We start from the raw sequence: 71,157 nt of genomic DNA on the forward strand, positions 1-71,157 counted from the left end.
TCGACTACAAAGTAACTACTGGGCTCTGCATGCATGCCACTGGGATGACATAAGGAGAACAGAACAAGCAAGGGGGCAAATGTTTTGCATTCTCTCTCCTGATGCGTATATCTTCCATAAACCTTTCCTTTGAGCCACAACAGCTCCTGGTTGGACGGGACAGTAGTTTGTTAGCACTGCACATAGGGTTGCCAGGTCTGTACTGGCAACCAGTGGGAGGTTTAGGGAGGTGGGTTCGGGAGCGGTGATTGGTAGGGTTGCCTGGTGGGTGGTGCCGGCAGGCAATGGCCGCCAATCCATCCAGCTGCTCAAGAGGGTGAGAGATTCAATACTGATAAAAGGAAGTATTTCATCACGCAACATATAGTTAAATTGTGGAACTCCCTGCCCCAGGATGTGGTGATGGCAGCCAACTTGGAAGGCTTTGAGAGGGGAGTGGGCATGTTCATGGAGGAGAGGGCTATGGCTACTAGTCACAATGAATACTGGTCATGATGCATACCTATTCTCTCCAGGATCAGAGGAGGATGCCTATTATATTAGGTGCTGTGGAACACAGGCAGGATGGTGCTGCTGCAGTCATTGTCTTGCTTGTGGGCTTCCTAGAGGCACCTGGTTGGCCACTGAGTGAAGAGACTGCTGGGCTTGATGGAACTTGGTCTGATCCAGCATGGCTTTTCTTATGTTCTAAAGAGCGGAAGTGATGTGATCGTGTTGCGTGTGGGATCACCCCAGCCCCGCCCCCCCCCAAAAAAAACCTCCCGCCAGTGGAGGGGGGACTAGAAATTACCGGTAGTTGAAATAGCAGGAGATCTCCAGCCACCACCTGGAAACTAGGGGATTGACCCTTGGGAGGCTGGGGTTTGAGGAAGGGAGGGACCTCAATGAGGTACAATTCCATAGAGTTCACTCTCCAAAGCTGCCACTTTCTCCTGCTTTTCTCTGATAAAGGACAAGGCAGCTAACAATTATACCTAAAAAGACAATACAATCAATTTAAAAGCAGTAAAAGAACAACTGCTAAAAGAAAAATACGCAACTACACCAGTTAGCCAAAAGCACTCTTGAACTGTTCTGTTTTCCACAATTTTCTAAAAATCAGAATGATTGTTTTCCTGACACGTTCCAGAAGGCCATTCCACAAAATTATTAGAGCCACAACTGAACAAGTGCATAATGCAGAGGAAATTTGAATGGCCCCTTAGAGGTAGGGTTGCCAGCTCCAGGTTTGGAGAGCGGAAGGCAGAGAAAAAATGTGCAATGCATTTTTTTCTCCGTCTCCTATCAGAGGTCTCTCCCTCCCCCCCCCTCTTTTTCTCTTGGAGAGGAGTCCAATTGCCAAAGCGGCCATTTCCTCCGGGGGATCTGATTTCTATTGCCTGGAGATCAGTTGCAATAGCTTGAGCTCTCCAGCCACCACCTGGAGGCTGGAAAGGAAACAGTACTCAACTCTATATGCAAAAATATCAAAAGTGTATTACAATACAGTGAATACGACAGTGGAGTGCAAACGAAAGCTTATAAACAACCTAAACAAAAATAAACATAAACTAAAGACATGAAGTTCATCAATTGAGTCCAAATGACTTCTAGAGGATATAAAATCTCATTTATAGTCCATTGTAACTTGCATGTATCTTGATGCTAAATTTTCCAAAGGTCAAGTGATATCTCGATTCCTTGTTGAAGGTAGGTAAAGATGGAAAACGCCTTCCGGAATTTTTAGAAACGTTTTTCGCATATAATGCTTCTTCAGCCTGAAGATACATAAGTATAAGCTTATATAAACTACACAATTGTTGTTGTTGTTTTAGGCTCAAAGCGTCATAAATTACAGGCATGTATATGGCTTTTAATGTTTATTTTATGTTTATTTTTGTTTAGGTTGTTTATAAGCTTTCGTTTGCACTCCACTGTCGTATTCACTGTATTGTAATACACTTTTGATATTTTTGCATATTGTCAGCCCTTGGCCCACAGAACCAGAAATCACCACAAAGTCGTATAGAGTCCAAACAGATGGATTTTACTGATCAAATAGGCATACAGTGCAAACGAATAAAATGACAGCTATGAAAGGCTCACTAGCTGGGAGATATTATAAGGCAGGAAAGGCGGGAGATTACACGCAGGAATACAGTTTCCCAGGAGCTGAGTTCCCAGGCTTAGGCTTAGGCATGCGACCTTGGGGGGCAGACAATACAGCACAGAGACAGAGGCAATAACGAAACCGAGATAGCAGCCTGACATTCTGCTCCCCTCAAGGCCCCCTCCCAGTTCGCAAGGGGGCTGGCCTGTTCGGGTAAGCAATGTGAAAGGCGTCGACGAGGTCGGGGGCGGAGACATCCCGTGCGCGCACCCATTCGTCATAGGCAGGGGGGAAATGTTTCCAACGAACTAGATACTGGAGAGTACCATGGTGAATACGGGAGTCAAGGATCTTGGAGACTTCGAAGTGTTCTTCCCCCCCCACCATGATGGGTTGCGCAGGCGGTGGGTCCGGATGCCACCGTGGAGAAGCAACATGGGGTTTGAGGAGGCTTATGTGGAAAACAGGATGCACACGCCTCAAAGATTTGGGGAGAGCCAGTTCCACTGTGACAGGGTTTATGACCCGAGTAATGGGGAAAGGGCCAATGAATTTGGCGCTGAGTTTATGGCACGGTTGGGTGGACCGGAGGTTTTTGGTGGAAAGGTAAACCAAAGCACCCACTTGCAGATCACCCCCGGGGGAGCGATGTTTGTCAGCTTGCGCTTTGTATTTACGTTTGGCCCGGTCGAGGTTGCTAATGAGCCAGGGCCAAGTGGTACGGAGGGCGTGTGCCCAGGAGGCAATGTCGGGGTTCCCCTCCCCCTCTACATCATCTGTAGGAACGATGGGACTGAAATCTTGTCCATACACAGCGAAAAACGGGCTAAAACCTGTGGATTGATGCATGGCATTATTGTAGGCATATTCTGCTAAAGGTAACAGTTCTACCCAGTTATCCTGGTGGTAGTTAACATAACAACGCAAATAACATTCGAGTACAGCATTGACACGTTCAGTTTGACCATCAGTTTGAGGATGGTATGCACTAGACATTCCCTGTTCCACCCCCACCAACTTGAGGAAAGCTTTCCAAAACTTAGAAACGAAACCACTTCCGCGGTCACAAATTATTTTACGCGGAAACGAATGTAAACGAAATATATGCGTTACGAAGAGGCGGGCCAGTTTCTGAGCAGAGGGGATCCCTGCACATGGAATCAAATGTATTTGCTTAGAAAACAAATCAGTAACAACCCACAACACAGTTTTACCCCCACTGAGAGGGAGATCAGTCATGAAGTCCATAGCAATCACTTCCCAAGGTCTGCTGGGCGTTTCAAGAGGTTGTAGCAATCCCGGGGGTTTGCCCTGCGATCGTTTCGCAGCGGCACAAACGGGACAGCTGCGGATGAAGGAGTCAATGTCGGAACGCATTCCCCCCCACCAGAACTGTCTGCGCAATAAGTGAAGGGTCTTCAGAAACCCAAAGTGCCCAGCTGTTTTGGCTCCATGAGCTAAATGTAAAACGTCCTTCCGGAGAGCTTTGGGTACATACAATTTTGAGTCTTTGTACCAGGACCCCCCTTGTTCCAAAACACCAGGAGGTAGGGTATGAGCGGAACGTTCTAAAAGGCACTGGTCCCGAAGGACCGTTAAAAAGGATTCGGAGATGGGGAGCTTGGAGGGAGCCCCCCCGTCGGTCCCGGAGATTTGAGACATAGTTATAGGGTTAGTGCTTACGTGCGGCGGCGCGCAGACTGCAGGCGGCTGAGCGGTCGGAGGGGTAGGAGGGGCGGGAACTCCGGTCTGTTGCGGTGGCGGCTGGGCAGCCGGTTGGGCTGGCGGAGCTTGCGAGTTAGGGAAGGTGTGTTGATGCTGGGATCGGGTTTGCACAGCCAGCATAGGTAGGGCCCCACGTTGCATAGGGGTGAACAGAGAGTTGGTGGGTCTTTCGAGTTTTACCGGATATTGTGGTAAACGGGAGAGGGCATCCGCGAGAACGTTCTGCTTCCCAGGGACGTGCTTCAGGGTGAAACGGAACTGAGCAAAGAACTCCGCCCACCGTTGTTGTTTCGCCGATAGTTTATGGGACCCCGTGAGGGCAGCTAGATTTTTGTGATCGGTCCAAACTTCAAAGGGTACTTTAGACCCTTCCAAGAATTGCCGCCATAAAGTCAGTGCATGATGAACTGCAGAGGCCTCTTTCTCCCAGATGGGCCAGTTTAATTGAGCGTGCGCAAATTTTTTTGAAAAGTAAGCGCAAGGGTGAAGAAGACCGTCCGGTCCTTGTTGGAGGAGAGCCCCTCCCATGGCTACATCGGAAGCATCGACTTGTACAATGAACATTTGATTTGGGTCTGGGTGCCGTAGCACCGGCTCCGAAGTGAAGAGGCGTTTGAGGGCCAGAAAGGCGGCTTGGCATTGCTCAGTCCATAGGATTTTTGCGGAGGGCAAGGCAGCCGAGCTTACTTTTCCCTTAGTTTTCAGTAGGTCCGTAATGGGTAGAGCCACTTGGGCGAAGTTAGGGATGAATCCCCGATAGAAGTTTGCAAATCCCAGAAATTGCTGTACTTGCTTACGGTTGGTGGGGGGAGTCCAATCGAGGACGGCTTGGACTTTGGCGGGGTCCATGCGAAGACCTTGGTGGGAGATGATGTATCCCAAAAACGTGAGTTTGCTTTGGTGAAATTCACACTTAGCTAGTTTAGCGAACAGTTGATGGTTACGCAGGCGTTGTAGAATTTCTCTGACCAGAGTCACATGCTCGTCCATAGTTTTCGAATAAATGAGAATGTCATCTAAGTAGACCACCACCCCACGATATAGAAGGTCATGTAGGATTTCATTGATGAGTTGCATGAAGACCCCCGGGGCCCCTTTTAATCCGAACGGCATTACAAGGAATTCATACATTCCGAAACAGCTAGAGAAGGCAGTGAGGTGTTCATCTCCTTCGCGGATACGGACTCGGTAGTAAGCTTCCACCAAGTCTAATTTAGAGAATACACGGCCTTCCTGTAATTGTCCCAAAATATCCGATATTAATGGGATAGGATAGGCGTTGGTCTGGGTAACCGCATTGAGCTTTCTGAAGTCAATGCACAGGCGAAGGTCGCCCTCTTTTTTCCGGACGAAAAACGCGGGGGCCGAGTTTGGGGCATTCGAAGGGCGAATGAACCCTCTGGCGAGGTTTTTGTCCAAAAAGTCCCGGAGGACAGTGCGCTCGGAAGCGCTCATAGGGTAAATCTTACTTTTGGTTAATGTGCAGTCCTTTACTACTTCAATCGCACAGTCTGAGGCCCGGTGGGGGGGTAAGGCATCACATTCCTTAAGGTCGAAGACATCTTCAAAGTCCCGGTATACAGCGGGTAGAGCCGGTGGTACTGGAGCAGTAGAGGTTAACGCTGGAACGGGCGGAAATGGCAGAGCAAAGTTTTGCCGATGCTGGTCGCAGGTGGAACTAGCGAAAGAAATAGTGTTTGTTTCCCAATCAATACTGGGACTATGTCCTTTAATCCAGTTAATTCCCAAGACCACGTCAAATCGGATAGGGGCTATAGTGAAGTCTATTTGTTCCCAGTGGGAACCAATTCCCATCGCCACCCCTATGGTGCGATGATCAACTGGACCCCCCTGGAATTGGCTCCCGTCCATTTGAGCAAATTGGACGGGGGCGGGTAAAGCCTCTGAGTCGGCTCTGAGGGCAGCAAACGTGGCTTCGTTTATGAGAGTGCGACAGCAACCGGAGTCAATTAGTGCTTTGACGGGGATTTGTGGACCTCCGTTAAGTTGTTGTAAAACTGCATCTACGTAGACGGTGGAGTCCACTTCTTTGATTTTGGTAGGAGCATTCGGTTTGATAGGAAGATCCTGAGAGGTCTGTGGAGATGCTCCATTCACCACAGACCGGAGCCGTTTTTTGACAAGTCGAGGGGAGATTCCAGGTTTAAGGCTGGAGAAATCCAAGGGTTTTCCTCATCCGAAGAGGGAAAGCTGTCCCCCAATGGGGCACTTGTAATCCGAGACCCGGCGGGGTCGTTGGAAGCAGGCAGGGAGGCTGGGTCCCCGGCATGGAGTGCAGAGGGTGTGGGCCTTCCCGGAGCTGCGCTGCGGGTGGCCGCGGTGCCTCTGCGTGGTGGACGACCTCGGGCGCGGGTTGTCGTGCTGGGACGAAATAATTCCTGGCGGCGTGGGCAAACGGCTGCAAAGTGGCCCATTTCTCCGCATGTAAGACAGGCACCCCTCTGAAATCGGGCTTCACGTTCCTGGAGCGGACGTGGGGGATTTCGCGGGACGAGCAGTGGTGCCTTGGGTTGAGGCTTTTGGGTGCCCTTCTCCTTGTGCTTTTGACGGACGAGAGAAATAAAGCGGCGGCGGCTTTCCACTTCCTCGGCTAATAGGATCCAGCCTTCGAGGGTATCGGGATCGCCCCGCATGTAAGACCAGTTCAGAATGTCAGGATGCAAAGCTTCCCTGAAATGATGGATTAGGGTGGTCTCGGGCCAACCTACAATTTTACTTGCCAGTCGCTGAAATTCATCGGCAAATTCCCGAACTGTAGCAGAGCCTTGTTTTAATTGTAAAAGTTCCGTTTTGGCTCTTTCTCCCAGGAAGGGGTCCTCAAACCTCCTTCTCAGGGCAGTCATGAAGTTGTTGAGGGAACGAATCGCACGAGAGCGAGTGTCAAACTGGAGGACCATCCAGTCAGCCGCTTTGCCTGTCAGGAGGGAAGCTACGTACCGCACCCGGCTATCTTCCGTGGGGAAAAGTTGACCTTGTTCTCGCATATAACTGTCCACTTGATGCAAGAAACAAGGCAAAGTCTCAAGAGATCCGTCATACGTAGTCCTCAATTTGAGTTGCTTCCAAGGGCCGGGCGCGGGCTGACCCGGTTGCACGGGTGGTCCGGGCGGAGGAGCAACAGGAGCTCCAGGAGGCAAGGGTGGAGCAGGCACATTAGCAGGTGGTTGCACGGGTGGCCGGAGCGGAGGAGCAACAGGAGCTCCAGGAGGTAAGGGTGGAGCAGGCACATTAGCGGGTGGTTGTACGGGTACCGCCTGACCCGGTATCGGAACGGGCTGTCTCTGAGCTATCAGGGTTTGTTGTAATTGCCTGTTCTCGTGAAGCATAAGTTCCATTACTTCTTGGAGTTGATCCACACGGTCGGAGAGCTCCCGATTCTGGGCTCGTAAAAGATGAACCTCCTCACTTGGGCCCCCAGTAAGATGAGGCTTACTGGTTCGGAAGCTCGTGGCCCATTGAGAGCTATCCCCATATAAATCCTCGTCTTCAGACTCATCTGAGTCTCGACGTCGGTCAGCCAAACGGCGTGCGCGTTGGGTCGCACGCGACGGGACAAACGCCGGGGAAAAGGTTAGACCTGATAGTCCCAGTACATAGTCCTTGGGGCGCGTGTCCACGTTCGCCTGATTCCTTGCTGCAGCCGCCCTGGCTGCTTCCGCCGCCTCTCTCTCTCTTGCGACCCTAGCCGCTTCGGCGGCTTGCTGATCCGCAAGAACTTTGGCGTTCTCAAGTCTTAGGGCAGCCTCTGCCGTAATGCGCGGCAAAAGTTCTGTCTCGAGGAGCAAGAGTATGGGGTCAGGTTCCCCGCCCAGCAGAGGTTGTACTCGAACCGCCAGTGCGGATGCCTCGGCTCCAAACGTCGGGGTCAAAACTTGAGCCAAGGTGGCTACCGGGGTGTCCTTTGTACATTCCACAAGGAGAAGAGCGGTGCTAATAGCGACTCGCTTGGCCTCAGCCTGGCAGCTGGCCGCATCCGGGATCAGGGAAAAACCCTCCGGTGGGGCTCCCGCCATGGTAGAAAGAGTTTGTCGAGAAATAAGATTATCCAGAAGTCCAGTTAATATTTGTAAATCCTCAGTCGCCAATCGGGCATCGTCCAGTAATTGATCCAAGTCCTGAAGATCTAAACGAGCATCAGTATCCTCCGATGTTAACATCCAGAGACGTCCTGTCAGAGATTGCCACTGCGCGTGTACCAGTCCCCTCAAGCGGCAAACCTCTCGGTTCGTCCGGAAAAGTTCAGCGATTAAGTCCTGTAACAGAGTAGGGTCCTCTGAGAAGGGCTCCAGGGTAGTAGATCACCTGGAGAGCTGCACAGCTCCCATCCAAGTGGCAGGCGAACCCCCCTGGGCTCCAGCCTGGCTAGGAGAACGGTGAAGATGTAGGATAGCTGTCATAATGTCAGCCCTTGGCCCACAGAACCAGAAATCACCACAAAGTCGTATAGAGTCCAAACAGATGGATTTTACTGATCAAATAGGCATACAGTGCAAACGAATAAAATGACAGCTATGAAAGGCTCACTAGCTGGGAGATATTATAAGGCAGGAAAGGCGGGAGATTACACGCAGGAATACAGTTTCCCAGGAGCTGAGTTCCCAGGCTTAGGCTTAGGCATGCGACCTTGGGGGGCAGACAATACAGCACAGAGACAGAGGCAATAACGAAACCGAGATAGCAGCCTGACACATATAGAGTTAAGTACTGTGTCCTTTCCAACTTATTACCGTACAGTACAGGTGATTTTTTTGTATCAGACCACCTGGAGGTTGACAACCCTAATCAGAGAGGACAACAAGAAGAAATTGATCAGAAGGTTTTGAAGGCCATATGTGATGAAAAGTCAAGGTAAAAAAACCTTTCATGCAAATAAAAAAATAACCCTGAACATCTGGTTTAGTTGTTTTCTTTTGTATCCACTTCATTTTTTCAGAGCTTCTTAACTTTGATGACTATCAAGAGTATGTATACCCTCACCTTTCCCTGAGGTGGATTTTTCCCTGTTTTATTTTTGTTTTAAAATGGGGGAAAGCCTTGTTCTTCCTTTGAAAAGATAGAGTTTAACTCATAAGGGGTGTACAGCTACACAACTTCTGCCACCAGAATCGTATATGCCAAATACTGGAAATCCAGTACAATTCCCAACATCAAAGCGAGGAATAATAAACTTTCCGATCTGGTTAATATGAAATCAACAGATGAATTTGTGTTGAGATGGCAGCCTTTTTATGACTATTATTTAGGTGGCAAATAAACTATTCTATAGGGTTGAATATAATATAAAAGAGAAATTACAGAGGTATACAAGATATATACATGTATAAGATACACAATAGAAGTTATGGTATTAGATTTTCATAAGTATAGCTGATGTAGAGGCTGAGTGGATGAAATACACTTCTTTTTTCATTTTAAAGAATTTTGAAATGGAGTAATTTTTTGAAAGATATAATATTTGGTAATATCTTCTTTTCATTTCTTAAACCCAATCTATGTGGATGCTTGGAAGAGCATGTATCTTTAGTTTTCTTTTTTCCCCTTCCCTTCTTTTCCTTTCTGTACCCCTTTTATACAAAATAAAAAAGAGGTGTACAGCTAAAAATAAACAAGATGGGATGGAGTGGGGGAGAAACAGTCTTGACCTGTGCTTTTCCAGAAACTAGACTAGGAACAAAACCCACCCCCCCAACTATATTGAGATATTTCCTGGTTGGCTGGCACCCCAAACCCCCTTTGGCGCTTCCTAGTTCCTTCAAGGCCGTCATCCTATGGAGGGTTTGTCTGAGAGCCTGAGGCAGTTCCGCATTCCTAGCAGAGGGTATGTGTGTAGGGCGCGTATTTGCATGTGGAGATGGCCACACGCAGAGTCAGAAGCAAAAACAAATGACCCGCACAAATGCAGGAAACTCAAACTTTAGGGGGTGGTAAGATATTTGCTGTTAATCATGTAACTCACCCAGCAAGGGTCAAAATACATGTTGTTTGACCATTTATCAGGTCAAAAGTGCCCAACCCAACTCATAGTCAAACGTTAGATGCCAGGGATGCCAAGTTGCCAACCTCCAGGTACTACTGGAATTCTCAAGCACTTATGGCAAAACAGACAAAAATATGCTGATAAGGCGATCGTTATATTGTGCATACAAACCGCAAAATGCAAAACAGTGATATACACAAATAATTTCAAAGAAGAAATTACAACAGCCCATGTAATTAAAGGTCCTTGCAGCTTGTAAAGGAGTCCTTGCAGCTGTGTAGGTGAACTCCAAGCAGCTTGTAAAGGAGTCTTTGCAGCTGTGTAGGTGAACTCCAATTGTAAAGGAATCCTTGCAGCTGTGTAGGTGAACTCCAAAATAGGTTTCCGGTAAAAGTCCTATTTCGCATGAACGCTTTTTCATCATTGGCAGTTCACTATCACATTATCCACAGAACATATGTTCTGAAAAAATGCATTAATGCTCATGAGTATACATACAGGAATTTCAAAGCATATAACAACATAGAGAATCATAAAGCAATGCATACCTGGCTGAACAAGCTCTTAGCTCATTTGTAAAGGTGGATGGCGAATCTGCGTCATCTAAACCCAAATTGCATTCCCACTAATTTAAAGGGAACACTTCTAATTAGTGACAGGTGAAGCTAATCACTATAGACAGGCAAGCTAACCATATGCCATGAAATACATTACTATGACTATGTGATAAGACCAAAACATAACAGGCTTCACCTGTCACTAATTAGAAGTGTTCCCTTTAAATTAGTGGGAATGCAATTTGGGTTTAGATGACGCAGATTCGCCATCCACCTTTACAAGTGAGCTAAGAGCTTGTTCAGCCAGGTATGCATTGCTTTAGTTAGTCTCCCACTCGTTTGACTGTGAGTTGTCTTTGGCACCCAAATCCCAATACGTGTCAAATGTCTCATGTATACTGGCCCTAAGGCTCCTACAAGGCTGGGCTGATAATGAGTAGGGTTGCCAGGTCCCCCCTCTCCTCTGGTGGGAGGTTTTTGGGGTAAAAGGCCTGTTGCGATGCGGCACTTCCGGGTGTAAACGCATCGCAAGGGGCCGTTGCGATGCATTTACACCCGGAAGTGCTGCATCGCAAGGGGCCTTTTACCACTCAAACTGGGAGTTTGAGTAGTAAACGGCCCCTTGTGATGCAGCGCTTCCAGGTGTAAACGGGAAGTGACATGGTGTGGCGGGCAGGCACGCATGCACGCGTTGCCCGCCGACCCTCAGTTGGTCAGTGGGCACCCAGGTGGATCGGCGGAGGTTTGCCCGCCACCACCTGGCACTTGGCAACCCTAATAATGAGGCATATTCTCTTCAGTAACAAACACAGTGAAAGTAGTCGATACAGCCGAACCGTAGACTCAACAGATGCAGCGTAACCAGCTACTAAGTGAGACATAACCGCTGGTTCAACGAGAGACGTTCAGTTATATAACAGAGGGGGCTACACAAAATCGCCTCAGCGCAGGCTTCTCCTTGTTCCCTGGCCACCTGTGCGGCTTCCAGCCATTGTGCAGAGAACAACAGGCAGCCTTGACTTGTTGTGGACCGACACAAGGTGCCGCGTGTGACAGGGTCCGTGACGCATCACAACCTTCTCCACCGACACATGGGCGAGCACGCACATACAAGAGACCACATTTTCCAGCTTAGCTACTGTGTGGGGAGTCCTTTGTGAGTTGCAGCCTTTTCTTTAAAAAAAGAGAGATTTAAACAAAAAAGACAACACCTCCTAGGTATAGCGTGGTCTCTTGGCAGCAGGAGATGACTATTATGCTGACGTATTTATAATAAAGCTCTACCAGGGCTGTGTGACCCTTCTGCTGTTTCCTTTTTCTTTATTGGAGATGTTTTTCTAGTCGCTCTGGGAAACAATTCAGATCACTCTCCAGCCCATATGAAGAAGAAGAGTTGGTTTTTATATGCTGACTTTCTGTACCACTTAAGGAAGACTCAGACTGGCTTACAATCACCTTCCCTTCCCCTCCCCACAACAGACACCCTGTGAGGTAGGTGGGGCTGAGAGAACTGTGACTAACCCAAGGTCATCCAGCTGGCTTCATGTGGAGAATCAAACCTGGATCTCCATATCAGAGTCCACCGCTCTTAACCACTACACCACGCTGGCTCTCTGCATGGGTCTGTCACACTCTTGTCTACTCAGACTGGCAGCTGCTCTCCAGGGTCTCTGCTAGAGGTTTTTCACATCACCTGCAGCCTGGTCCTTTCGACTGGATATGCCATGGGAGAAACTGGGTGCACACCTTACAGTCTAGGACTAATAGACGCACGAGTTGAGTTTCAGGAGGCATCCTACAGCATGCAGTAAATGTGAAATTGACATGGATTAGGAGCAAATAAACTTTGAATGAGCTGATGAAGCGTAGCAAAACATGCTACAGCTGGCTACGCGTTCTCCTCTTCAAGTTGTATTATTTTGCCTTGGGGCTCTCCCCTGGACCTTTCTGCACCCTAGAAGGAACTGGACCTTCGGGCACCAATTGGAACCTTCGTGGTCAAGAATGGGTGCAGACGTGGTTGTTGTCTATGACTTGGACCTTCTCGCGTCGTTGCTGAATTGCAATTCTTTTCCCTTGTATGGTTCATGCTGTTAGGTTGTCTTAGGTAGTTACGAGATTTTTGCTATTGTGTTTAATTGTGTTTAGGCAGCAGCATGAAGTAATGCTGGAATTGCCTAGCAATAAAAGATTTGAAGTGTATATTTTCCTATTATGGACTGTTGATTTATGAGCCTTCGTGCTGCCTCTTCTATGAAGTATCCTTAATACTGGCACAGGTTGTATATTTAAGATTGTTTAAACCCTCCAGGTACTAGCTGGAGATTTCCTGCTAATACAGTTGATCTCCAGCTGATAGAAATCAGTTCCCCTGGAGAAAATGGCCACTCTGGCCATTGGACTTGGGTTGCCAGGTCCCTCTTTGCCACCGGCGGGAGGTTTTGGGGGCGGAGCCTGAGGAGGGCAGGGTTTGGGGAGGGGAGGGACTTCAATGCTATAGTCCAATTGCCAAAGCGGCCATTTTCTCCAGGTGAACTGATCTCTATCGGCTGGAGATCAGTTGTAATAGCAGGAGATCTCCAGCTAGTACCTGGAGGTTGGCAACCCTACATTGGACTCTGTCATTGCATCCCTCCCAATCCCAAACCCCACCCTCCTCAGGCTCCATCCCTGAGGAGGGCGGGGTTTGGAGAGGGGAGGGACTTTAATGCCATAGAGTCAAATTGCCAAAGGGGCCATTTTCTCCAGGGGAACTGATCTCTGTCACCTGGAGATAAGTTGGAATAGCGGGAGATCTCCAGGTACTACCTGGAGGTTGGCAATACTAGTCCCAACTTGGAGCTGTCACCACAAATTCATATCCTAGTATCCTTACGAAGTGGTTCGTGCCGATCTCAAAAGCAGCCAAACTAGGCCATTCACAGGCAAGGTGGGGGTCTACATGCCTGGGGGACTCCTCAAGTATGCCAAAAATATAATTAATCCAAAGGACAAAAAGTCCAAAAAGGGCCCGATGAGGACTGAGTGTGTTTCAGGAGGCAGAATGATGAAAGCAGCTGAAAGTAAATTAATAGGAAAGAGAAACTAGAAGATGGGGAGCTGGGCTGCTCAAAGGCTTGCCAACCTCCAGGTGGCACCTGGAGATCTCCTGCTATTACAATTGATCTCCAAATGACCAAGATCAGTTCTCCTGGAGAAAATGGCTCCTCTGGAGGATGGATTCTATGGCATTATATCTGGCAGAGATTCCTCCCCTCCCCAAACTCCACCTTCCCCAGGCTCCGCCCCCAAATCTCCAGGTATTTCCCAACCCAGAGCTGGCATCCATAGCTTCTCAAGACCCTGATGGCGTACAGAATCCTTGAGTGAGACATTTGGATGCGGAGAAGAAATTCCCAGAATTGCTTCTCCCCACCTCCCTCTACAGTTCCTCAAAGGCCTCCTCTCCTCTCCCTCAAAGACAAAATAAGGACGGCGATTAATCAGGGAGAGACGTCAGAAAAGCAGAAGTGGTAAATCAGTAGGACTGCCAACCTCCAGGTACTAGCTGGAGATCTCCTGCTATTACAACTGATCTCCAGCTGATCAGTTCACCTGGAGAAAATGGCAGCTTTGGCATTTGGCAATCTATGGCATTGAAGTCCTTCCCCAAACCTTCCTCAGGCTCCACCCCAAAAACCTCCCATCAGTTGTAAAGAGGGACCTGGCAACCCTATAAATCAGGTCTGCGTGTCGCACTCCCAAGACCAAGTATATTCCATTTGCTCTGCAAGCAGCAGAAAAATTGCAGGCCATGATATTGTGCACAGAAATAGCCCAACCTTTTCCACCTGTGCACCTTAAAAAAGAAAAAAAAAGTTGCATTCCCACAGATTATAAATCTTGCAGGATTTATGGATCCCGCCCTCTTCCCAATAATCAGCCACTAAAACTTAAAAGCTGCTTGATGAATAGAGTTTGCAGAGGTGTGGAGTGACTCAGGCGGACCCCCTCCTAGGGAAGGAAGAAAGGCGGCTGCCTCCAGACGCATGCCAGCCCTGTGCAAACAGAGCTCGCACGCTCTAAATGTTGCTGGATGATACAATCGGAGTGGTGGGGGAGCCACCGGCCACCTGATTCCCAACACGTTTGGGAACATTCACTCCGCCGCTGTCAAAGTCAGTTTTGGAGTACAAAAATATTTGAACCGGCTCTGGAGAGAAAGGGGGTTGAAAGGAATGCTTTTGTTGTCCCCCACACAAATCCCCCTTTAAAAGATCTTTAACTCCTTTCAGCTTTGTGGGGGAAGGTACTGTCCCACTCAGCAGGGGCCCAAGAACACCAAGGGCTTGAGCTATCAAGAAACAAGCAGAGCAGCTACACTCCGTTCTGCTCCACTGCCAGAGACCCTGCAGGTATAGGGTTGCCAACTACCAGGTACTAGCTGGAGATCTCCCGCTATTACAACTGATATCCCGACTGTAGAGATCAGTTCACTTGGAGAAAGTGGCTGCTTTGGCCTTTGGACTCTATGGCACTGAAGTCCCTCCCCTCCCCAAACCCCTCCCTTCTCAGGCTCTGCCCCAAAACCTCCCGCCGGTTGCAAAGAGGGACCTGGCAACCTTACGCACGTAGCACAATGTGCTCAACTTTACATGAGTGCATGCATTGGGACTCAAAGCACCTTAGAATATCATTCTCCCCTCCTCCATTCTCTCACAACAACCACCCTGTGAGGCAGGCCAGGCAGAGAGTTTGTGACTTGCCCAAGGTCACTCTGCGTGCTTCTGTGGTAGAAGTGGGGATTCGGACCCAGGTCGGTCAGGGTCCTAATTCGCCATTACACTACACTACACTATCAACTATACTACAGTTGCTCTCCAGAGTGGGGTGGGCTTTTCTTCCACAGGTCAGCCAACACAGCGTAAAGAGCTGGCACCAGCACAGGTGGGAACAGAACCACCGAGTCCTGTGGGACGAAATGGAGACTTAACATTCGGTAAAAAGAAAAAAAGGGCCCAGAACACGCCTCTACTTTTGCGGTAGAAAAGCTTTGCTCCATTGGTTGGGGAAGTTTACACCTTCCATGCCTGCATTTTAGGGTTGCCAGGTCCCTCTTTGCCCTGGTGGGAGGTTTTGGGGGCAGAGCCTGAGGAGGGCAGGGCTTGGGGAGGGGAGGGACTTCAATGCCATAGAGTCCAATTGCCAAAGCGGCTATTTTCTCCAGGTGAACTGATCTCTATCAGCTGGAGATCAGTTGTAATAGCAAGAGATCTGCAGCCACCACCTGGAGGTTCAAAAATTAAACCTCGTGCTAAGATAACAGAGTTGAAGAAAAATAGCAAGCACTGATGGCTATTGGAAGCATCAATAATACCTTTATCCCAATAATTCAGTCATATAAACCAAACAATATACAGTAGAACAGAAAGCAAAAAAGTCCCTTAATGAATTTAAATTCCTCCGGGTAAGCTCTCCCGATCCGTTCAACTGAGGCGACACTAGCAGCGTGAAGAGCCGCAGATGAGATAGGTTCCTTGGATTGGGAGAACTTACCCGGCGGAATTTACATTTACAAGCTGCTTGGAGTTCACCTACACAGCTGCAAGGATTCCTTTACAAGCTGCTTGGAGTTCACCTACACAGCTGCAAGGACTCCTTTACAAGCTGCAAGGACCTTAAACTACATGGGCTGTTGTATTTTCTTCTTTGAAATTAATTTGTGTATATCACTGTTTTGCATTTTGCGGTTTGTAGGCACAATATAACGATTGCATTATCAGCATATTTTTGTCTGTTTTGCCATAAGTGCTTGAGTATTCCAGTAACCACCTGGAGGTTGGCAACCCTTGGCAGACAGTGGCTCCCCAGGGTCATTTCAGGTCATGAAAATGACACAGGGGAAGGCTTAAGCCTCCTCTCCATGTGCACCCTGGGCCTGGTCCCACGTATGCTGAGAATCTAAGCTTTAGCTGGAAACTTCCAAGTATACATCTGTTTGTTGGGACCCAGGGCCAGACCCAGAAACAGCGCTTCATGTAGTCAGGATCTGAACATATTATTCCCAGCTCTGGAGCTATTTTGCAACACTACAAATAAGCAGTTTTCCAAATAAGCAGTTTTGTATTTTCCCCATCGACAACTCTTTGCTGTACTTTGGTTATAAAGGAACTTTCTGTACTTCTTCCCCCTCGTTTAGACTTAATTTGAGCGCAAAAGTTTCATTAGTGTGGCTAAACCTGATCTTGGTTGCGGGCAAAAGGGCCTTCAGCCACAAGCTTCGAATGGGAGCTTGTCTGTTTTGCCATAAGTGCTTGAGTATTCCAGTAGTCACATTTGGGGCACTAGCTCTTGTTTCGGTTGCACAACCTCCAGGTGGTGGCAGGAGATCTACTGCTATAACAACTGATCTCCAGCCGATAGAGATCAGTTCACCTGGAGAAAATGGCCACTTTGGCAATTGGAATCTATGGAATTGAAGTCCCTCCCATTTAAAAACCCACTTCTGAGCAGTTGGAATGTTCCTAAGTATTCCATAACACCCCTAAGCCAATGACTAGGGAGAGCTCAAATGGAGCACAAGGGCCTTTTTCCCCAGTCAGTGGCCTGGATCCAAACTAAATTGGCTATTGCCACTTATTCTGTCTTCGTACTGCAGACCCCCTTATGTAATTCCTCAGGGTCCCCATTCCACCAGGAGTAGCATTTCATGGAGATTAGTGGGCTGCAGTAGGAGGAGGAGGCAGGAAAGTTTTATTCCACCAATGAAAAATTTAGTCTGGATCCAACCCAGTGGCTATGAAGGTTTCAAGCACAGCATTTACACTCAGCCCTTGGGGTGTGTGTGTTCATATTTAACTGGGTACATTTTCTTTCTTAATTTGTACCCGGCTGTTCTCCCCCAAAGCGACCCAAAACAGTGTACAATAGGAAGGAAACCACACTATATACATAACCCAATAAATAACATACTACTGGTGCTGGTCAAAACCAGTGGGCTGGATCCTCCAGGTTGGTTCCTCTAATGGAAGCGCCTTTCCCTGGTGCAAGGAGCCTTCCTCAGATGCAAGAGGCTCTTACATCAGGGGAAAGCCCCTTGCCCTGGAGGAAGAACATGAGCTGAACAAATTTATGGGGATCCATCTCGTTATTTTCCTGCAAACCAATATGGGTATTTACATTTGATACTGCAGGCAGCTCAACTCTGTGTGTGTGTCTTAAAACCATTATAAAGGGCCTAGAAGAGCATCCAAAGTTAGCACACAAAGAGATGCATTTATTGTGTATAAACCGCCCAAAGCTAGCAGGGTGCAAAATCAAGCGGAGATATCAGTGGTCAGCAGACAAACCTGGGAAGGATGCATAGAGCTGGCCCAAAGACAGAGCAAGTGACTGGGACCTTCTTGGGGCAGAGCCCTCTTTGCCTTTGCTTATGAAACTCGGCACAATATCATGTTCTTTGCCCAGCTCAAATTCTTCTACCAGTTCCAGGAATGTGGTAGCACACTGCTAGAAGCGGAACAAATATGAGTTTACAGCTCCACCTTGCGACCACGTTGGTTTATGACACAATCTAAGCCATGATTTAACTGTTTCCCCCCCTGTTCTTTCATGTGTAAATTGTGCTTGGTAAGTGCAGAATATAAAATATCTAACCTGTACTTGAACTCCACTCACAACCAATTTGTGCCTGGAATGCAAATCAAAGGTGCTGGTTCCTGCCGTTCCAGCTGTCCCCATTTTCTGATTCCTTTCCCTAGTAAAGCATTTTAGGCGCTTTCACTATTTGTGCTTTTGGGAATGCTTCGTTACAATGCTGAAGGTAAACTGCTCCCATTGTCGTTTTTCAGCATGCTGCCCTTCTCTCAACATCCCTGGAGTTCTGAATGGAGAACAATGATGATGTTCGAGTACTACTTTCATCCAAAGAATAAACACTCTCTCTGCTTCCAAATCACTGGTGATCCAATTATTGCTGAGTGAAGGAATACGGAGGATGGAGAAGAGCAAGATTTAGAGTCCAGTAGCACTTCTGATCTGGAGAACCGGGTTTGATTCCCCACTCCTCCACATGAGTGGCGGAAGCTAATCTGGTGAACTGGATTTGTTTCCCCACTCCTATACATGAAGCCAGCTGGGTGACCTTGGGCTAGTCACACTCTCTCAGTCCCACCTACCTCACAGGGTGTCTGTTGTGGGGAAGGGAAGGTGATTGTAAGCCGGTTTGATTCTTCCTTAAGTGGTAGAGAAAGTCGGCATATAAAAACCAACTCTTTTTCTGCTTCTGCTTCAAGACCAACAAGATTTCCAGGGCAGAAGCCTTTGAGAGTCAAAAGTTCCCTGGAAATCTCGTCAGTCTTTAGTGCTACTGGACTCAAATTTTGCTCTTCTACTGCAAAACAGCACAGTTACCCACCTGAAACTGTAAGGATGGAGAAGATCTTTAACCAAACCTTGGTGTGGGAATTTGGGTATTACAAGAGTATTTCATTGTTATTTGTGACACGGAGGATAATGCTATTATCTTTAAAGACAGTGGCTCTTTCATCCACTACTACCCACCAAAGAGGCAACGTTATGTTTGATGCCCCATTAGGAAATATTATCAGCACTCCACTGGAGGCAGCTTTTATTTATATAGTGTATAATCATGGTGTATGTACACAGCATAGATTTCAGGCCTGCAGGCAACAAGAGTCTGGGGTTTTATCCTCCAGATGGGGTGGGAAGGATAAAACAACTCCACTAGCTGCCAGAAGCTATAAACAGTGGGGAGTAGGGGCAACGGGACACCATTAAATCTAGGGTTGCCAACCTCCAAGTGGCAGCTGGAGATCTCCTGGGATTACAACTGATCTCCAGGCAATAGAGATCAGTTCCCCTGGAGAAAATGGCAGCTTTGGAGGGTGGACCCCGCTGAGATCTTCCCCTTTTTAAGCCCCACCCTCCCTAGGCTTTACCTCCAAATATTTAGGAATTGCCCAATCTGGAGCTGGCAACCCTAATTAAATCCCCCAGGACTCCATCATTTGTCCCATGAAGTTCTGAATGGCTCCCCAATTTGCAAATCACTCCAGGAGGTGCATGAACACATCTCCTTCCTAACAGCATCTTCTCAGAGCAAATAACCCATGTGTAAACAGTCGCCATTCTTCTCTGTCAGCAGGAGGCTCCTTCTTGTGTCAAAGGGATACATGGGAATGAACTGGTAGGATCCATCCCCAAAGCTGCATGCAGCAGTGCGTTTGCACGCAGGGGCATCACAAAGGCCAAGAGGGCATGCCTGTTGTCCTTCTCGCTGCTGGAAATGGGAGCATTGCCCGACGGCTTGACAACTAGCATGTGAACCTGTGAGTCTGCAATGCAATCCAGAGCTAACAGAGGGCTCCATTGGATGAACAGGAGAGGGCTTTTCCGCATTCTCATTTTACTCGCTTGTAAGTTTGTTTGTTTTTTGGGGGGAGGGGTCTATTCCACACCTTGATTCACTATTAAACTGGTTTATGTCCAGCATATCTCCTGAAGATTTAAACTGCAGGTTTTTATGCTGGACGTAAACTGCTGTAATATTGAATCGACCACTAGAGGGAGCAAAACACGTGCAGAACAACCCCCCCACACACACACATGCCTGAAGAAACAGGAACTTTCAAGCCAAGAAAATAAGAATGTGAAAAAGCCAAACACGTTGATGGGGTAGATGATAGAAGGCAAGCTGGGGACAGAAATGGGGGATCTGGCAAACAGGAGAGGGGTATTTGATGGACAGGGCAAGGAGGCAATATCTCGCTTGAAAGCGGGAGAGACTTGGCAGCATAAGCCTGGTGTAATTCTACAGCCTGAAGCAGGCAGAATTTAGCTAGCTGAAAAAGTAGAAGTTTGTGGGCAGAAGCTGGAGAATGTTTGCATGTGGAAGGGGGTGGGGACTGTGGTTGGACAGAAAGTGCGAGAGGGAGCGGATGGAATCCAGAGCCTGTCCGCAGGCTGCATTGTGTATGCGAGTGGGTGGATATTGGCACAGCTGTGGGCATTCCAAAGCTGGCAGCACTGAGTAGCTGGCATGTGCACGTGATGGACGGAAACCAGCGGACATTCGTGGATTGTGGGCAGGTAGAAGCTAGTGGGCCTCGCAAGCCCCGAAAGAGGGTTTCTCCCTCTTTGCAAATCACTCCAAAACAAAGAGAACAGTGCCTTGCCAATTATATTTTTCAGAGTCTCATTCTGATTGGAAAAGCAAAGTTAGTAGCTGGGGTTTGGATGTTTGAGGGAAGCAATGTCAGGTAACTTGAAGGCACACCAGCCCTGAAATCCATTTTCAGTGCCAGGTTCTCTGCCCTGAAATGTCAAGTGCCCTTGAACATGCGCAGAACATCAGAACAACTTGACCAAGCCCAGATACGTCTAACGATGCCCATTAGAGGATGTCACGTGGAAGCTAAGAATACAGGTTGTCAAGGAAAGATCATGTCTTTGTCCAGGGCTGGTTTGAAGACATTGTGCATTTTTAATATATACATCTTGTATTTTAAAAAAGAATGTCTGTGGTTTAAAGATTCTGGGATTTCTACCAAGTTTCAACCCTATCTGCCGCAGAAACCACTGAATGGGATTTTATTTTTCTTTGGCAGCAAGAAATGGGCAGGAGACACGGTTCATTCGAGTTGCGTTATACACCCAGCGCTGATGTTTCATGGACGTAACTCAAAAGCATCAGAAAATGGCAATTTAAACTCAGAAGCAAGAAGTCATCTTTGGTTTCTTTCTTAAAGGAGGGTTTTATGGCAGAGCTCTGCAATAAATACAGGCGGAGTATCCCTTATTTGGAGTCTAAACATGAAATTAATTTGTTTTATATATGTTTATGTATACTTTATACACATAGCCTGAATGTTCTGTTGCCCCAGAAGGTCGGACCAGAACCAGTGGGTTGAAATTAAATCAAGAGTTTCCATCTAGACATTAGGAAGAATTTTCTAACAGTTAGAGTGGTTCCTCAGTGGAATAGGCTTCCTTGGGAGGTGGTAAGCTCTCCTTCCCTGGAGGTTTTTAAGCAGATGCTAGATGGCCATCTGTCAGCAATGCTGATTCTATGTCCTTAGGCAGTTCATGAGAGGGAGGGCATCTTGGCCATCTTCTGGGCATGTAGGGGTCACTGGGGGTGCGTGGGGGAGGTAGTTGTGAATTTCCTGCATTGTGCAGGGGGTTGGAGTAATGACCCTGGTGGTACCTTCCAACTCTATGATTCTATTCTATGTTCTAATTTTAAACAATACTTTTAAATAATTTTGTGTACATTGAACCATCAATGCACTGCTGAGGGCCTGTGAGTAATGCCTGCATGCCGGCTCAAAAGGTCCGGTTTTCAGATCAGTCCAGATATCAGATGTCTGGATAAGAGATACTCAGCCTGTATAGCCTGAGCAAGATTGGAGTTCAGTAACACCCTAAAGACCAGCAAGACTCCCAGGGGTATAAGGTCTCAACAGTCTCAGCTCCCTTCCTCAGATACCTGCTCATCAAGGTCTCCATAAACATGTGGTGAATGTTCCAACACCACTGCACAATTCTTTGTTGTAATCTTCACAGCAACCCTACAGGGTAGGCCTGTATGATTCCCATACAGCCGATGTGGAGCTTAGTCTGAAGACAGCTTGACCAAGGTCACTTAAGTGATGTCACAGCAGAGCCACAATTTACACTGGAGACTTCCTGATTTGCAGCTCAGATTTATTAGTTAGCCCTTGTATTATCACTTAGGATGTTTACACGCCAACACCAGTCCTGCTTAAGGTGGCTTACAAATAAATACGATACAATCCTAAAAAACATTGTAAATGATCAGCACAGAAACAGTGCCAGTGTAAGGATTTTTACGAGTACTGGGATATTCCCCTTGAGATGAATCACATGCCGTCATTACGAGCTAGGCAATTCCATACTCTGTTGCTCACCCATAGCCTTTGAAGAGAATCATTAAGGAAAACACAGAACAGCTAATTAACATAAGGCACAGGTTGCCCTACTTAGAGCAAGTAAAAGAACATAGGAAGAAGAGTTAGTTTTTATACCCTGCTTTTCTCTACCTTTAAGGAGTCTCAAAGCAGCTTACCATCACCTTCCCTTCCCCTCCGCACAACAGACACCTTGTGAGGTAGGTGAGGCTGAGAGAGCTCTGAGAGACAGCGTGGTGTAGTGGCTAAGAGTGGTGGTTTGGAGCGGTGGTGTCTGACCTGGAGAACTGGGTTTGATTCTCCACTCCTCCACATGAGCGGCGGAAGCTAATCTGGTGAACTGGATTTGTTTCCCCACTCCTACACACGAAGCCAGCTGGGTGACCTTGGGCGAGTCACACTCTCTCAGCCCCACCTACCTCACAGGGTGTCTGTTGTGGGGAGGGGCAGGGAAGGTGATTGTAAGTCGGTTTGATTCTTCCTTAAGCGGTAGAGAAAGTCGGCATATAAAAACCAACTCTTCTTTTTCTAAAAGAACTGTGACCAGGCCAATGTCACCCAGCTGGCTTCATGTGGAGGAGTGGGGAATCAAACCCCGTCCTCCAGATTAGAGTAAGTGGAGGAGAGAGATGGCTACTAACTTCCTAAATAACTATTTTTGCAAGACAGCTTTTAACCACAGCCTTCAAGACCACCCTAAGCCAAAAAAAACAACCCAGGTTCACACAACCTCTGCAAACATTATTTAATAGACTGGATCAAAATTATCAACCGGGTTTATTCAATAATCTTACAAGGGTGTACAGGTGCAGGAGGGGATTTGAAGTAGAACCAATGGTTAAAAGAAGAGAATGCTCTCTTCTCCAAGTTAAGGTACTCAGTCACAAAACACCAAAGAAAAGTTAATTATATAGCAGATGAATGGCATCAGTGGCTGGGGAGGAGGAGAGATTAGCAGGCAATAGAAAGGAGCCCAGAAATGGGATCAGAGGAAGAAGCTAAAAGCTCAACACGCAAAAGACAGGGCAATCCTAAACAGAGTGCCAGTCTAAGCTAATTGAATTTAACAAGCTTAGAAGGGAGTAATTCTCCTTAGGACTGCACTGTAAAAAGCCTGGCCAAACCCTCGGGGGAGGGGGGGAGGAAGGAGGGGGACTAAGTTTTTCTTCCCTGGTGTAGGCCCAGGTCTCAGTGGGATGCCTGGCTGACTCTTGTGGACTGTGCACAGTTTTCCATTCACAACTATTCCTTGCCCAAAGAAAGCTGGCTTGTTAGTGAGAAGCTCATTAGAACCTTTCTCCCAACACTCTAGTCCTCAATATGCAGCTGATTTCTTTAAATAGAGTTGTCAGTTGTGTGAGCACCCACCTGCCTAAACTCTCAAAAGGGTACAGCCAGCCATAGGTTTGCCACCCCGAAAACTATGCATCTACAGCTGCTGTAAGGGAGGCAGGCAGTCAGCCAGTGCGGCTGTTCCCAGCACGGAGACTGTGAAGAGAGAAGCGCATACGTTGAACTTCTGCCTGCCTGCTGTGCAAGTATAAAGAAGGAGGGGAAGGAGGTGACAGGTATAAGGTAGAAAAGTAAGAGTACCATGTCCAAGAGGGTTCCTGTGCCTCTTTTAGGAGTGACACTGAAACAGGGTCAGCTTATCACTGGAAAGTGAGAAGTTTCCCCTGGCAAAATTCTCCCATCTGACAGGAGCCGTCTTTAGAGACGGAGCTGGACAAACCAAAGCAAGGAGGGCTAAACCTCTCCTAAAACGAGATCCACCCCCCATCTCAAGATTTTGGAGTGTGAAATCGCATTTGGTGTGGAAATCACATGGTGCAGAAAAAACCAGCACCCCCTGGCTCAGAACTTAAGGGAGGGGAGAACCAAAGTAAGCCATCAAACCATTGCAAAGTTATCAGAGGTGGGGGGGGGGGAGGAGGGAATAGTTACATTTAGCCCCAGACATTTGGCTCACTGACAAGGCTGCAAAGGTTCTGTAGATGAAAAGGAAAAAACTGGTATGCGGGTGGGTGGTGGGGAAATCCTTACAATCAAGAGTGAAAGGGGAAGGAAAGAACGGAGAGACAGAGGAAGATGAAGGCATAGGCAAGAATCTCCAGGCATTTTGTGGGACGCTGAGGAGTCGATCAGCCTAGCTCGCTATGCATCTATTCTTGGGTTCAACTGAGGCCCCACCTCCACGGCAGCTCCCCATCACAGTCTCTGATACAGCAAGCAGAGGACAGAGAACACAGGGCCTAGGCCCGCTTTATCCTCCCTGTGTGGTTGCCGGGGCAACAAGGGATGCAGGCAGGCCCGCTATCCACTGAGGCTCGACCCTGAGCCTCTGGTTACATCCGCCTTTTCTTCTAGCTGGACCCGGAGAGTAGGGACAAGGCCTCTCGTTCCACCCGCCACCTCCCCTGATCTGGCTGCCCAGGAACGAGGGATACATTCCCACAAGGTGGGTGTGAGGCCGACCCATAAGCCCCAAGCTTGGTTTAAAAAAGACAGATGAAGAGTTGGGGGGGGAACCGAATTTGGGACAAGGGCTACTGTGGAGTAAAGAAGGGACGTTCTGGAGCCAGAGAAAGGGGAAAAGAGATACACAGAGGACAGAATGTGGGTAAAAGATGATCTACATAGGTGGGCTTGTGGTATGGCATTCCAAGAAGGCTGGCGATGAAGTTGTGGTCCGCCACTTAAAGAGTGTGAAAGAGCATCCGGGAGAAGAAGAGGTCCAAGATCTGCCACGTCCTGAGGAACTGGACCCACCACGATAGCCACGGGCTGGATAAGGCCATCAGCTCACCAGCGCACCAAGCTGCTGAAGCAGAACGTCGCACAGGATGTTGCTGTCTCCGTGGAAGCCGGCTGGGTCCTTACCTCCCACACCTTTTCAAGGTTTCAGCTTCAGCCACGGGTGGACAATGGTGAAGATGGAGAGGACCGATGACGTCAGGCCGCAGAGCCCCACGAAACCCGGGCCAGTCTTGTACAGGCCCAGCCTGTCCAGAGGGATGAAAACGTCACAGGCGTTTTTCACCACGTCCAAGAGAAGAGGCGGGTTGCTCCTCAACACCTGCGCGAGGAGGCGGAGCTGCAGCCTCAGTCTCAGCGCCACTTGCTGGAGCTTGCCGTCCTCCCCGGGGGTGCGGCTGTTGTCCCCGCCCCCCCTTTGGCACTTCCCGTTCCCCTCACGCTCCATCAGCAGACGGATTTCATAGGCATCCCGGCTCAGGTTCATTATCAGTGCAAAGAGGTAATACCTGAAACATGTGAAGGAAGAGAGCCCTTAAATCAGTGGTGGGGAAGGCCTGTCAACAGCAGTCAACTATGGATGCCAAGTGGAACCTCCACATTCAAAGGCAGTCTACCTCCAAGTACCAACTGCTAGAGGCAAACAACAGGGGAGGGCTGTTAGTTTCCAGCCTTGCTTTTAGACTTTCCAAAGGGATCCAGCTGGCTACTGCTGGAAACCAAATGCTGGATTGGGCAGGCCCCTCTGGTCTTAAAAGTCTTGGGAGCTGTCAAACCACAATCCAGGTTCTTTGCTACACCACACTTGGTTTACATGCTGTATCTCTCTCTCAAATGTTTTTTTCCAAAATAGTCAAAAGTAGTTGAACTGAAATATTTAATTGGGGGGGAGGGGAGGAGAGACACCCCCACCAAGTGCACTTAAGGTGACTTAAATATTTTGTATGTGAGATTTCATACACAGAAATTGTAATACTTAATAGTTGTTTCTCACTAAAAAAACACAGATTTTTAAGCATTCAAAGCCTTTCACGTGCTATCTTGTAATCTCCACACTAACCCTGCAAGGTAGATTAGTGTTATCTCCATGATGGAGATAGGGGACTTAGGCAGAACGGCTTGTCAATCTCTTGAGATTCTGGGAGAGGCAAAATTCCAACCAAGAACGTCCTCATTTGTGGTTCAGTCTCACAGTAGCAAAAAAAACATTTCCAGACAGTCTTCCACCTCCCCTACCACTGTCTTTTAGCCCAGGTTTTTTTCTCTATGGCCACTCAAAAGGAACAAGCAGCCTATGACTCCTCCAACCTGTCAATGTTCCTTCAGATACTTGAGTGTGAATGGCTGAGAGCCCTTAATTAGCATCTTGGAAACACCCACAACTGCACGTGCTTATGGACTCGGGAACATTTTGGCTTCCTTGCTCCTCTTTGCTGCCCTGCCCTGTTTAAACCTGCCAGTTCTCCATCATCATGAGCCCAATATTTCCATTTTGATCCCTGGATTCCAAAGGAGCAACCAAATGGTACGGGAGACAGGGCTGTGGCTTTCAAGGAACCCTTCTGATCGGTTGGACGTGGAACCCCTGTGGGTTAAAGGATCCTGGGGCATGTCTGAGGATGGGTGGCTCAGACAGCACTGAGTTGTGGGTAAGCCTATTGGGCCTCGGCATTGCCTCAATCAATCTATGTACCTTGAACATATTCAGATGTTTGCTTGAGGCTGTGTGTGTTTCTGGAGGAAGATTAGTAAGCAGCAGCCAAGCAGTGTTTCGGGAAAGCTTTTCTACCGCTATTCAACTTGTCATGAGGAACTCCAGACAAGTTTCTGAAGAAACTCAGGATTGCCCCCAGACGTATAATGAACAGCACTGAGAGATGCTACTGGGGAACATACTCTGGGAGGATATTATTTTCAAAACAGAACAATTAGCAAGAAATGGAAATGAGACATCTCTCTTTTTCCTTGCAGAGAAAGACAAAGGAGGGGCCACGGCTCAGTGGAGCAGCACCTAGTTCTCATGCAGAAGGAGCACAGGTTCAATCCCTGTGTGTAGTCTCCCGGCTTAGGGCAGCTGGACTATCAGCATTGCACATCTATCTCTTCCGTCCTCAACAATTACAGCAATAACTTTAAAAATCTGAGTCTACATAGGATTAGCCTCATCGTATTTCAAGCACAGAATTTGCAACTTTCGGCAACACAGGACACATCTCCACCCCCTGCTGTACTGGCAAGGACTGAGGTGACAGCATAAGGCAGGTATGGGGAAGTGGGTTGACCTCACCTGAACGATCTCTGGCTCCATTTCTCCTGGTCCATATGTGGGACGAGGCCTGATTTCCCAGCCCATAGGATATTGTCACAGGCGAAGTACATGGCTCTGTTCAGGTGGCTCACGGTGATGCAGAACCGAAGGACCATGTCCGACAGGTGAATGGCCCGTTTGGCTGCTTCCAGGGCGTCGGCAGAATTCCCTAGCCGGAACACTGAAACAGACCCAACAAATACTGAAAAATGCACCCTGTATCAACGAGGCCTCCACCAGTCATTTAAGCAAAGTGACAGCAGTTCAGGGCCAACGGATTTTCTGCCTAAGGATGGATAAGGACAAAGCTACCTGAAGAGGGGCCCCAGGGAGGCCATGGGGACCAGGGTCCTTCAAAGAGCAAGGACCTGGGGTTTGGGGTTAGCTTTGCCACTAAAGGAGAGCCACTGTGGTGTAGTGGTTAAGAGCGTTGGACTCTAATCTGGAGAACTGGGTTTGCTTCCCCTCTCCTCCATTTGAACGGCGGAGGCTAATCTGGTGAACTGGGTTGGTTTCTCCACTCCTCCACATGAAGCCAGCTGGGTGACCTTGGGCTAGTCACAGCTCTCTTAGAGCTCTCTCAGCCCCACCTACCTCACAGGGTGTCTGTTGTGGGGAGGGGAAGGTGATAGTAAGCTGGTTTGAATCTCCCTTAAGTGGAAGAGAAAGTCGGCATATAAAAGCCAATTCTTCTTCTAAAGGCTATGAAATGGCTGGCGAAGTGCCACGGCTAAAGGACCTGAGCCACAAATCAGGAACGCCCCGGTTTGAATCACGTTTCTGACACAGGTTCACCATGTGGCATAAGTCATTCTGTGTTTCAGCCTTAGTTTCACCCAGATCCAGACAGAGACCGTGGGTTGGATCCTAGCAATCAGCTTAAGGGAAAGTCCTCTTCCTCTGGAAGACAGCTTCTTGTACTTGGAGGAAGGCTTTTTACTTAGCAGAGCAGAGTGGTGGGATCCAGCCCAATGTTATTGAATGGTTGAACACGCTATATAAATGCTAAGCATGTATTGCACTGCTAGTACCCCACCTCCCCAATGTTGGGCTAGTAACTAAGACCTCATAGAGCCCCGTGGCACAGTGGTAAGCTGCAGTACTGAAGTCCAAGCTCTGCTCACGACCTCAGTCCAATCCCGACGGAAGTCCGTTTCAGGTAGCTGGCTCAAGGTAGACTCAGCCTTCCATCCTTCCAAGTTCGGTAGAAGGAGTACCCAGCTTGCTGGGGGTAAAGTGTAGATGACTGGGGAAGGCACTGGCAAACTACCCCATAAACATAGCCTGCCTAGGAAACGTCGGGATGTGATGTCGCCCCATGGGTCAGGAATGAGTCGGTGCTTGCACAGGGGACCTTTACCTAACTAAGACCTCAAAATGTTGCTGCAGGTTCATGCATATAAGCACCTCTGTTTAAAACATACAGTACCGAGTCTTGCATGGAGGGGTGGGGTGGACTGCAGTAACAAGATATACTAATGATTCCACCTGTGCACCTTTGTGGCATACAGGTGGCCTGGGGGAAAAGAGAAAAGAACCCAAATACCATTAAAAGAAATTTCGTCCCTGCCTAGTCACCTGGGAAAGATTTTAGCTCACTGCAGCTAATCACAAGCCGGGGCTAGCGGGCAGGTTGCTGAACTCAGACACAGGCTGCAGGAGTTCAGACACCACTTCACAGCCAGGGTCTCCCCGGAAAGCTTTGGCTCTCTCCCTGAGCCTCAGCCCACCTGCAAATTGAGAGCGACAGCAACCAGCATCACAGGGCTGTTCTTCGTTTCAGAGGGTGGCTGTGTTGGTCTGCAGTAGGACAGCTAGATTCAAGTCCCTAGAGAACAAATTTTTTTGGGGTATGAGCTTTTGAGAGTCAAAGCTTCACGTCCAACGAAGGGAACTTTGTCTCTCAAAAGATCACACACCCCAATATCCTGTTGCTCTCTCAGCTGCAATAGGGCTGTTCTTGCAAAGAAACACATAAAATAAAAAACATACAGTGCTTTGCTAAGCAAAAGGGCCAGTGAGCCCCTGATAATAGCACAAGGGGTGCCCCTCCCTCAAAAAGCATCCTACTGGGAACCAAGCCTGTGGATCTTGCACTCTAAGCCTTCCCTGCCCACACCCAGTCGATGGCCCCGGCACTCACATTTGCGTCCCAAGCTCATGTGAGCCTCTAACTGCTTGATCCTAGCAAGAAAATCAGGGCTGGCCCCATTCTTCTGCAGTGTGTAGCCAAGCAGAGTGCAGGCGTACTGAGCAGCCCTGGGAATGAAAGAGCAATACACCATACACACAGAAAGAAAGAAAAAACAATGTTAGGATGGTAAAGTTGTTCAGCAGGGCCTCGCCAAATCGGCCTGATTCCCACCCACCCCCAACCTCAGTAGCACAAACAAACCGGAAACTTTTTCCAGCCTCAAAAAGCTGCAGTCCAGCTTTATGCTGGGTAATGTGTGGGTAAGAATATAACATTGCTATGTGCAGCTCAATCATAAACCTCCCTATTGCCAACTCTTGGTCCACCATCACCATCTTGTGATAATAATTTCTCTCTAGGAGAGAAAGGAGAGTGTAGGAGTGAAGTTTAGGGCACCATTTTATATTGTATTATGTTTTTATGGATTTATGTTTTTAGTTATTTTTATGTTTTTAGTTATGTTTATATCTTTAGTTATGTTTATGTTTTTATGTTATGCTTTAACCTTGTATCTATATGTATATTTATTGATTATTGTATGTTGTTAGCCGCCTGGAGCCTGGCTTTACTGGGAAAGGGCAGGGTATAAATCAAATCAAAAAATAAAATAAAAACCAAAAGGGAAACTGCAACCAAGAAATCAGAAGAAGATAGATCATGGGAAGGACAGCCATGAAGGAGCTGGGAAAAGATCCTTAAGCGTAAGGATGTATCGCTGGCAACCACCAAGATCAAGATAATTTAAACCATAGTATTCCTCATGATTATGTATGAGTGTGAAAGCTGAACAATGACGAAAGCTGACAGAAAGTTGACTCATCTGAAATGTAGTGTTGGAGGAGAGTGTTACGGATACCGTGGATTGCCAAAAAGACAAACAAGTGGGCTCAAGATCAAATCAAGCCAGAACTGTCCCTAGAAGCTAAAATGACTAAACTGAGGTTATCATACTTTGGTCAAATTCTGAGAAGACAAGACTCACTGGAGAAGACCACAGTGCTAGGAAAAGTTGAAGGCAGTAGGAAAAGAGGAGCACCCACCATGAGATGAATTGACTCAATAAAGGAATCCATGGCCCTCAGTTTGCAAGACCTGAGTGAGGCTGCTAATAGTAGCATGTTTTGGAGCTCATTAATTCATAGGGTTGCCATAAATTGGATGAGACTTGAGGGCACTTAGCACGTACACATGCAGCTCGCATAGGAGTAACTTTGATTTAGCGTACGCTCTAGAGACAGGAGTAATTTGTAGCTCCAGGCATCTATAAATGTGTTTCTAAACCATACAAAGTTAGGCATTACTAGCAGCGTGGACTTGTACTAGCAATGGAGTTGTAAGCAGGCAGGCCACGCAACTGGCCATTTACTGAAAAGCAGCAGAGCAAAAGGGATAGACGTTATGAACAAAATTTACCCTCTTTTCATCCCAATTCTAGACAGATTTAAACCAATGCTGCCCAAATATGTGATAGCTGAGGTAACACTCCCTCCCCAACTAACACTGGAGTCACATTTTCCTCTTATACACATTTATCTTTAGAGGCAGCATAAAAATTACACAGGTATGAAACTATGCCCCAGTTTCAGTTCTCCCAACTGTTTCTCACATGGACACATGAAGCTGCCTTCTACTGAATCAGACCCTTGGTCCATCAAAGTCAGTATCGTCTACTCAGACCGGCAGTGGCTCGCTAGGGTCTCAGGTAGAGGTCTTTCACATCACCTACTTGCCTAGTCCCTTTAACTAGAGATGCCGGGGACTGAACCTGGGACCTTCTGCATGCCAAGCAGATGCTCTACCACTGAGCCACAGCCCCTAATGCGATTAAGACTGACAACAGGTGGAGATTGTTAGCATTTTCTGCAGTCAGCCTGTCTCTCTGGCATGGAGCTGTCACTCTACCAGCATTCAGAAAACATGGTAAAACTCCTCTATTTCAGAAGACATTTGAGGGAGGCTACGGCATCTGCGTTAAGTGTTTGTCAGACTCCAGTGCACTGATCTTTCTCTGTAATGCTACTAATGGATTGTGCACAGATCTGTTTGCCTTCAGTCTTGTTAGCTGCTTTGAAGCCCTCTTACAGGAAGAAAGGTGGGACACAACTATTTTAATAAATAAACATCAACCCTCAGTGAAAAGTCCCCTTTTGCATTTCTACATGAGTCACTGGACTGGGCACACCTCCTGGCTGGAAGGGAGGCAGCATCAGCCTCCTCTGAGGGCTGGGGATTTTGACGCCTCTCTCAGCTGAGAGCAACCGAAAGCCCCAACCCTCAGCAGAAGCAGACAGGGTGCAGGATTGCTTATCCTAAGTACAGCTGACTAGAAGGAGGTGCTGAAAACAGTCATCCATGAAGACATGCAACAGGCTGTCTCCTCAGCAGGTGGTACCTTTAAAGCAGGGGAGCCTTTAAACGTTCAATCAGATTTACTTCTTGCAGCATGTTATCAGGTTCTCAAATGGAATGTAGTTTGGGAGTTGCCTACTTGAGTTGCAGCTGAGCTATCAAAAAGAACCTATTACTTCAGCACATGTAGCAAGCTGTCTCTCTGGTCTAGCTGCCTATTCCAAAAGGCAGTGGCTTTTGACGTGCAAAGTGTGTCTGTTCTAAAAAGAGCCAGAAAAAAATAATGCATGCACATATTAACCTCCAGGATGTGTTAGAGGAACCCCCCCCCAAAAAAAGCACTGGGGGGAGGGAGAAATCGTGTGCTTTTCAACATAAGAACATAGGCCCATCAAGTCCAGCAGTTTGTTCACACAGTGGCCAACCAGGTGCCTCTAGGAAGCCCACAAACCTGACGACTGCAGCAGCATTATCCTGCCACAGCAGCACCTAATATAATAGGAATGCTCCTCTGATCCTGTAAGGAGAAGGACTGAGCTTAAAATGTAGTCAAATACAGACATGCTTTGAGCAACCTGGATGTTGTGAATGTTGTGTATGAACAGCTACAATTTGGGGTGAGGATGTGGTGGGGAGAAGCACATCTGGAATGAAATGCATGTGATACTTAAGCGAGAGGCTTCTATCCTAGGATCATGCCCACTCACAGAAACTGGGAGTACATTGGCAAAGTGTCAATTAAGAACTGGCAATAGAATGTTCCGTATCTTGAGCTCATGATCTACCCTATTCGGAAAGATCCAACCAGGTTAACACAACATTCAAAGTATGTGGCAAATAAACGCCCCACTTCCTTATTCCCCATCTGCAAACTGTCAGCAAAGCAGAAAAGTCTTGGATGTATTCTCAAGCTCTAGAAAACCTCTGGGAATGAGGGAAAGGAGTTAAATTAATGTAGAGCAGTTCCACAGAACGCTTCTCACTGTAACCCTGATGCCTGAACTTTGAGCACAGATGTTGTCTAACAGGGAGCTCTTGGTCAACCTCCAGGTGCTCCAGGAGATGAAAGAAAGATACCAGAGTTAGGTTACTCTCATGGGTTACTACTAAAACTATATTAGGGTGTTGTTAGTTTCTGAGATGCCACAAGATTCTTAGTTGCTTAGGCTGCAGCCAACCAACACTGCCACCTCTCTAGATTACTACTATATCACAACAGAAACAAAAAAATACCGACACCGCTGCCTCTTTTTACACAAAAAAGATGTTGCATTCCAGTTTGCTGTTGATTTCATGCTCTTGTTTGGTCTTCCCAGAGGAATCTGGTTGACCAATATGGGAAGAAGGCCAAATGGACCTTGGACCGAACCAGCAAGGCTCTTCTTGGCAAATGGACTGCCCAGTTTGTGAAATAGCTTGGCCATCTGGAGAAACTAAAAACTCCTCAAGAAAGCCTTATGACATGCAACCTGTATAAATACCCTTCCACTGTCAAGAATGTAAGATCTGGTGCATAAAGCAAAGTATTTTCCATACAGGAGTGAAGAAAAGTGTACTGGCATCGTGCTTATTATTCCAGAGCTGCATATTAGAAGTAACTATTGCAGGTAATCAGAAATAATTATTCCAGAACTGCACATCTGGCTTGGATCTTTTCTCCCAGCATTCATGGGATCATCCTTAACCAAAGAAACACAGGCAAGGTGATTGGCTGACATGAGAAGAACAATGTACTATTGAGTTGCAACCAACTCATGGTGCCTGCAACTACGTGGTGTTGAAGGCAAGTGATGAGTAGAGGTGGTTTTGCTATTGACTTCCTCCATGTAGCAACCCCAGTCTTTCTCAGTGGTCTCCCACACAAGTACTGACTGTGGCCGAGTGTACTTAGCTCCCAAGGCCTGACAAGCTCAGGCAGTCCAAACTGGGCTATTCAGGCTACTGTGACACGAGAAAGAGAATGTCCAAACCTTTGGTTCTTCTTCACAGCAACTTTTACTTCTCTTATCTAGCCTTCCTTTAGCATTCACAACTCCCTAAAGTTATTCATTTATACCCAGCTTTTCTCCCCAGAGGGGACCCAAAGCAACTCATAATATCCATCCAACTGATTCTAGCCACACTACAACCACCACATCACACAGAATCATAGAGGTGGAAAGGGCCATATAGGCCATCTAGTCCAACCCCCTACTCAATGCAGGATAAGCCTAAAACAGGGATCCCCAACATGGTGCCCACTGATGCATGGTGCCCACCAATACCTTTTCTGGTGCTCGCCAAGTGTTTTTTGAAAGTGGGCATGACCAGGTGGGGAAGGGGGTGTGTGGGGGAAGGAGACATGGTCCCGAAATGGGATGGGGGGGTCACCCCCCCAGGAAAGACGGGTGGTGGCTGGGATGGGCAGCGCAGAGATACTGAGAACAATGGAGGGCGCAGAGGTCTGTCCCCCACTCTTGAGAATAGAGGCAGGGGGTAGATCGGAGGGTCCCTTCACAGTCACCTGCGGATGTGCCTCCCCCCCACTTGCCCCCCCCCCGGTTCCCAGCCCAATCAGGAAAGAAACTTGGGAGAGGCTGTAGCTCAGTGGTAGAGCATCTGCTTGGCATGCAAAAGGTCCCAGATTCAATCCCCGGCATCTCCAGTTAAAGGGACTAGGCAAGTAGGTGATGTGAAAGACCTCTGCCTGAGACGCTGGAGAGCCGCTGCTGGTCTGAGTAGACAATACTGACTTTGATGGACTGAGGGTCTGATTCAGTGTAAGGCTGCTTCATGTGTACTGCTGAGAAGGGTTTCAGATTAGTATTGGGGATCTGCAGATTAAGATAACATTGTTTCAGCACTAGTTGCCACCATAGTGGCTAAGAGCAACAGACTCTAACCTGGAAAACCAGGTTTGATTCTCACTCCTCCATTTGAAGCCTGCTCGGTGACCTTGGGCTAGTCACAGTTTCTGGTAGGGAAGGCGATTGTAAGCTGCTTTGAGACCCCTTAAGGTACAGAAAAGCGGGGTATAAAAACCAACTTTTCTGTTCTCTCCCTCTCCTCTTTCCCAGTGCATTTTAAAGAATTATTCTTCTTGTTCCCTGCATTTGAGCTTCCTTTGTGAGTGTGGGTCTCTGCCTCCAGCAGTGGTTATTCTACGGTTGGCTCCACCTCCCACAGCAGCCATTTTGTGGTTGCACCTACCACCCTGTGTCAGAATTCTTAAGGTGCCCACAAACTCAAAAAGGATGGGGACTCCTGGCCTAAAGCACCCCTGGCAAGTGTTCGTCCAGCTGCTGCCTGAAGACTGCCAGCAAGGGGGAAGCTCACTGCCTCCCTAGACAGCCGATCACATGAAATGGAATCTCCAGGAAAAAAACTGCTGCTACCATCTTTTAAACTACACTTTTGAACCTTCTTGATATGACACAAGCTCCTTTTGGGTTAAAGTTCCTTTTTATCTCTCTGCTTGGTACTTGGCACGTACCAAAACAAAACATGACTTCAAGGGCACCTACCTTCAAAACTAGCAAAATGTATTCCAGCACAAGCTTTTGCGCATCAGAACTCACCTCATCAGATACACAGGATGTTCATGTCCAGCAATTGTGGATGTGTGCTGCTATGCATCTGACGAAGGACTCCCTGACGCGTGAATGCTTACACTGGAATAAATTCAATTTGCCTCTAAAGGTAGTACTGGGCTCCAGCTTTCTTTCTTCTATCGCTAAGCCCTCACCTGCCACCCTGCGGGGAACCAAATTCTTTTGGCCCCAGACACCCTCAAGGAACCAGCAGTCAAACCAGCAGTCCTGGCAAAGCTCACCCTCAACCTTAAACAGCCAGAATTTGACAGGAGCTTTTGAACTTCACCTGGCGGGGGTTAAGAAAGCCGGAAGAATACCAATTTGACTCTTATATGGGAAAGGGGGGGGGTAGAGGAAAAATTATATCAACTTAATTTTCTACTTGGGGGTATATAAAGCTTTTAAAGATCTACTCCATTCTTTATGACAGAAGTGAGTGCCCGGAGAGAATTATGCTAATGAGTTTTGTTAGGTCTGTTTTTATTTTTTAAATGATTTTCTTTTCTCTTTATGATTATTATATGATTATTGCTTAGCGAAATGTAGTAAATAAGGGGAAAGCATAACATCAAAATAATGATTTATAAGGATTAGAAAATATTAACACAAAGGAGATACTAGATATCTGAAGGGAGGGAGGGAGTCGGTGGGGAAGTCAACTATAGTTAATTATATCTAATATGGAAGACATGCACCTAATAATTATTTTATTGATCCAAAGATTGGTATATGTAGGATGTATTGTCAAATGATATATATAGTAATTATTGAAAAATAATATATATAACAATATAATATAATGAATTATATATAACAATATAAATATAATGAATTATATATAACAATATAAATATAATGAATTATATATATATATATATATATATATATATACACACACACACACACACACATATACACACACACACACACACACACATATATATATATATAAAAGAACCTCGCCTGGAGGAACAATCGACAGGAGCGGAGGTAAGAAGCACCGAGACCCCCCGTTCGGGACCACCTGCTCCCAACCCCCCTCTCCCGGTCTGAGACCGTACCTGAATACCCGCTCCTTAGCTTGGCTTTGGGCACTGAATCGCACCCAGGAATCCATCGCTCCAGCCACTCTCCACTCGGCCCAGCACCTCCCTCCCGCCCGGGGGTGGAGTGGGGACGGAGAGCTCCTGCAGGCTTCTTCTCCGACCCGCGGGGACTTCAGCCTTCCTCGACGGGCCTCCTGGTGCAGCTCTGCTCAGGGGACGCTGGGCCTCCTGGTGCAGCTCCGCGAGGAGGCCGCCTTCTCCGTTGAGTCCGCCGCCGGGCCTTCAACACCCTGGCGCAGCTCCGCCGTGGGGGGATGGGGGGCGAGAGACTCCGCGGCACCACCCCCGCACGGGGACCCTCGCGCTCTAGGCCGCCCCCGAGCGCCGCCAGCCGGACGCCGCTCTAGGGCAAGGGTCGCTCATCCCCCGCGCCCAGGACTGCAAAAGCCACCGCCGCTTCCGGAAGCAACACGGCAGCGCTCGTGGGACAAACTTAATCAAAGGGCGCGCTCATTGGTTCGCGCCAAGGGGCTGAGCCGACCCCCTCCTTTCTCACCTCCGCCTATCTACTCCACCCCCCTCCGGCCCATGAGATTATAGCGACGCCGATTGGGTAGAGCGCCAAAGTCCCCGCCCACTGATTAAAGCCTTCTCATTATGCATTGGCGAATTCCAAGCAGCTGGAGCTTTTTTTTTTCACCCGCCCACACCCCTGAGGCGATCACGACGGCGATTGGAGGAAGCGCCTACGCGGCCAGCCCTCTGCCCGGAGACGCGCCCTGCCATTGGACGGCTCCTGCGGCTCAGGGGGTGATTGACAATGCGGTGTGAAGAGAGGCGGGCCGGGTGTGGGGAAGGGAGTTCGGTTCTTGTCCTCTTCTTCTCCTCCTCCGGCGGCTCGACGTTGCCATGATGATGGAGTCTCTGCGGGCCCAGCGGCTGCAGCCGGGCGTCGGGGGCACGCTGCGGTCGCTCCGGCCTGGCGTCACCATCCCCGTCCCCCTCGGCGCTTCGGCACCGCCGCCGCCGCCCCCGCCGCCACTGGGGCTCGGGCTCAACCTGGGGCCTCCGCCGCCGCCCCCGCCGCCGCCCTTGCCGCCTCTCCCGCCGCCGCTCCTGCCCGGCGCGGTGGGCGCCGCCAGCTCCCCGGCAGGGACGGCGCCGGGGCCGCCCGCTGTGCTGAGGGAGGCCGTCGAGGCGGTCGTCAGGAGCTTCGCCAAGCACACGCAAGGCTACGGCCGCGGTGAGGAGGGCGAGGCGGGGGGAGAGGGGGAGGGGCGGCTGCGCTCGACCCCGGTTTCCCCTCCCGGGGCTCTGGTCCTGCCTCTGGGAATGTGCAGAGCGCTTTCTCTCTCCCCCCCCCCCCCCCAGCGCAGGGTAAAATAGGGGTTGATCTCGGAAGCGAAGCAGGGTCAGCCCTGGTTAGTATTTGGATGGGAGGCCTGACCAGGGTTGCTGGGCAGAGGAAGGCACTGGCAAACCACCTCTGTTAGTCTCTTGCCATGAAACCCCCCCCCCCAAAAGGGGTCGCCATAAGTCGGCTGCGACTTGACGGCACTTTACACACACAGGAATAAAGAAAAGAGCAGGCTCACGCTGTGGCTCACGAAAGCTCCCACCCTGCCAGAAAATATTTTTGTTAGTCTTTAAGGTGCTACTGGACTCTTGCCCTTTTCTACTACTGCAGACAGACTAACACGGCTACCCACTGTGAATTATACATATGTGTGTGTATGTGTATATATGTGTGTGTGTATATATATATATATATATAAGCTCATACCCTACCAGAAAATATTTTTGTTAGGCTTTAAGGTGCTACTGGACTCTTGCTCTTTTCTACTACTGCAGACAGACTAATACGACTACCCACTGTGAATTATCTACAGCACTGGTTCCCAACCGGGGGTCCGTGGACCCCCAGGGGGCCACGAGAACTAAATAAAGGTCCGCGAAATAAAGTTATCCACCCATAATAAATTAATATTTTCAATTAAAAGTTCTCTATTATAAAAAATATATTCAAATATTATTCTAAGTTTAATGTTTAACTAACAGTTATGATTAAAGTTTATTTTCAAATTCTCGGAATTTTTATTTTGAACCTTGGGGTCCCTGCACCGAACAAAAAAGCCCTAGTGGTCCCTGGTCAAAAAAAGGTTGGGAACCACTGAATAAAGGGCAGTGGAAGGCAGCTCTCCTTTCTTGAAGGAGCGTGGAAAAGGACGGTGCCTCGGCACGAGCAAGCTGCGTTTTCTCTCTTCGGAAACAAAATAAGTCACGCAAGTGCTAGGTGATTCTGAGCATTTGCAATATGCTGTGATTTTGAGCATTTGCAATATGTTTTGACAATAAGAAAGGCACTTTTTTTTGTTTCAGTTAAAGATCAGGGTACCTCAGAATTCGATCAGGGTACCTCAGAATTCATACAGGGTGCCTTTCTTTTTCTGAGCTTCGCAAGGTTGTTTAGTTTTTAAAAGGCTTAAAAGCAGCCTATATTTCAGCATCTGTGGAGCATCTCTTCAGATAACTTGCTTAAAATAGGTGGACAAGGTGTCTCTGAATGTGAGCAGAGTGCTGTTCTGCCAGGACCTCCCCCCTTTTTTCTTTTTTTCAAAAAATCCAGAAAGAACCAAAGAAAAGGAAACTTTAAAAAAGATATACATAAAGGCAATAGTATAATAATGGGTGGCAAGATCAACACATAAGTTTCTATAAGTAGTTTCCAAATATCTAAAAATAAGTCTGTGAACAATTGCTATTTATATGCCATGCGCTCAAATATCGATAGAGCTCTTGAGGTCGTCAATCCGTTGATTTACCAGAGGTGGGCTTTTATCTTTCCAGTGTTGTAATATGAGTCTTTTAGCTGCGGTAAGGACATGGAGGATCCATTTTCTTTGACCATCTGTTAGCCTCAAGAGACGCTTCCGGGAGGCTTCAATAAAACACTGTGTCGAGGTGGTGCTTTTGAGCAAGTACAGAGTAGAAGGTCTGTTCTTTCTGCCAGTAAGACAATTTGTGCTTAATGCATATTATATAGAGAAAAAGGGAGGAATGCACTTGTTGACTACAAAACATTTTTTTTTCTAGATCTGCATCCTTTTGTTCTGGTAGTTGGCCAAATACTCCTTAGCACTTAGAGTTCTACTCCAAATGCTTAAATAGTGGCTGTCAAAATGTGAGAAGGGACTCCCTTGCAGGTGGGTTGAGAAGTCAGGAGGGAAGAGGAACAAGGTAAGATTGGCGAGGAGGATTAATGGCAAAGCCAGGTTTTGCTTCTCTTAAGTGTGCATTTATTTGGAAAATGCAGCCAGTTGCTCAGTAATACTACATATTTCTAAGCACTAAACACAACAGTTGGAATATGAAGTAGCTGATCATTAACTGATTCTATCAGCAATGCTGATTCTATGACCTTAGGCAAATCATGAGAGGGAGGGCACCTTGGCCATCTTCTGGGCATGGAGTAGGGGTCACTGGGTGTGTGTGTGGGGGAGGTAGTTTGGAATTTCCTGCATTGTGCAGGGTGTTGGACTAGATGACCCTGGTGGTCCCTTCCAACTCTCTATGATATGAGACCCCTGCTTCTTATTTTGGGGAAGGGGGAGTAGTGTTGGTCCTGAACAGCACAGAAAGTTTAGAAGGGCGTTCCTCTTCAGAAAGTTTGAGAATCAGTGGCTTGACAAATTTCAGGTACAGAATAGCCCTGTGAGGTAAGTCTGTTCTGTTGTCATCAAGCTGCAGATGGACAACAAAGAGATCAAGGCTTGGCTGATTCTGTCCCACAATGTGAGTTGAGGCAGCTCACACGCACATTCTCTAGTTCTCTATATCAGCTTTCTTCTTAAACATCCAGACCTTAGGAAAACCCCTTTGTGGCCCAGACTTGCAAGTAGCATTTTAAACGCCAGCTGGCATTGTCATGCAGATTTTGTGTTTCTTTGAATGTTTTTGGTATATGCAAATAATAAATGTTGTTGGAACCTGTGTATATAGCACAGTTGTGTACCTTACACTGCATCAGCTGAGCTGTATACCAGGGGTCAGAAGACTGGACAAGAAGTTAAAGATGGCAAGGACTTTGTGAGTGCAGAGTAAAAGCGTATCCCTTCTGAAGAAAAATTGCATGTGGGTTTCTGAACAAGGGAGCTTTAGTGTTGTTGGTCTCAAATTTTGGTAACTTGCAGGCTGGAAAAGTTCCTGTAGTGGTGGAGAAAGTGTTTGGAGTGCTGCCAAATCCTTTGAGGCACTCTTCTCCCTGTCTCCTGCCCCTTTGTTTTTGCTAAGCAGAGCTTTCATACTGGTAGTGGGTGACACAATATAAACTACCTTCCCAGTGGTTTGTTTAGTCATTGATTTATTTTCAAGAGTGCTATTTCTGCTTTATTTTTTTGTTGCGATTAGGGTGGCTTCCAAACCAAAAGACTTAGAATTTAGTCTCCAAATATACTAGATGCAACTAAACCGGAGTAAGTAGCAGTTGTCTCATGAGAATGTTGATGATACATGTTGGATATAGGATACTTGTCAGAATCTTCATTAGACTAGTGTTAAGGAAAGGGTGACCTCAGACTTAAGTAATCTTCAAGACCTGTTTGGTTTTCATAGCAAATGTATGAAGGGGACACAGGACTGTTACAATCTGAGATTTTACAAAACTCTCAAGAAGAGAAATATTTTTTTCCTTATCCAAATGGATGGAGTTTGTGGCTGTTTGGAACATTTGATATTTAGATAGGGCGGCAGGTCTAAGTAGATCCTGCTTTGCACATTCTAAGTGGTAAAGGTTTGGCAAGCAATCAGTGACTTAAACTCAGTGCTGCTTTTCTGGCTCTGGAAACCTTCAAGGCCATGTGGAATCATTTACTGTTTCCTATTTAATATGCAAGTCAGATCTGGTGTCATACACAAAGCAGGGACCAGTGTCTGTGCTCCAAGGCCATAAACAATGGATATAAATAACAGCCAAGTGGACTGTGGCTGTAAATGCCTGAAACCATGAGTAACAAATGTTAAAAATGAGCTGCTGGTTTTCTTCACAAGTTCTTCAGACAGTTTCTCTGTTACTGCTTCATGCCACAACCCTTATTTCCTCATAGGGAGCTTTTGGATGTGTGTACTATGGCTTCCAGTTTAAGATTGGCAGTTCTGCTGTTAATCTCTAGCCAGTGTCACTAGTTCCTCCTGTGCAAAATGGGGTTATATAGTAGGGGATAAGCTCAGGCAGTCGTTATCCTGAATGCTAGAGATAAGTAGCAAACTGTTTAAAAGCTTGATCTTAGTAGGCTACAAGCTGTGGTTAAGCCTCAGGAGATGTCTCCTGATGAGGATGAGTTGAGAAAGTGGTGGGGCACAAAGTGAAGATATGAGCTTTTTTCAGTTGCCAGAAATGGGGGTTGGTTTGGTTAATCTGTGTTCCTGTTTTTGTAAAAAAATGTTTAGCCTTTCCTGATAAGCACCTTCAATAATGGTAAAAGTGTGGCGCTGATTAAAAAAAAGAAAAGTAGTACAGATGTTTTTTTTAAAAAGTACAGATGTTTTTTTTAAAAACGGCAGACACACCAAAGCTGGTGTTTGCAAATGCAGCAATAATCTTGAATGCAGGTGTTGTTGTAAGTCTGCTCACTTTATTTAGCATTTTCCTTATTTCGAAGGACCGCACCCATCTTGTATCACCATGCTTGCAGAAAATGTTCACAACTCATATTGCAGGGTACAGGGTTTTTTTGTGTGTGTTAAGTGCCATCAAGTCTCTTCCACCTCATGGCAACCCTATGAATTAATGATCTCTGAGCCAAATTCCAAAGAGGTTTGTGTGCATGTGCTTGGAAGTATTCATTGTGTTTCACAGTGCCCAAACACTCAGCGCCTGAAAAACATTTAATTAGTTTATTTAAAATATTAGCCACCTTTCTTCCTATGGATCTCACAGCTTACAGAATTCATAAAATACCTAAAAGCATTAATAAACATAAAACCAAAATTTAAAAGTTTAAATAAATATCACAATTTAGCTTTGCTTTAATGAAATGCAGTCCTAAATATAACAGTCTTCAGCTGCCTCCTAAAGATCAAAAGTGAGGGGGCCAGGTGCACCTCCCTGGGGAGGTTGTTCCATAACTCTGGGGCTGCTGCTGAAAAGGCCGTCTCATGTACCCACCAAACAAGCATCTTTGATTGATGGGATGGTCAGGGAGCCTCTCTCTGTAATCTTAATTCTGGGGCAGGAACATATGGAAGAAGATGGTCTTTCAGTTACCCTGGTCCCAAACCATGTAAGGCTTTAAAGGTCAAAGCCAACGCCTTGAATTGGGCATGGGAGCAGATCAATGGTCAGTGTAATTACTGTACTATTATGGTCACACACTCCTGATAGGTGGCCCCAACCAGTGGTCTTGTTGCAGCGTTTTGCACTAGCTGTAGCTTCCAAATACTCTTCAAGGGTAGCCCCAATAGAGTGTATTGCAGTAGTCCAGTCTAAATGTAGCAAGGCATGGCTAGATCTGACCTACCCAGGAGTGGAGGCAGCTGACGCACCAGCTGAAGCCTGGCAAAAGCACTCCAGACCATTGCAGTCACCTGGTTTTCTAAGGTGTCCAGCAGCACTCCCAAGCTGCAAACCAGGGGAATATAACCCCATCCAAGAAAGGAGATATCTCAAATCCCAGGTCTTCCTTTCTACTAAAACAGAGAACCTCTGTCTTGTCAGGATTAAGGTTCAGCTTGTTCACCCTCATCCAACCCATTAATAACTCCAAGCACCAGTTCAGAACATGAATAGGATCCTTGGAATTAGGTGGGAAAGAAAGGTAGAGCAGGGTGTCACCCGCATATTGGTGACACTGCAGCTCAGACCTGATGACCTCTCCCAGGGTCTTCATGTAGACATTAAATAGCACGCAGAATAAGATTGAACCCTGCAGAACCCCGTGGGTCAACGGTAGAGTTGCCCTCTCTGTGTTGGGAATTACCTGGAGATTTGGGGAGGGGTGTCTGAGGAGGGCAGAGTTTGGAGAGGGGAGCGATTTCAATGCCATAGAGTCCAGTTGTGAAAGCAGCCATTTTCTCAAGGGGAACTGATTTCTTTTGACTGGAGATCTCCAGCCACCACCTGGAGGTTGGCAACCCTAGCCAATGACCATTAGGCAGCGCAGCAATCCCCCAGCACCACCTTCTGAAACTGCCCCCCAGATAGGACTTGAACCACCATAACAAAGTGCCCCCATCTCAGTGCCGAAAGACAGCTCAGTAGGATACTATGATTGATAGTGTCAAAGGCTGCTGAGAGGTCTAGCAGGACTCACTCCTTCCCTTTTGCATATTGAACCATACAAATTCTGTTCTTTTACAGAGCTACAATTTTTGTTTTCAGTTTGAAACAACAAGAACTATGTTTTGAACCTGAGGTACTAGAAAATTATGAAACTGCCATAATTTTAAGAGATATCTAAAATTGATAATTGCTAATGTTTTGGACTCCATGAACATTATTATTAATCATGTATATCCTACTTTTCTCCCCAATGGAGACTCAAAATGGCTTACGACATTGTTCCGCCCTCCTCCATTTTATCATCACAGCAACCCTGTGAGGTAGTTTAGGCTGAGAGAGAAGGTGACTGGCTCACGATCACCCAGCAGGCTTCCATTGCTGATTCGAACCTGGATCACCCAGATCCTAATGCAGCACTCTGTCTTGCAGTTTTTAAAGGGGGTGGGTGGGTGTATTTTTGTATTCCTTTTTTTAATAAGATTTTTTTTATTTTTCATAGTAGATAGACAATTTACCAACAATTACTAAAATTCATCTACAAAAAGAAGAAAAACGAAATGGTATGTTATTGTTGGAGATACAAATATGTGATAAAATAAAATATAAAAAACTTCCCCTTCACCTCACTCCATCTTGTTATAAAGTTATGCACTCTTTTGTATAACAATTCTAATCCTAATTGTGTTTTATAATTTCAAGTGTAATTTTCTTCAATCAATTAAAATGTAGATACTATTTCAAATCATTTGGTGATTATTTCAATATTACAGATAAATCATAATATAAGTATAATGTTAATTATAAAACATTATTTATAACAAAGAAAAAGAAAAAAGGATTAGATCAATGAGTATCCTTCAATTTCCCCCATTTGAAGTTCATTTTCACAGTAAACCCTCTATGCCTCCCATTCCCCCAAAAATTGTATATTGTCTTTTTGGTTTATCAATGCCGTGAGTTTTGCCATCTCCGCCAATTCTAACATTTTTCGTATCCAGTCTATTTTGTCTGGAATATCTGGTGACTTCCATTTAGCTGCATATACTAATCTTGCAGCAGCGGTGGCATACTGGTATATAAAAAATGATCTCTGAGTTACAAGAGTCCGGTATCATACTAAGTAACATCTCAGGTGTTTTAGGTACATTATTCTGAATAATTAGCCTTATTTCATTATAAATCATGTCCCAAATTTTTTTTTTTTGCTTTGTCACAAGTCCACCACATATGATGAAATCAGCCTATTTCATTATTACATTTCCAGCATTTCGGGGACAAAGATTTGTAGGTCATTGCCAGCTTTTTAGGCGTATTTTTGTATTCCAATAGGTTATATGAACTGTTTTGAGTTAAACCACGCAGGAAGTTGAAATCAATAGATTTTTGGCTTTGCTTTTTTTATTTACAGAAAGACAACTGAGTGCTAAGCAGCTGTATTTGGGACATTGTATACTAATGTGCAGGTGACAATATCCTTAAAGGACAACACTGTAGAGCCGCTTCTCTGTGCATTCTACCCCCCACCCCAAAGTGCAACTGGGGTGGATATTTACCCCCAACGTTGATAGCAAGACTATCCAACAAATTGGCCATGAACAGGCTAGAATAGCAGTTCATAGTGTGTATGCATTTCTTCGAGCCTTTGTATTTACGCTATTTTCTGCGTTTTTCATTCTAACATATTCCAGTAAAATGTATGCATTTTGCAGTGTTTGTTTGTCAAAGCCTGTACACAGTGTATAAGAAACAAAATGATAACTTCGGTAAACAAAATCAGTGAAATGAAAAGGCTCACGAAGGCAGCGTATATAACCAAAAGAAAAACTAGAAAGGGAAGATTCGTGTGTTCCTAGTTCCAAGCAAGGCTTGCAGCATTCTGCAGCAGAGACAGATGAAGGGAAAAACATTTCTGCCAGAAGACCAAAGAGAGCTACGTGACTCCCATGAAGGTGTTCTTGTTCTAACCTTTAAACACCCACAATCTTAGAGTGTGTGTCATTGTGTCCTGCAGCCAGGTTCAGTTTAAGTATCTTGGACAGCATTATTTTTCCGTAGTATTCTAAGGGCCAGTAAGGAGTCTCTGGAAAGCTGTTCTTTATCTTGTAGTCAGTGTTTGCATACTTTGGGGTGGGACCCTGCCAACTCTTCATGGAAACCTGGACATCATAGACATCTTTTCTAGCATTCTCAATTGGTCCTAGCCAAAGTAATCATTTTAGTTTTGCTTGTGCTGCTGATGCTTGTTTTCCATCATTTCTTTTTATATCAGAACCTCGTTTGTCTTTATTTAAAAATACAAGACAGAACTTTGTGTTAACTTCTGAGAACCAGCGTGGTGTAGTGGTTAAGAGCAGTGGTTTGGAGTGGTGGACTCTAATCTGGAGAACCGGGTTTGATTCCCCACTCCACATGAGTGGCGGATGCTCATCTGGTGAACTGGGTTGGTTTCCCCACTCCTACACATGAAGCCAGCTGGGTGACCTTGGACTAGTCACAGCTCTGATAGAGCTCTCTCAGCCCCACCTACCTCACAGAGTGTCTGTTGTGTGGAAGGTTATTGTAAGCCGGTTTGATTCTTCCTTAAGTGGTAGAGAAAGTCGACATATAAAAACCAACTCTTCTTCTCCTCTTCTTAAAGGACACCAGTATATTCTCTATGCAGGCCGGGCTGTCCTCCCCCCTTTCAAGTCATTGTGAGGTGTGAGCTTTTTTAAAAGAATGCCAATGGGGCCCAAAAAGCACTAACTTTTACCCAACACACGTTGCCTTATAGCTTCCTGTGAATTCATGGACTCAGGATAGATTGAAAAATCATTTTTGCAGCATGTCTGTTGCTTTAAATATTGATGCTGCTCTTGTCAGACCTTGTATAGCCCTTTTAATTATAGGAATGAGATCATACTAACTTTTAAAATAACATTACTGTAGAACTTGGGTATTTATTTATAATTTGCCTTTCTCACCATGACTCCAGGCAGATTACAAAATGTATCAGTGTCTTAGAAACAGTATAAGGCACATCATAAACATTGTAATAAGATTGGATTACGATAGAAAACAATACAATAAGACTGTAAAATGTGACATATCAAATGGAAAAACTGGATTGCAGAAATTAGTAAACAATGTAGTAAAACAAGTAAATGTAGACAGTAAACAGTGTCATAAACAGACAGTATCCCACAGCATTCTCCCAAACAATTCCAATTTTAACCCAGTCCTATTTCCTTGATAAAAATGATAGAAGTGTGAGAGCCTTTCTCACCCCCTCAGGCAGGCTATTCCACAGTGTGGGAACCACATTCGCAGGGCGGGACCAGTATGCACACAGGCCTGCTGACTTTTTGTTTTTCCAAAATACAGGCATTTTTGTGAAATCTAATTTACAAATGAAATGCTTTTCGTCATAGAACTGTTTTGTGGTTTTGGAAATACAGTACTTAATTCAGTCAAGGATTGTGGCTGCCTTGTATACTTACTGCTTGCTGTCTGGCCTAAACTTTTTGGAAACAGTGGTTTTGCTGTACGAAAGGGGCAGTATGTAACAGGAGAGCCTTGTCTGGGCTGAGACTACAACTCGTTTCTATGGAGTACCCTTTTGGCTGTTTTCAAGCAACATAATATCAACTCAAGTTGGCTGTTTTGTTGAAGAGCTGATCTTATGGCTTCTGAAGACACAGTCTAGTTTAGTGTTTGTTAAACTGCAGTCAGGGATTCCTGGGGGTTCTCAAGGGTAGTCTAGGGGGATCTAAGAGTCCTTTGTAAGGACAAAGGGTAAGCCCTTCTCATGCCTGTTTGGCGAATATGAAAACTGAATCCCTTGCTCTCAAAGTGACCAGATACAAAGGAGAGATGTATTTCTTCATGCAGAGTTGTATCTGTGGAACTTCCCTCTTCCACATGATAATTAAAATTGATGGAGCTTTGTTCTTCTTTGCTGTTGTCTGTCTCCCCTTTGTATTTCTCTCCCCACTTAAAAATGTTAAATAAAAAAAATAAAATGATGGAATTGGTGGTAGTGGGTCCAGTTGATCAAATTGGTTAAAATTCCTCATACTGGCTGGCATAATCCTGAGTTGCAATGGCCAGTCCAAAGAGCATCTTAATGATGCTTCCCAGTGGTGCTTGGACACTGGTAAGTTTTTTTGTAGAGGGAATTCCATAATTGGGAGCCAAGGCCTATTCTTTGTAAAAACTTGTGGAAAGCTCTTTAAACCTTCCATAGTTGTTCTTTCTCAGCTGTCCAATCTTATTAATGTTTACTTGGAAGTAAGTGCTGATTGGTTTGGTTGAGTTTACTCCATGGTAACTGTGCGTATGATTTCAATCTGAGATGTTAGCAGCAAACTTGTGTTGTTGATGAGTGGTTAAAATGTGTATTTGGTACTTAGATTAAGGTACCTGCATACCTACAACAATTCAGTTCCTGAGATTGCTTGTCAAGAATATGACACTCTGGCGTCCCCCTTTGAAAATGTATATGCTGAAGTAAACTGGCAAGTTTAACTTTGTTACTAAAGCTTTTAAAAGCTTGACACAAAGGTGCATGGTTCTGTTAGCTACTGTTAGTGTTACCCATATTTGGGGAAGGGGGGTACTGTTGTGGCTTATTGATACTATTGTGGTTTACAGTCCCAATTAAGTTTATTGTGAAATGTCACAATTGATTCTTGAATAGACCCACTCTTCATGTTACTCACTTTTTGGTTGCAAAATATTCTTGTATCCATCTCAAATAAGCACAGGGCATCCAAGAACATTGCAACTATTGTTAGAAATTTTAATGCCAGTGCAGGTCAGTTAAGCTATTATGGGCTTTAACCCACCCACACCATGTAACCATTTTGTCCTTCACATTAGAATGGTAATCACAAGGCATGGCAACCTCTTTCTGTTTTAAAATAGCAAGAGGGTTACTATTTTTAGGGTAGGTCCTGTATACACGCTCTGAATTACTTAAACCACACCCTTTGAAAGTGCCTTCTACTCACTGTTTAGTCATTTGAATGTTGTACACATTGAAGTAATGAACAGTCAATACTTCTCATTCTAAATTAGGCTTTGTTAATCTCCTCTAGCTTTGGACCTGTGTCCTGAAGAGACTAAGCTTCTGTTCATTAGATCTGGCTGCTTGCTGTCTGATAGGTGCTGATGATTGAAACTGTGCTAGTAGATTTGTCCCTCTAGGGGGAAAATGCAAGTATAAAATGTTCCATCCATATTACATTTTCCTTATCCCTTTTGCTGTGAAAGATGACCTATCTCATTCTCAGTATTCTGATATGCATTGCTTTTTCTCTCTTTTCAGTCAATGTTGTAGAGGCTCTTCAGGAGTTTTGGCAGATGAAGCAATCACGTGGTGCTGATCTGAAAAATGGTGCTCTGGTTGTCTACGAGATGGTCCCATCCAACAGTCCTCCTTATGTTTGCTATGTCACTTTGCCTGGAGGAAGCTGTTTTGGCAGTTTTCAGGTTAGAACTTTTATTCAGTTGGTATTTGCCTTGTTTTTTTGTTGTCATCTGCACAGAATTCTGACCTGATTTTTTTTTGCCATTGAGTCGCAGCCAACTTATGATGTCCCCATGGGGTTTTCAAGGCAACAGATGGTTAAAGGTAGTTTGCCATTGCTTGCCTCTGAGTAGCGACCTTGGTATTCCTTGGTAGTCTCCCATCCAGAGCTTAGATTCAGAACAGACAATTGTTGAGCAACAGCAACAAATTCCCTTTCCTATTGCTACCGTGTGCTAATAGATCAGGGGTAGCTATGGAATTGTATAGTGGTGGTGAGCTTATTTGCTCCATATTTTGATGGTGATCACTTTGTTATCATATGTGGTCAAGAGTCACATGCATCTTACACGTGTGTCAATGTGAAGGTGGCCCACTTTCCAGTTTGGCCCAACCCCAGGTGCCCTGAGCTCCTTAGAGGAAATAAATAAGACAGCTTAAGGGGAAGGAAGCCTCCTTCCACCACTTCCCACCCCTATACTAAAGGAGTTGATGGTTTTACATCCAGCTAGGATTCCCAATCAAGGAAGTGGCCAACACAACTATAAAGGAATCTCCTGCCACAGTGGCGAAGTTCCTTTACAGGTTTGGAAAGAATACTGAGAATGCAGGTGCAATAAAATCTAAGTTTGTTGAGGGGGAAGAGGCCGAAGAAAAAGAGTTGGTTTTTATATGCCGACTTTCTCTACCACATAAGGGAGAATCAAACTGGCTGACAATCTCCTTCCCTTCCCCTCCCTACAACAGACACCCTGTGAGGTAGGTGGGGCTGAGAGAGTGTGACTAGTCCAAGGTCACCCAGCTGGCTTAATATGCAGGAGTGGGGAAACAAATCCACTAGATTAGTGTCTGCCACTCATGTGGTAGAATGGGGAATCAAACCTGGTTCTCCAGAGTCCACCGCTCCAAACCACTGCTCTTAACCATTACACCAAGAAGTAGAGAGAAAGAGAGAGACAGATGGAGGGTAAATCAGGCACTATAGTTATCTACCAGACTATGGAGGTTCGAGCAGAGGTCCAGCTCAACATCCAGGCAGTCAATAATTCACAAGGGAAGAGCACCAAGGAAGCATGTGACATATTTTGGGGCAGGTACACCACAAATACACAGAAATAGGCAGTCTGGACCTAGCTTGAGCTTAGCAGGATGCGATTGGGGTCAGATTCTGGTTCCAGTTATACAGCTGGAGACTTCAAAACAAAACAATCCTTGTTTTCCAAGTTTGGAAATGGGAGGGGACAATGTGAGCTAGCAGACTGGCCATTCCTCAGTGGTGAGAAGACGTGTGTATATGGTCCTGGAAATATTCCAAATAAGGAAGGGTGGGAGGGGGAGTCTTGATCGCCTCATTCAGATGAAGTTTTTGGTGGAAACTTGAAGCAGCCTTTGTTACGTGATTGGGCTGTCTAACCTATTTGAGGGAATGTTAATATGACAAAATCCTGTTGTGGCTGATGGCCCATTGATTAATCACTTGCATGTTCCTGATGAATGGTCTGATGACCATATATCAGAAAAGACTTGCCTTCTCTCTGGAGCTACTCTTTTGCCAGCAAGCATGCTTAGACAAGACTACACCTGCTAGCCTTCACTCTTTAGAAGTGCTAATGGCCAGAAACCCTGTCTCTTGGCCTAGCAAACAGGAGCCAATCCCACATCTCAAGATGGAGCGCAAAAGAGAAAGGCAAGCCAAAATGGAATTTTGATGACCACTATCTCCCCATATCCTATTTGAATCAATTAAGTGATTGAAAGTGGTTTGAATATGTGGGTAAACATCCATGGTTTTAGGAATGATAACTTTTAAAACTAATAAAAGCATTCAAAAAATGCTCCAGGTAATTGGAAGTGAGGTACATCTCCCTGCACATGTTGGGGCACAATTTGGTAGGCAAACCAGGCGTGTGCATGTTTTGACACATCTGTTGCAGAGGGCAGATTATGGTTTGGATCCAGTGTAAGGAACTTGCAAGGTCTGCACAGCCCCCCCCCCCCCATTCCCCACTGGCAGCCATTTTAACCATAGGAAGCTTTATTCCTGGGGTTTGCAGTATCCACATAACCATCGGTGGGGAAATTGCTCTATTTTGACACTATCAAAAGAGGCAGGAAGTAATGATTTTCACCCCTCTTCACTGCAGCCTCCTGACCCATATGGCTGCTATTCCACGTCGGTTCTGCAATGGTGATATGACATTTCACCCAAGTATTTGGGTAAAAATTTTGTGGGCTTTGCATTGTGAATGTTGGGTTTATACTCTGAGTGTTCAGGGGTTAAGTGTAAACTGCCTTTACGGGTAACGTGGCCATCTTCTAGTTTGTTTCCTTTCTGTACCTGGTCGGTGGCTTTCCAGTGGGAAGGGTTGGGGACTTTTGTGAAGAAGAAGCTGTCCCCTTTAAGAAGGGGAACAGCCATTCTTGCAGTCACACATCTGGGGACTCTGAAGGAGATACATGCAGTCACATGGTCTAAAGAGAGGGGACCATCCAGGTGGAGGAGGAAGGTAAAACTGATATGGACCATGGATAACCACAAGCCCGAACCAATAAGATATTTCTGACTATCTCTTTAATATCACGGGAATAAGTTTTAGACCTAAAGAAAGGGGATTGTGTTTGTATTTGATTTTTCCTGTTTTCAAATGGTGTAATCTTTGCTGTATGCTTTTACTTGTAATAAGCAGTTTCTTATATTTAAAGAAAATTTTCTTTTTCCAAAATTGGAGTCATTTGGTCTTAGCAACCACATACAAACCCTAAACTCAGTTCATACTTAATCAAAGCATAAGAAAAGCAGAAAGAGCCTGCTCAGTTGGGAATATCTAGCAAATGAGGTTTCCAAAGTTTCCCCCTACCTCTACGATGGCTCAGAGGTGGTCTTGTTAGGGAGCTCTGAACTTGAATTTAGGATCTGGTGTCCAGGTAGCCAGACAATGTACTTCCGATTGTTATCCTGGTGGGGTCTTATAAAGGATTCACCTTGACTGAAAATCCATCTAAGAAGTTTTGCTTGACAGCTGCCATTTCTTTCACAAAGGTAGCTGATAGCTGTAAAGTTGAATGCTCAAAGTTTTTATTGGTTACTGGTAGAGATGCATTTGCTTACATTAGAATTAAGTTCTTGTTCTACAATTTGAAACAGACATCCAAAAGAAGCAGTCTTGGTTTCTGAACCGCCCTGACATCCAAAAGAAGCAGTCTTGGCTTCTGAACCACTCAGTCTACTTGGAAAGCAGCCTGGATTGTTTATAATAAGGTGGCTACATCTTGACTTTAAGCTAATTAATTTTGTTGACAGTCCCAGCTATGGAGTTTCCCTCTCTATCTATGTATCTGCTGACTTCAGCTGCTTGCATAATTTGCATTCTAGTGGCTGGGGTTGCTTGGCTTCTAAAACCCACTCCTAATGACTTCAGGATGTCAAAGAATAGCAGTTCAGCAATGCCTGGTTGCAACATAATAATTTTGGGCAGGTAACACTTCGGAGTGAATAGGATTTAATTGACCTTGGCCTCTTGTCGTCTTTTCTGATGCCTATCCTCCCCCCTCCACCAGTTTTGTCCCACTAAAGCTGAAGCAAGGAGGAGTGCAGCAAAAATTGCTCTGATGAATTCTGTCTTCAATGAACATCCATCCCGGAGAATCACAGATGAATTTATTGAAAAAAGCGTCTTGGAGGCCTTGGCATCTTTCAATGTAAGTGCTTCTGAAAGCCACATTGATGGGATTGGGGGGCAGAATTCTGGGAAATCATGGGCATCCATGGGAAAAGAAATGTGTTTTGCATCTGGAAATCCTTATGGAATGGTTTCTAACAGCTCTTGGAATGTCATGAAAATAAATCGTTACCCTCCTTACTGTTTGCTGAGCTTTCTTCTCTTAACCCTGTCCTCTAAGATCCAGATCTTCGGCCAGTTGTTGTTATGGGAACTGTAGAAGTGGATGTACCCTTGATACTTTTGTTCTGCCATTTGTGGAAGGGCTGTGGTATTCCCTTCCTACGTCTGAAGTCTTAGAAAATCTCTTCATGCTTTTTTGGATCTCTGAACATTCCTAGAAAATGTCACGAATGGATGATGTGGTCATACTGCTGGTAGAGCCCAGCTGCTAAAGAGCGTGTGTTTGTTTTGGATATTTGTATGCTGCCTTTTCATTTAGAAATTCTCAAGATGTCACAGCATGTGACAGTCGATGCAAGAAAACCTTTAAGATTAAAAGAATCACAGCATTCATAAATTAAATCCCTTAAATGTTGTCTTTCCTGCAGGGTAATAGAGAAGAGGCAGACAATCCGAGCACTGGCATTGGTGCATTCCGCTTCATGTTGGAGTCGAACAAAGGGAAGTCAATGTTAGAATTCCAGGTACTTTTGATAGTTTGGCAATATTCAGAAAATGTGTGTGCCACCTTTCCAGACCCACTCACAGCTAAAACAATTAAACAAGTGAATAAAAGTACACCAATATACTGTAGTATACTGACCAACAGAGTGCAATACTTTTATCTCTGTATTTCTAAGATAGAACCTGTGTAACACCTTTAAAGTATTCTCTTGGAGAATTGAAACTTGTGGAATATAAACTGCAGCAGGCTAAAGAGAGATCTTGGGTGACCGTAGCAGTCTGTTAATGTGACACATGCAGGACACATGTCCTCTTCAGCCTCAGCCCTCACAAAATACAGTCTAATTTATACTCCTTGGAAGTGAGTGAGCTGCAGGCTTCTGTAACCTTGTCCATGATTTATGTCATCCTCTTTCAAAGCTGGAGAGCTACAGAGCCATGTTCAGAGGCATTAAACCTCTGAATACCAGTGCCAGGAGGCACCATCAGGGGAAGGCCTTGGCCTCTATGCCCTTTTGTTTGGCCCTCCAGAGGATCCCCTTGGCCATTGTGTGAGACAGGATGCTAGACTAGATGAACCACTGCTCTGATCCAGCAACACTCTTCTTAAGTAACTGAACCTCAAAGCGCACTAGGAGGAACTTGTACGTCGCTTACTGTATGTTGTCAGAGGAAATCTTGGACAGCAGTTGCTCAATCCTGGCAGTGCTTTGAATGGAGAAGTATTGGATCAAGGCACAATCTAGCATCAGTACTCCATTGTTAGAGCCTGGCGTAGAGCCAGGTTGTTTCTCAGAGCCCGGCACCTCGGCGCTTACAGTTGATGCTTTGTTTGGCAATCCGCTATGAGCCGGCTTCCCCAGTGCTGATCTCTCCTTTTGTTTGTCTCCCAGGAATAGTAACAATCTGGTAGCTTGACTGAGCAAGGTTTACATTAATGGCCCTGTTTACACAGGGTGACTCCATTGCCAGTATGTTCCTCCCAGCTCTTTATTTTTATGCATGGGGCTCCCTGACCTGCCTGTGAGGTTAACGGGATAGTTCTGGCATGAGCTTCAGCATGACCTGCACAAAGCAGTGTAGTTGTGCTGTTGCTTACCTTTGCATGATTTAACTGCTCCAGACTTATAAGTGGCACTGATAAGCCATTTACACATTCTGACTATCATCCTCAAATGTGCAGATGGATACTATTTCCCAGGAGGCAGCTGGCACTGGTTTTTTTTCCTGTCTGCTGACATAACAGAGCTGTATTGTTTGAAACATATGGAATAACACAGGGTTTTTACAAGCCCCTTGAGAAGCACAAAAGGTCTTTGTAAAAGCTGGGATTTTTGTCAGTGGCCCAGTGATCCCTGTACCAGATCACATGGCCACAGAGAGAGAGAGAGAGAGAGAGAGAAACAGTCATCCTAAGAATGCCAAAGCTCATGATAGTTTTGTGTTGAACTAGCAGATATTTTAAGGGACAGACGTACTTAGGCAGGTAGTTTGATCTCCATGTAGAATTTTGGAATCCTGCGCATGAACCCTTATTCTCGTGCACCGGGCTGCATTTCTAGCTGCATGAGAGCCATTTCCTGTAGAGGAGGATAGATCTGGGTGGTTCAAGATTATGTCTAGAGCATCACTCATCAGTCATTCCACAGCAGTGGTGGGTTTTTGTCGATGGGAGAGGGCTGGTAGTCTTAGTTCTTGAAAGGTCTGTGTCTCCTGTGAATGGATGTCTGTGCATTTCCTTCCCTTTTTTTCATTAGTGTTGAAATGGTACTCAAAACTGGACTACTCTCCTTTGGCAGGAGCTGATGACAGTCTTCCAACTGCTGCATTGGAACGGTAGCCTTAAAGCCATGCGAGAGAGGCAGTGCTCGCGACAGGTGAGAGCCCTTAAAAATCCCCGACCCCCATACTAACTGGCAAACATCCATCCCTCTTTGTGTATGCGTGTTATGCTAATGGATTTCCTAAAGTGGCGTGGGGTGATGAACCAGGTGTGATAATGTGAAAGAATGCTCGTGTCTCAGTTAATGTAGGCGTTCACATGTTATCTCTTTACCTCTTTGCTTTTGAGAGTGAGTGCGAAACTTTCTAACCTGGGTTTGTGTACCTTTGACCTTCAAAACCCCATATGGTTTGGGACCAACATACCTGAAGGTCCGCCTAATTCCTTATGAACCTGCTTGACCACTGCGGTCATCTTCGGAGGCCCCACTTTGGGTGCCTCCACCTTCTGAGACTAGGCAGGTGGCAACTTTCTTGGTCATGGCACAAAAAGCTCTGGAACTCTCTCCCCATGGAGATTGCCTGTCCCCTTCTGTTGCTGTCTTCCACCAGAAGGAGAAAACTTTTTGCTTTGTCTGGCATTCCCTCAATGATCCCTCCTTCCTAACCAATGTTTTTATACTTTGTTTTTATACTTTGTATGTATTTTGAATCTGTTTTAACTCTAATTTTAATTGTTTTGATTATGTGTTTGGGAGAGGGGGTACATTTTAATGGTTTTTAAGTGTCATTTTTATCATGTATGTTTTAAATCATTAGCCACCTTGGTGGCCCTTGTAAAAGCAGAAAGTCGTGATATAAATTTTGTGAATAAATAATAAAATAAATACAGGGGGATTAGTGGCTTCTTGTTTGACCCACTCTCCAGAAAGGCCTGTGAGACAAATGTGACTGAGAATGTTCCTCCCTGCTGCAGCTTAGCTATGCATCTCTGTCCTTGACTGTTCTTCCAACTTTGTGTAGCTTTTTGAGTGCAGCTTGAGGAACAAACCAGAGTTGTAAGCCTATCCCAGGTGGTCTTCTGCAGCCAATCACATTTTCCTCCACAGCCCTGGTATTCGGGAAGCAATCAGTTCATCCAAACTCTCACCTGCAGGTCTTTCTCCCTCCCTCTCTAGGAGGTGCTGGCTCACTACTCCCACCGTGCCCTTGATGATGACATCAGGAACCAGATGGCAATGGACTGGGTCAGTCGGGAGCAAAATATTCCAGGGGCCCTTTCCAGAGAGCTGGCCTCCACAGAACGGGAACTGGACGAAGCCCGGCTGGCTGGGAAGGAGCTGCGATTCCACAAGGAGAAGAAAGACATCCTGATGTTGGCAGCTGGCCAGCTAGGGAACATGCACTCTTCCAACTGTTAGGACCTTAGGAGAGCTGTTCTGCCTCCTCTTCTCTCCTCCTTCTCCATAGAGCTAGCCCTCTAAAGGGATATGACCTACTTTAAACAAATTTGAGGAGGCAAAATAAGCAAACTGGCTTCAAAGAATTCAGATCTTTTTTTTTTTTTACAACATTTGCATTTATACACAAACTGTTGAATCCAGAGGGGTGGTGTTCCTGTTGCTCTGTAAAGTATTGAAGTTGGCAAATTAATTGCCTTTTATCTAGTCAGAGTCAAGATTCTAGTATCCATCAGTTGGCTAGCAAAATGAACATTTCAGAATCTGGAAATTTTGCCAAATTGTATATTCGCTCCACCTTTTGTTTTGGCTCTAATCTGAACCACGTTACGAGTGCACAGATGCCTTCTTTTCAAGAACTGTGGCTTGTTTGCACATATTTTAAACTTTTTTGTTGACATTTCTATATAGATTTTTATACTTCGGTCTCCTCAGCTCATGCATTTTCTCCGCTAGATGATTTTTTATAAGTCAGAGCACCTTTTAAATGTAGCCCTTTCAGTGTTAAACACTTAGACCTCCATTCTTTCCAGGTCTTGTACAGCTATCAGTATTAAATGTAAATGTAGCATTTCCAAGAGAATACCAGATTGTGCCACAAGTATGATATGTAACAACACATTGGGCCATTTCTTTTACATGCTAGGTATTTTTTCAGTGAACCTGGCTTGGTATAGTCTCCCTTCCTTCACTTACCTGAAAAGCACAATACTTAAAACACTCAGTTGCAATAATCCTCTGGCTTCTGCTAGAGTTTTGATTCAGTTGGGCTGCCTCGGTATTTGCTGCATCTTGTTCTGCCAGGTATCTGTGTTTAAAAGTTCACACAGTATGAGAACTTGACTTGAGGATACTGAAAACTACAGTGGGTTTTTAATGTCTACACATAATGTTTTTACTTTTCTCTTCTAATTTGTACTTTCTGACCCATCCAGTTGCTTTTCATGAGACTTGCGCTCAGCAGGAATCTGTGCCAAATTAACAGACTTGAGGGGCTTAAGGGGGTTGTCCCAGCTTTGGAGAAGATTTAAGTTCATCTAGTAATTAAGCTTAAGTGGAGAATTCCCAGCCTTTGTCATTTAAGCCTGTGCCTATATGCTTCTTACTGTAGTAGGTAAGCGGATAGTTAGGAGGGCTGCTTCTAAGGCACTCAGTAGCTGATACTCCTCAAGTAGAGTGTGTGCCTCTCACGCCAGCTCGTCTTTCTGAGTCTGGATTACTTTGACTGGGTTACAGAAGATGCTGTAGACGTGAAGATGCCAATGGAAAACCTAGTCAGTGCATGCTGTCATATAAGCTGCTTTTCTTACCAGATTGGTGTTTGTGCCAGAGTCCCGGATTCAGTTTGTTCCTTAAAAGATCATACCAAGATCCCAGCTCTGGTGACATGGTTTGCTCACATGGTTTCCATTAGCCAATGTGTACATAAACCTCCTGTGAACTGAAACGCTTGGAATCCTCAGCATGTCGTTTGGCTACGACACATTGTGGGTAGAACTGCCTAATGTGTCTTGGGGAAATTTCTGTGACAGTCTTGAGTTTGCATGCCATGTAGTAATTAGAGCTACTTGTTGGCGAAATGCATAACATTCAACAGATAATTGTGCAGTTGAGGGTGTGTGGGGGGGTAGCTTCTTTGGAGATTCTCAGATGTTGCTCAAGAAAAACATTCCTAGGATAAATATCTTTTATGTGCACTTTTTAAAGAGAATGAAACTAGGAGCAGGACTCTTAAGTAGAAATACTAACTTTGTATATATTTAGAAAGTAGCTTGAAGCAAGCTTCAGACACGCAGGTATTTTGCAGGTCACATGTACTGATGCCCTGACCTGCATGGCCCAGGCTAGCCCAATCTTATCAGATCTCTGAAGCTAAGCAGGGTTGGCCCTGCTTTGTACTTGGATGGGAGACCACTGAGGAAGTCCAGGGTTGCTATGCAGAGGAAAGCAATAGCAAACCACCTCTGCTCATCTCTCGCCCTGAAAACCCTATGGGGTCGCCATACATCAGCTATGACTTGATGGTACTTTTCACCATGTACTGATAAACTGGGCAAGCTGTTGTGCAGGCAGCAGTTAACATGACAGGGAAATCATGCCAGCCATCCAGCCACTTAATCTTTTAAGTGTGCTGCACCATGATTAGTATATTGGGCTTGTTTTGTTTGACATTGTCCTGCCTGTAAAGAATTCTTGCCTAAACCTTTGCTGAGGTTTGGGCTTGTAAAATACTAACCATTTTAATAAGCTCCAAAATGTGTTAAGAAATAGCCGACCAGTGATCTCTCTGATATCACTCTGAGATCCCCTCTAAAAGGGGATGAATATTTGGGCTCTGAGTTCTAGTGTTGTGGATTTTTGGATGGCTTAAGTTTACTCTGTTTAGGAGCCCTCTCTACGATAACATCTTAATACCCTGTTTATTATTTTAGGTTGGTGCCCCATGGCAGTCTTCCCTTCTCTCCCCCCCACATGAGATTCCATTGAAATGGAAATTCAGATTTGCATTCGTGATGCAGTATAGAGCCAACAGCTAGTAGCTAATGTCCAGGCTAATTAACATTGAGTAAAGGATGCGCTCTTGCAATTGTGGGGCTGATGACAGTGTTTCAAAAGGGCATTATAAAGGAAAAAATTAGCAGTGGTTGTGGGTCAGAGCTTAAAGGCAGCCCTGACAGGTGGGCAGAGAGCGGGCAGAAAGTAACAGTTAAGCACTTCTTGGGCCTACTTATGGATGGACCATATTGGAAAGCACAACTGTAGGGCTGAATGTACTTCTCCAGGGAGAAAGTAAAGAGTTTGTCTTACCATTTGAGAGTTCCCACCTCAAGTGCCCAGCCTGGTCTAGCTGTCGTCCTCTCCCGTTGCACATAAGTCACCCCAGTGATGCCGGCTAGGTATTAATCACATTGTTCCCACAAATAAAAAACACTCTACCGTTTACAGGGTAGAATGAAAAGTATTTTGGGGCTATTTAGTATGTTTTTTTATCCCACCCTTCCTCCAGCTCAGGGTGATGTACATAGATTTCTCTTCATCGTTATCCTCGTAGGGTAGGGTAGGCTGCCTAGCCCAGCATCACTCAGCTTCATGGCAGTTTGGGATGTGAGCCTGGGACTCCAGCTCTAGTCAGACACTAGCCACTGGGCCAATCTGGCTCTCAAGTACATCCCTGACTCTGCACTTTTGATCTTGACATTGCGTGTGAACAAACTCCAGGAGAGAGGATGAGAAGAAGTGAAGGATGGTTATCTTGCAACTTTTATTTTCCTCCCGCACGTCTAAAATCTCCGTTTGTACGTTGTTCGGCAATATTGGATTCCAATGAATCAAAAAAGGCTGAGTTCTTTCAACCCCCATCCCATCTGTTGCCACTGGGAAATTGTCTAGTGTAATCTGTTTACAGCAATAATTCTTTTTGATGTCTCAGATGTTATTCTGGGTGTCTATCACAGGGATCAATGGAGTTCTGTGCCCCTTCATAAAAGGGCTATATTTTATCTAGAATATACACTTAGGGTGATACTGCCTTGGTCTGTTTCTGATCTTGTTCTGCACACAGCAGGCTGGAGATGCTGAAGGCACTGACTGGCGGGTTGCTTTATTGGTTTCGGTGGGCTTCACATACTTTTCTTGCAACCGAAATTGGGCTGTTATTGCCACATTTCATGTCCTAAAAGAATAACAGCCCTGACAAGTGGGCAGAGAGCAGGCAGAAAGTAATGGTTAAGCACTTCTTGGGCATTTGTACGGCTCACACAAGATTGGAATGAAGTTCTGTACAGAAATAGCACTTCAGTAACTTGGCCTTAAGTTGAGATGAGCCACTGGTGGCCCTGGGGCCAATCTGGGCTTGCTGAAGAGGACCTGCAGGCCTTTCAGTTGACAAACCACAGCAGTGTGAGAGGCTGAGGGCTCTGCGTGAGGATTGTGTTAGTGAGGCTTCTATCGTAGCCATTTTGCAGTATTGCCTAGATCAGTGATGGCGAACCTTTTAGAGACCGAGTGCCCAAACTGCAACAGAAAACCCACATATTTATCGCCGAGTGCCAATGCGGCAATTTAACCTGAATACCACCCCCAGAGGGGGCCCAGAGGGAGAGGCTAGGGTTGCCAAGTTCCTCTTCACCATGAGTGGGAGGTTTTTGGGGTGGTGCCTGAGGAGGGCGGGGTTTGGGAAAGGACTTCAGTGCCATAGAGTCCAATTGCCAAAGTGGCAATTTTTTCCAGGGGAACTGATCTCTATTGGTTGGAGATCACCCGGGGTGGGCAGAGCCGGAAAGGCCAGAGGCTTGGAGGAACCGTGCGTGCCGGCAGAGAGGGCTACGCGTGCCGGAAGTGGCACGCGTGCCATAGGTTCGCCAACACGGGCCTAGATCATCATCCAACACCTGTTTAGTCAAGGCTCTTGTACATCTGGAAGCCGACCGTAGCTTTATATTGTTGGAGCTTAACGCATAACAGTTGATATAATGTATGTGTGTTTAGGATTTGGTGTCAGGCTTAGTAAACAAGCTGAGATCCTCAAGTGTCCTAGATAGTTATTTCTGACAATTCTGCTGATATCCAAGCAACTGAGATTGCGGACTGGAGTCAGCCTTCAGAGGTTTGACCTCAAAGATCTCTTGACCATGGAAGTCCACACTCCTTTTCTCAAAAACAGGTTGCTGCAGAAGTGTGAATATTATGTCTATTCTAGACAGAGCTCAAGAAGTAGCATTATTCTTTGGCCTTAGCGCCTTGTTTCTATACCTGAGCTCATCTGACTCACTCTTTTTATATATAATATACATATATATTTTTATATTCAGACTTATGTACACAATACTATTCATGTTTAAATGCATTTATATACTCTGCTTATAACTCTTTGGAGGTTCTCAAGGTTTTTTTCCTCTCCCAGTCCACTGCTTATTACAGATAGAATGCAGGTTTAAGTTCCGTATGTACAAAGAAGCATTCCTGAATTTCCCTCAAAGACATGCCTGTAAATGTTACCTCTGGGTAAGACCCAGCTGTAGCCAGTTCATCATCCTCAGTGTTGTTCGAATTTAAAGGTTATCTAAAAGTACTGTTTTCACATGTTGTCTACAGTTTCCCCCACTGTATTCTGTAAAGTAAGTACTTACTTTGTAATGTATAATTTTATACAATAAAGTAGTATTTGGGTCGATATTTGTTTTACAGAAGCCCATCATTTTGTTAAAGCATTGTTGTCCCATTGCTTGTTCATTCAACATTAACCAGTCTTCTTAAATGGAGTCTAATCTGTCTCCCTGTTCCATTCTTAAAGATAAGCTGCTGCAGCCAAATGGCAATGTTTTTAAGTGCTCCAGATACCCTGTCTGCAAAATTGGTTTATGGTCTGTAATTACAATATTCTTTTTAACTGGAGGGTTTCAGATGGGTAGCTGTGTTAGTCTGAAGTAGCAGAACAAAATTTGAGCCCAGTAGCACCTTAAAAAACCCAACAAAAAAATTAGGGTATAAACTTTTGTGAGTCAAAGCGCACTTGATCAGATACTTGGTCAGTGTGTCTGTTGATGTGAGGTTTGACTCATGAAAGCTTATGCCTGGAAAGTTTGTGAGGGGGCATGGCTCAGAGAGAAAGCATCTGTTTGGCATAGGGCTGTGCATTCAATAAAACCTGAACCAAACCCCCCCCCCCAAAAAAAACAGCCATTTCGGTAAATTTCAGGTTTACTGAATTTCAAAACCTGGGGGGAAAGCCAAAGCCGAATTGGCCATTCCCCCCAAAAAAGGGTGATTTTCCACACAAAAAATCCCCATTGGTTTCTATTATAAGAATTTTTCAATCTGTCAACTTTTGCTGCAAAGACACAATCCAACGCAAATCAGCAGATTAAAAAGTTCTCATAATAGAAACCAATGGGGATTTTTTGCAAAGCTCCTGTGGGGGCATTTTTGGGGGTAGAAGTCCCAAATTTTCAGGGTAGCTTTCAGGGACTCTCCTTGCACGAACCCCAAAGTTTGGTGAAGATTGGATCAGGGAGTCCAGAATTATGGGCTCTGGAGAGGTTGCCCCTCCCCTCTTCATTGACAAGCATTAGCCAACTCACGAAGGTACAGAGAATCTGACTGACTCTTACCTTCCAATGCATGTCTGGAAGCAGGAGGGGGTGACCTCTTTCAGACCCCATAACTTTGGACCTCCAGACCCAATCTTCACCAAACATGGGGGTTCTTGGAAGGAAAGTCCCTGCAAGCTACCATGCAAGTTTGGGGGTTCTACCTCAAAAAAGCCCCCCAGGAACAATTTTTTTCAGGATACCCAAAAATAAACCGAATTCCCATATTTACCAGTATGAGAACTCAGCTTATTTTGGGTTTCCTCCCAAAAATCGGGCCCAATAAACCCAAACCTGAATTTTACCAGATTTGTTTTTTAAATTTTTTTGCACACCCCTAGTTTGGCATGCAGAAGGTCCCATGTTCAATTCCTGGCATCTCCAGTTAAAAGGTTATGGTCATAGGTGATGTGGGAAAATCTCTGCCTGAGACCCTGGAGAGCCACTGCTACTCTGAAGACATAATACTGACCTTGATAGGCCAGTGGTCTAATTCAGTGCAAGGCAGGTTCATGCTTTAAATTTTTGTGGTTCTTTAATGGTACTACTTGCACTTGGCTGTTCTGATTTGGAGTGGTATCAGTGCTGCACCAACTGAGATTTTCGATGGTGATGTGTTCATTTTCTCTTTGCCTAAAATCTGCATTTTTAAACTTGTGGCTACAGAGCCATGTGACTGGGTATCTGTAGGGTCTACGTATGAAATACATTGCCCACGCTTGCCATAGGGAGAGAGGTCCCCTCCACCTTCTGGTGTATTGCTGGCTGTGTGTATGTAGTGGAGTCTGAACTGAATCTATTAACAATACTTTCACAGAGTTCTCTCAACAGTGGCTAGAAGCTGGTCTGCATATCTAGCAACCCCTTTATACATAGGGCAAACACTTCAGTGTGCCCACTGCTGTCTTCCTTTGGGCAGGATATCTAGCATCACAATAGGTGGATGTGATAGTGGTCTACATGGCCAGATTACCCTCAATCAAAGAACAAAACAGTGGTAGAGAGAAATGCCAGAATATGAGAACAGGAGGGTTGTGAAGCAAACAACCCCCCGGGCTTGTTGGTACAGAGCTCTTCGTTAGTGCAGATGGTTGCAAACCGGAAATGTCATGTTATCACATGCAGTCGTTCAGTAATAAGGCCCATTGACATCCGTAGACATGCATATGATTAAATACCTTATCAACAGTTCCCCCTCCCTCTTGGCACTTTTCTCCTGCTGCCAGGGCAAGTCCTAGGATTAAACAGATGTGAGATTGGCTGGTCTAGGTAGCATTAATCATAATTGGCTAAATGTTGAAGCAGATGGTTTTCCCTTCCTGAGCTGGAGCAGCTGATGTGAAAGGATTTTCCCCATATGGCCCTGTGGAGATCTGCTTCCTTGTTCTTTATAGTCCTGCACCACCACCACCCAAACATTTTTGTACAAATACATCATGACAGAGATGATTTTCCTAAATGTTTTACAGTCCACAGGAGTAAGCCCCTTCCCTATTTGATTTTTTTGTAAGTTCCCTCAATACAGTCATCTAGAAAGCACAGGACAGAAATATTTTAAAGAGGACTACCTGGTAAATACGCCTGAGACTGCAAGTCTCTTGTCTCCAGAAATAAGCTCAGAAACAAAACCATACAATGTTAATATATACTGGCATTTCAAATGTATAACCTGTTAGTTTGGAGTCCCACAGTATTCATCGTGGCTTCTTTCCAGGTAAGTGTACACAGTGTTGAGTATTTGGGGAATCCATACCGTTTTGGTAAAACAGAACTGAAGAATCGAAATATGTATTGTGGAAGTTGCTTGGGGTATCATTCAAAGACAATGGTGATTCTTGCCAACAAGCTTGGTTCAGACCTCTAAGCCACAGTCTCCCCCCGCTCCCAGTTGCTAGGACTGTGAGCCTGGGTTAAGGATATGCTTTTTGTCGAGCTGTTGTTGCTTAAACGTTTCATACATAATTGTGGTTTGAACAGACAAATGCAAATCACCCTCAGAGTCATTAGGTTTTTTTTGGGGGGGGGTTAAAAAAAACACTTGGCTTGAAACAACACAGTGCCACTTGCTGGAGAAAATATTTTATGCAGCGTCTTCTTTGATTAACTTATACCACAGTCAGCAGTGTACACTTGGAGGCTTAACTTCACACTTCAGACAGAAGTGAGGTTGTAACCACAATGCAATTTTAAGCATCTATGCTCAGAAGAAAATCCCATTAAGGTTGGTGGGTCTTATTCCCTTGAAGCCAAAGACAACTCAGGCCCAGGGTATTGAGAACAGATATAGGGCAATGATGTATCTCCAGGAAATTCAAGTTTGGTAGACAAATGCTTGCAGGAAAGAGCTAAAACTTCATAAAAATGATTGGTGGCAGTATCCTAGATACAAAAAAGGACTAAACAAATAGTGATAATCAAAACCAGGTAAAGACACCATGTGGCAGGGATCACATCGACCAGATTAAGCATCTTTATTCATTTTTATATTGGAAATAATTTTATAATTAGAAATAATTATACCATATTTATTCCAGGTTGCCAGCTTTCTGATTTGGTGAGATGAGCAACTCATTGTGGTTTGTTGTAGCAACATGTCCAAAATCCCCATTTAGTCATCGCTGCTGAAGCTAGACTGAATGGCCTTTGCCTGTTTAGAGTGTTATCAAATTACCTAAAATGGATCTGGGAGGAAAAGAACTCATGCATTTTTAGTAGGGTTGCCAGGTCCCTCTTCGCCATGGGCAGGAGGTTTTGAGGGCGGAGCCTGAGGAGGGGAGGGACTTCAATGCCATAGAGTCCAATGGCCAAAGCGGCCATTTTTCTCCAGGTGAACTGATCTCTGTCGGCTGGAGATCAGTTGAAATAGCGGGAGATAGCCATCTAGTACCTGGAGGTTGGCAACCCTAATTATTAGCTTATCCGCTGACCACTGCACTTCCTCTCCTCTCTGCCCTTTTTCAAGGCTCCAAACAGGGCTGTCCCTCCTCTCCTCTGTTCTTTGTTGCTGATAATTGACCCTCTGGCTAATTCAATTTGAAACAGCCCAGTGATGAGGAGTTTTGATCACAAAAATCAGCCGCATGTCATCAGCTCGATTGCAGTTGTCACTGGCCTGGGTCCTAGGAGAGCCTTTGGCTAAGATGGATCCCATTACTGCCTTCAACCAAGGAAAAGTTTCCTCCATCGGAGGAATCCCGTTTCCATCAGAAGAAGAGCCCCTTAAATTGGAGGAAGTTTCCTTTGGGTAGGCTTATCACTCAATCAAAGAAGGAAGAAGGGGAGCTGGTTTTTATATGCCAATTTTCTTTACCTTACAAGGAGAATCAAACCGGCTTACAATCACTTTCCCTTCCTCTCCCCACAACAGACACCTTGTGAGGTAGGTGGGTAGGGTTCCCAGGTCCCTTTTCACCACGGGCGGGAGGTTTTTGGGGTGGAGCCTGAGGAGGGCAGGGTTTGGGGAGGGGCTTCAATGCCATAGAGTCCAATTGCCAAAGCGGTCATTTTCTCCAAGGCAACTGATCTCTATCAGCTGGAGATCAGTTGTAATAGGAGAAGATCGCCAGCTAGTACCTGGAGATTGGCAACCCTATAGGTGGGGCTAAGAGAGTTCGGAGAGAACTGTGACTAGCCTAAGGTCGCCCAGCAGGCTTCATGGGGAGGAGTGGGGAATCAAACCCGGTTCTCCAGATTAGAGTCCACCATTCTTAACCACTACACCACTAGGTTGGTCTGGCAGGATATGCTGGGGACAAATACATGCTGACTTCCCCAGATCACCAAGTTGTCCTTCAAATGCTCGCAGATTGACTCCTTTAAAATCTGCTCCAGTATCTTCCCTGGTAAGAGGTCAGACTGACCATCCTGTAGTCTCTCTCTGTCTTCCACCAGTGCTTGAAGAAGTTTTTGTTTTGCAGTTCCCTCGCTAGCTCTTATTCGCCCTCCTCCCCATTTGTGTGTTTTTGTGTTAATGAAAACACATAAACCCATACAAATAAAATATTTTATTTAATTGTTTTAAATATTTTATATATATTTGTATTTTAAATGCTTTTTTGATGTTTGAACTGGTCTAATGCTTGCCACCTCGAGGGCCCTGAATTGGGTGGAAAGGTGGCAGAACTCCCATGCAGAACAGGGTAACTTGCGGGTAGAATGGGAGTCAAAGTCACCATGCATAAATGACTTCTGTTAACCCGACTCTTCCATCTTCCCTGAACAAAGCCCAGGTGAAATCTCCATGCATAAGGCAAAGTGTGGGGCATCCAAGCTTGGTTTCGTTCACAGCCAATTACAAAGCAGTGTGTAAAGAGGCGGGGATTCAAATGCTTCCTGCTTCCTTGGAGCGCTTTCTGAGCAGAAGAAATGCTTTTTAAAACCAAGGCTTGGATTTCTCCCCCCCCCTTTTCAGGTTGCTCCTTTTGTTGTTGATGATGATCTTAAAACACTTCTTTATGTGGCAATTGGGTTTGGGGGGATTTTCTCTCACAGTAAGCTCTACAAGCAAGCCCATTACAAAGCAGCATTTAAAGGGGCAGGGACTTGATTGGAGCTTAGAGACTGCTGGTGCATAGATTCCCCACAGGAAAGTGTGGGTCCAGCGAGCAACAAACCTCAGGTAAAACTCCCATGCATAAAGGTAAGGTAAAGGTCCCCTGTGCAAGCACCGGGTCATTCCTGACCCATGGGGTGACGTCACATCCCGACGTTTCCTAGGCAGACTTTGTTTACGGGGTGGTTTGCCAGTGCCTTCCCCACCCATGCATAAATGACCCTTGAAATGTTTTAAATAAATACTAAATTACTTACAGGCAATCTGCCTTTCCCTCTTATGTTACACCCACCTCTCTCATTTTTTTTAATGGCTGCTATGAAGAATATTTATTTGGCTCACAGTCTGTGAAATCCATATGGCTGGCTAAAAAGTGCTGGATCCAATGTACTTCGCTTCAGTCCTTTTACCTTTAATGGTACTTTGTTCTTCTTCCCCAATCCCCTAGTTACAAGCAAGTCATTTCCATTGGGAACAGGCTGGACTTTACAGGCTTTAGTATATTTTAGCAACCAGTCTCAGTGGAACAACTGAAAACCAGGTGTGGCTCATGGTTTGAAAATTAACTGGCTTCAAGTTCACAAAATCCAGCATTTTAGATCAAATCTTGGTTTCTCAATGAGCAGTAAGGACTTTGACCCAGTTTGAGTCCTGAATATGTCCTGGCCATAACCACAAACAGATTGACACCTGAAATTTATACGACGTTCATTTCCTATTACATTCAGTTACTTGGATTCTCTGTGTGAAAAACATGCAGTTATGCAAGTATTTCAGGCTGCCAGTGGGATCTTCCCTTTGTCTTTATACATTCTTCCTATCAGCTGCAACAGTCATTGAAACTGTTAGCTATATTAAATTTTTACAGGGGTGAGAGGCCACCTGCTATGTCATGTTCTCTCTGCCGGCACAGATGTAAGGTAAAGGATTTATGTTTCACAGGTGCAGGTTTGTGAAGTAGAGTTCAGTTTATTACAATTTATAACAATCAGATCATTGAACCCTGAAAGGCATTTACAGTATACTAGGCTTGCCAACTCTGGGTTGGGAAATACCTGGAGATTTTGGGAGTGGAGCCTAAGGAGGGTGGGGTTGAGGGAGGGGAGGGACTTCAGTGGGGTATAATGCCATAGAATCCACTTTCCAAAGGAGCCATTGTCTCCCAGTGAACTGATCTCTGTCGCCTGGAGATCAGTTGTAATCCCAGGAGCTCTCCAGCCACCACCTGGAGGTTGGCAACCCTAATATATACCCAGACTAGTTGGGGTGGGGCAACATAGAATCTGTGGTAGGGAGAATTCCCTGTGACTAGGCCACACCTTCAAACCCTATGTAAACATTTCAAATGTAAACATTTCAAAACTACTGCTCAGACTTGATTTTGCTTCCTGGACGTTGCATGGATGAGATCTATGTGCTGCTTAGCACTTCCCTAGATCGGGCACCCATTTCTTGCCTCTGCCACGATGCTGATCCCACCTCGTTGGGTGCTCCTGGGCCTCTGTATAGCTGTACCAGTCCGGCAGGCAGCAGAAGGTCGCTTCCCACCGCCCTGTGACAGGTGAGTGAATGAATGACACTGCTACCCCTGAGTTGTTAGGCTGGCCTCGATCTGTAGAGGCTGGCTCAGAAATAACAGCCAAGACTCCAATGCTCACCAAGCTAAGGGTGCAGGTTGTCATGAATGGGAAGCTGTTTGCCTAAGGAAAATAAACACGTCTCTGTGAACCTCACCCTAAAAATCCTGAGTTACATCCAGGAAGGGAGATAATCAAATATATGGAGACAAATGAGGAACCAGGGTGGATGAGTTTTAATATTCTGGCCTGGAGCCCTAAAAATCAGTAAAGACTTTTTGATATCTGCTGATGGGAGTTCCTTTTAGTGGCTTTGATCTGACATAGGGTTGCCAACCTCCAGGTGCTGGCTGGAGATCCCCTGCTATTACAACTGATCTCCAGGTGACAGAACAGTTCACTGGGAGAAAATGGTGGCTTTGGAAGGTGGACTCCATGGCATTATACCCCACTGAAGTTTCTCCCCTTCCCAAATCCCATCCTCCTCAGACTGCACCCCCAAAATCTCCAGGTATTCCCCAGGTTCCACCTAGAGGCTTGCATCCTTTTCAAGACCTCACTCTAAGAACGGGGGTTGGGTTAAATAGCCAGAGGCTGGCAACCCTATGTGCCCCTTCCTTGACTTTTGCCCAGTGTCCCAGATTCACTGCCCCTTGACTATATACCTTGTGTACTTCCTTTAATTAATCTTGAAGAACTGAACCACCAACTGTTAGCAAATATCCCAAGCCAGGCCTTCGATGCCTGTTTCCTCTCATATATGAGCTTCATTTACCCTGGACAATCCCTAAAATCTGGTTCCTCCTCTTCGAAAATCCTGGTCTTTTTTTTGTCATTTGGGAATGCCCTGTTAAAATATAGTTAGAACCCGTTGTTGGCTGTGTCATCTTTCAGATTTCTGCTCCACCCTGGGCTCTCCAGAAGTCAACTCTGTAAATTGGCTAGTGGTGGGTACATCTTTCCCCCTGGTGCACAGGCATGTTAATGGATGCGCATGAACGCTAGATGCCATGCATTTCTTGGGCTGCTGAGGTTAAGGTCTGTTCCGAACTGTGAGTCATATTATCAGACAAGTAAATATTGAAACAAATGGACAAGCATATTCTTGGCCTTTAAGTCAGTGGGGGATATGGTACTGTGCAGTGAACGAATATGCTGTACAATGTGGTATAGGGGTTCGCATGCAGTACTAGGGCTTGGGAGGTGGGTTCATTTCCCTACTCTGCCATGATGTGAGCCCATTAGCATCTCAGAGACCCACAAGAGTTTTGGCATATATGCGTTCAAGAGTCAACACATCCTTGTCAGACTCTCAACAGCTCTGAAAATCTTGCTGGACTTGAAACTAGCTCCTCTACTGCCGACCAACACGACTACCTATCTGAAACCATTCTGCCATGAATTTCATTGGGAGACACTGAGCCAGCCGTTTTCTTTCAGTCTACCTTACAGGGGTGTTGTGAGGGTAATATTGGATGGGATAGATTTACATACCACCCTGAAGGATGGGACTTGGGTAGCCAGCGTGGTGTAGTGGTTAAGAGTGGTGGTTTGGAGCGGTGGACTCTGATCTGGAGAACCGGGTTTGATTCCCCACTCCTCCACATGAGTGGCAGATGCTGACCTGGTGAACTGGATTGGTTTCCCCACTCCTGCACATGCAGCCTGCTGGGTGACCTTGAGCTAGTCACGTTCTCTCAGCCCCACCTACCTCACAGGGTGTCTGTTGTGGAGAGGGGAAGGGAAGGTGACTGTAAGCCGGATTGATTCTTCCTTAAGTGGTAGAGAAAGTCGACATATCAAAACCAACTCTTCTTCAATCTTTTATTTATTTATTTTTAATTTATTCCATTAATACCCCACCCTTTCCCTGCTGGGCCAGACTCAGGCCAGTGTACAATATAAACACAATCCATAAATAAGTATTAAAACGTGTAATTAGAATATAAGAACATAAGAAAAGCCATGCTGGATCAGACCAAGGCCCATCGAGTCCAGCAGCCTGTTCACACAGTGGCCAACCAGGTGCCTCTAAGGAAGCCTGTAAACAAGACGACTGCAGCAGCATCCTGCCTTTGTTCCAAAGCACCCAATATATTAGTCA

General features: G+C 45.7%; 3 protein-coding genes across 3 annotated transcripts in view; 2 read left to right on the forward strand and 1 right to left on the reverse strand.

The window, feature by feature from the left end:
• Nucleotides 1-25,184: 25,184 nt before the first annotated feature.
• PEX11B (peroxisomal biogenesis factor 11 beta) lies at nt 25,185-36,615 on the reverse strand. Its single transcript, XM_056853222.1, has 4 exons — nt 36,538-36,615; nt 29,505-29,620; nt 27,341-27,542; nt 25,185-25,562 (listed from the first exon to the last, which is right to left on the reverse strand). Exons 1-4 carry the CDS (start codon nt 36,591-36,593, stop codon nt 25,193-25,195), a joined length of 744 nt encoding a protein of 247 aa, XP_056709200.1. The 5' UTR covers nt 36,594-36,615; the 3' UTR covers nt 25,185-25,192.
• Nucleotides 36,616-37,434: 819 nt separating this feature from the next.
• On the forward strand, nt 37,435-56,815 carry LIX1L (limb and CNS expressed 1 like). Its single transcript, XM_056853234.1, has 6 exons — nt 37,435-37,765; nt 49,107-49,270; nt 52,866-53,006; nt 53,578-53,673; nt 55,453-55,530; nt 56,554-56,815. The coding sequence occupies exons 1-6, from the start codon at nt 37,435-37,437 to the stop codon at nt 56,794-56,796; spliced, it is 1,053 nt and encodes a 350-aa protein (XP_056709212.1). The 3' UTR covers nt 56,797-56,815.
• Nucleotides 56,816-68,942: 12,127 nt separating this feature from the next.
• Nucleotides 68,943-71,157, forward strand: part of LOC130480823 (trehalase-like) — a 17,524-nt gene continuing 15,309 nt past the window's right edge. The window contains exon 1 of the mRNA XM_056853447.1: nt 68,943-69,037. Coding sequence (XP_056709425.1) covers nt 68,943-69,037 — 95 coding nt within the window. The remainder of the gene's footprint in view (nt 69,038-71,157) is intronic.

The sequence above is a fragment of the Euleptes europaea genome, chromosome 7 (genome assembly GCF_029931775.1).
Source record: "Euleptes europaea isolate rEulEur1 chromosome 7, rEulEur1.hap1, whole genome shotgun sequence".
NCBI classification, from domain to species: Eukaryota; Metazoa; Chordata; class Lepidosauria; order Squamata; family Sphaerodactylidae; genus Euleptes; species Euleptes europaea.

Bases quoted from the DNA above. Each gene is read 5' to 3' on its own strand.
- PEX11B (XM_056853222.1), bottom strand. From the start codon at position 36,593: ATGGATTCCTGGGTGCGATTCAGTGCCCAAAGCCAAGCTAAGGAGCGG. The intron at 29,621-36,537 runs GTACGGTCTCAG...TTTCATTCCCAG, and splicing joins GCTAAGGAGCGGGTATTCAG to GGCTGCTCAGTACGCCTGCA. The intron at 27,543-29,504 runs GTGAGTGCCGGG...GGTCTGTTTCAG, and splicing joins CATGAGCTTGGGACGCAAAT to TGTTCCGGCTAGGGAATTCT.
- LIX1L (XM_056853234.1), top strand. From the start codon at position 37,435: ATGATGGAGTCTCTGCGGGCCCAGCGGCTGCAGCCGGGCGTCGGGGGC. The intron at 49,271-52,865 runs GTTAGAACTTTT...CCCCTCCACCAG, and splicing joins GCTGTTTTGGCAGTTTTCAG to TTTTGTCCCACTAAAGCTGA. The intron at 55,531-56,553 runs GTGAGAGCCCTT...CTCCCTCTCTAG, and splicing joins AGAGGCAGTGCTCGCGACAG to GAGGTGCTGGCTCACTACTC.